The 72,089-nt window shown below is 35.9% G+C and overlaps 6 protein-coding genes and 1 non-coding gene across 7 annotated transcripts; all 7 read left to right on the top strand.

Annotated features, from left to right (window-relative positions):
- The first annotated feature begins 18,176 nt into the window (after positions 1 to 18,176).
- LOC121471624 (olfactory receptor 5D13-like) lies at positions 18,177 to 20,307 on the top strand. Its single transcript, XM_041722413.1, has 2 exons — positions 18,177 to 18,182; positions 19,318 to 20,307. Exons 1-2 carry the CDS (start codon positions 18,177 to 18,179, stop codon positions 20,305 to 20,307), a joined length of 996 nt encoding a protein of 331 aa, XP_041578347.1.
- Positions 20,308 to 29,161: 8,854 nt separating this feature from the next.
- On the top strand, positions 29,162 to 30,112 carry LOC121472096 (olfactory receptor 5D18-like). The gene has a single exon (XM_041723103.1). The coding sequence runs from the start codon at positions 29,162 to 29,164 to the stop codon at positions 30,110 to 30,112; it is 951 nt and encodes a 316-aa protein (XP_041579037.1).
- Positions 30,113 to 38,530: 8,418 nt separating this feature from the next.
- On the top strand, positions 38,531 to 39,482 carry LOC121471623 (olfactory receptor 5D13-like). The gene is given in 2 exon segments (XM_041722412.1): positions 38,531 to 39,256; positions 39,258 to 39,482. Coding segments are annotated over 2 exon segments (951 nt in total).
- A 2,755-nt stretch (positions 39,483 to 42,237) lies between these two features.
- LOC121472458 lies at positions 42,238 to 42,339 on the top strand. The gene has a single exon (XR_005982924.1). It is a non-coding gene; the product is annotated as a U6 spliceosomal RNA (small nuclear RNA).
- Positions 42,340 to 47,071: 4,732 nt separating this feature from the next.
- On the top strand, positions 47,072 to 50,770 carry LOC121471622 (olfactory receptor 5D13-like; the record flags this gene model as incomplete). The annotated part of the gene is made up of 2 exons (XM_041722411.1): positions 47,072 to 47,990; positions 50,721 to 50,770. Coding segments are annotated over exons 1-2 (969 nt in total), but the record flags the coding sequence as incomplete, so codon positions are not given.
- A 2,285-nt stretch (positions 50,771 to 53,055) lies between these two features.
- LOC121471621 (olfactory receptor 5D14-like) lies at positions 53,056 to 58,544 on the top strand. The gene is given in 3 exon segments (XM_041722410.1): positions 53,056 to 53,228; positions 55,729 to 55,948; positions 57,738 to 58,544. Coding segments are annotated over 3 exon segments (1,200 nt in total).
- Positions 58,545 to 67,101: 8,557 nt separating this feature from the next.
- LOC121471917 (olfactory receptor 5D18) lies at positions 67,102 to 68,031 on the top strand. The gene has a single exon (XM_041722810.1). It carries the CDS (start codon positions 67,102 to 67,104, stop codon positions 68,029 to 68,031), a length of 930 nt encoding a protein of 309 aa, XP_041578744.1.
- The last annotated feature ends 4,058 nt before the right edge of the window (positions 68,032 to 72,089 follow it).

Here is a 72,089-nt window from a genome sequence, read left to right as displayed (position 1 = left end):
TGACATTCTCTAGGGGAAATGAAAACAAAGACAATCCATGGTTCTTTTCCGATTCCCAAACAACTTTACCTGGGAGATATTTAACTTGCAGAAATTTATTGCAGAATATCTGTGAGTTTAGAAATTCCCATTAGGATAATTTGACCTATGTTATGCTGAAATATTTTTTAATTTCAAAAAAAATTTTTAACTTTTTCCCAAGTCCTAAAAGTAATTCTATCAAGTCAGATTTTTCCTATACATATATGGAAACTAAGATCGGATCAGATTCCATTTAATATGGGAATAGTTATAGGGGAACTGTGATGATCTCAAAGAAAGGTCATATAACGGGCACTTCAGAAAAAAATTAGAAAGAGGAGAAAACTTAGTTATAGATAAAAATAAAGCATTAATGTTGCCTCAATTTGCAGTTTGTGGTGATGCTGAATATTCCAACAGACATCCCCTATTGTCTAGTAAAAACTTTTTACTAGTTATTTACCAAAGATACAATTGTAGTGATCCAAAGGGGCACTTGTACCCCAATGTTTATAGCAGCAATGTCCACAATAGCCAAACTGTGGAAAAAGCCCAGATGCCCATCAACAGATGAATGGATAAAGAAGATATGTTATATATACACAATGGAATATTACTCAGCCATGAGAAAGGATGAACACTTACCATTTAACATCAACATGGTTGGAGGAACCATGGTTGGAGAGTAGTAAGCTGAGTGAAATAAGTCAATCAGAGAAAGACAATTCAGTGCAATGGATTATAGGGAAGGAAGGGAAAACTGAATGAGAAGTAATCAGACAGAGAGAGACAAATCATGAGACTCAACTCTAGGGAACAAACTGAGTGTTGCTGGAGGGGAGGTGGGCAGGGAATGGGGTAATGGTGATGGGCATTCAGGAGGTCATGCGATGTGATGAGCACTGGATGTTGTATGCAATTGATGAATTACTGAACTCTATATCTCACACTAATGATGTACTATATCTTGGCTAATTGAAAATTAATTTAAGACTTCCATTTATTTTTATTATTTTTTAAAGATTTTATTTATTCACTTGAGAGAGAGAGAGCAAGCAAGGACAAGTGGTGTGATAGGCAAATGGAGAGGGAGAAGCAGAGACCCTGCTGAGTAGGAAGCCTAATTCAGGACTTGATCCTAGGACCTCAAGATTGTAGCCTGAGCTGAAGTCAGACACAGCCCACTGAGCCACCCAGGCACTTCTAATAAAAAGTTTTTAATAAACTACCACAATCTGTTGTCCTTTCTTTCTCAAGGTCCTTGGCTGTTGATTTTTCTGTCAAAAATTCATCCAAGCAATTCCTTTATACACCTCATCCCCAGAATGGAAGGTATTTCAAGTCTTTTTTGTGGTTTATTTTTTTAAGATTGTATGTTTTTATTTATTTATGTATGTATGTATTTATTTATTTATTTGAGAGAGAGAGAGAGAACACAAGCAGGGGGATCAGCAGGCAGAGGGAGAAGCAAACTCCTCCCTGAGCAGGGAGCCTCACTCAGGGCTCAACCCCAGGACCCTGAGATCATTACCTGAGCTGAAGGCAGGCACTTAACATACTGAGCGACCTGGTGCCCCTTTGTGATTTATTTTGTCTTATAACTGATTTCTCAGTAACTGTATCTTCTCTGATGTAATTTTCCTCAGGAGCCATGGGCCATATTCCTCAAATTTATTTGCATATGAAATTTGGCAGCTCAACACATTTCAGTGCGTAATTCAATGGCATTAATTTCATTTACAGTGTTGTGCAATGATCCCTGCAGGTTATTTGCAAAACTTTTTCATCATCTCAAACAGAAACTATGTGCTCATCACCCTTCCTTCTGCCCCTAGTATCCTCTGATCTATTTGTCTCAATGAAGTTGCCTCATCTAGGTATTTCATGTAACTATTTATCTTCTTGCAAATGGCTTATTTCACTTAGCATAGTTTCAACGTTTATCCATGTTGCAGCATGTGCCAGAACTTCATGCCTTTTAATGGAAGAATAGTAGTCCATTGTATGATCGTATGCATATAGCACATTTCATTATCCATTGTCCGTGGATGGACACTTGGATTGTCGTCACCTTTTGGCTATTGTGAATAATGCTACCATGAACATTGATATACAAATATCTCTCTGAGCCCCTAATTTTAATCATTTTAGGTATGTAACTATTAGTGCTATATGGTAATTTCACTTACAGCATTTTGAGAAACCACCAACCCTAGTATGGTGGCTGCACCAGTTACATTCCCACCAGCACTGTACAAGGGTTCCAGCCAAATTCTAGACATCTTGGACCACACCTGTTCTTTTTCTTGCTCCTCCTCTTTCTGCTTTTTCTTGCCTTTTTAGTGAGTATGAAATGGTTTATTATTGTGGTTTTAATCTGTACCCCTCTAGTGAATAATGATGGTGAACACCATTTCATGTACTTATTTTCCATTTACAGATCTTCTCTGGAGAAATGTCTATTCAAGACCTTTACCTATTTTTTTAATTGGATTGTTTGTCTTTTGTTGTTGAGTTATAGGAGTTCTTTATATCTTCCGAATATTGATCATCTATCATAAATAATTCATAAATGTTTTCACCAATTTTTTAGACTGTCTTTTTATTTTCTTGACACTATCTTTTAACACACAACAGTTTTTAATTTTTATGGAGCCCAATTTATCTATTTTTTTCTTTTCTGCTGCTGTGCCTTTTTTTTTCTAAAATCCATTGTCAAATCCAAGATTATGAAAATTTACCCTCCTCATGTTTTCCTCTAAGATTTTCAGTTTTAGAATTTATATCTGGGTCATTAATTCATTTTGTGTTCATTACTGTATATGGTGTGATGTAAGGATCCAAAGTCATTCTTTTACCTAATGGAAATGCAATTTTCCCAACATCGTCTATTGTTGAAGGGATAAGTCTTTTCTCATTGAATAGAAATGCTATCCTTGTTAAAAATTAATAGGTCATAGATTTATGGCATTATTTCTGGTCTCAAATTTCTACTCCGTTGGTCCATATGTCTAACATGATGCCATATCATATAGTTTTGATTACTATAGCTTTGTAGTGTGTTTTGAATTTGAGGAGTGTGAGTCATCAACTTTGTTTCTCTTTCAAGATCACTTTAGTTACTTGAGGCTCCTTGCAATTTTACATGTAATTAAGAATCAGGTTGTCAATTTCTGTTTAAAAAAGAAACTGTTGGATTTTTGATAGCGATTGCACTATGTCTGTAGATCATCTTGGATAGTTTTGCCATCTTAGCAGTATCAAATCTTCCAGTTCTTCAAAAGTGGCTATATTTTTCATTTATTTAAATATTCCTGGGATCCCTGGGTGGCGCAGCGGTTTGGCGCCTGCCTTTGGCCCAGGGCGCGATCCTGGAGACCCGGGATCGAATCCCACGTCGGGCTCCCGCTGCATGGAGCCTGCCTCCCTCTGCCTGTGTCTCTGCCTCTCTCTCGTTCTCTCTCTCTGTGTGACTATCATAAATAAATAAATTAATTAATTAAAAAAAATATTCCTTAATTTCTTCTAGCAATGTTTTATAGTTTCAACATATAAGTCACTTTTTTTTAAGATTTTATTTATTTATTAGAGACAGAGAGAGAGAGAGAGAGAGAGAGAGAGAGAGAGAGGAAGAGACACGGGCAGAGGGACAAGCAAGCTCCATGCAGGGACCCCGATGTCGGAATCCATCCAGGGTCTCCAGGATCAGTGCCTGGGCCGAAGGTGGTGCTAAACCGCTGAGCCACCGGGGCTGCCCTCAACTTGCTGTTTAAATTTATCCCTATACTTTTTTTTTTGATGCTATTGTAAATGTAAATACTCTCTTATCTTTTTTTTTTTTTTTTTTTCAATTATTCTCTGCTGGTGTAGGGAAACACAACTGATTTTTGTGTTTTGGTCCAACCTCCCTACTTTCTCTCTTTTCTTTCTTTCTTTCTTTCTTTCTTTCTTTCTTTCTTTCTTTCTTTCTTTTCCTTTAATGAGAGATAAAATGTGTAAGTGAGAGAGGAGGATGGGCAGAGGGAGAAGGAGAGAGAGAATCTTAAGCAGGCTCCATGCTCAGTGCAGAGCCAAACATGGGGCTTGATATTACCACCCTGATGTCATGACCAGAGCTGAAATCAGGAGGCTGAACCACTCAACAACCCACTGAGCCAACCAGGCACTCGGTTCCTTCTTTCATCTCTGATTTTAGTTCTTTTGTGTATACTTTTCTTTGTCAGTTTACCTAATGTTTTATTGATTTGTGTGTGTGTGTGTGTGTGTGTGTGTGTGTATATATACATTTCTTCTATCTTGTTTTTAGGGGATTCTTAGTTTAATTTACTTATCATTCCCCCTCTTTCTCTTAACCATCACAACTATAAGGATACTGTCCTCTTAAAAAAAAAAAGGAAAAAAAAAAGGATACTGTCCTCTTTTTCCTTCCCTCTTTTCCCTTATGAAGGCTTCCCCCCATATTGTTCACCTCAACTCCCATGTAATTGTTAGTCTTTCTCCTATAGCCAGTGCTATTTCTTATCAGGCTTTGGAATTGTTTGCAAATTTTGGTTATGTGAGCAGGAGTTTATTATTGATTTTATTTGGATTATCCTACTAGTAGAACCTCCACTTCCTTTTCTTGTTTCTAATCAGATGTTTCAGACTCTCCACTGTACACACGTGGAATTATGGTAATGTGAGGTCCAAAGATAGTTCTTAACTTTTGACATTGTTCTACTTCCGGACAACTTCCATTTCATAAGATTTTCTTCCTCAAAGTGAGGGTTATTTTCCTGGACTGAATGGTTTTTGGGACAATGAGTGGAAAGATTAAATTTGTCATTATCTTAAATGCCTTTTAAGGCCTGTTGAGTGGAATATTTTACTTGTTTTCATTTTATTGATATGACATGCAATGCCATGTAATTTTTTCTTATAACTAACTGCTTTGCATATATCCCCTATGGTAGTTTTGCAGTTATGGCCTAGATTTTTCCCTTGTTAATTTTTAATGACATGCTTTTACATTTTTTAATGGAATGCCTTATTTTTTGATAAGCATTTTTATTAATTTATACTTTGCTAGTGTTCAAGGAATGCTATTTAGATTTTTATTATTTTGTTGAATTTATTGTGTTCTACTCATAGGTTAAAATATAATCAATTTTTTTAACTGCTCATGGGCAATTGAAAAGAATTATATTCTCTCCTGCTGGAATTCCGAAAGATATATGAGATTGTATTTTTGGGGACTGTAGGATTGGTTAGTCATTGTTGTTTTTCTTTTATCTTGAATTGAGAGCCTTTGTTTATTTCTCCTCTCAACTCTTTTAGTTTCTGCTTTATTGAAATTATTGCTTTGGTCATTACATGTAAACATATTAATAAGTACTATAACTACATTGTGAATTCTAGCTTTTGTAACATAGTGTTTCTTTCAATACAGTTAAAACTTTATGGTCTGCATTCTCCTTTTTTAGAGATCATCACTTTGGCACCTTTTTTTCTTTTTCCTTTTCTTTGTCCAATACCTATTATTCAGTTTTTAATATTTTCTTATTTTAGCAAATACATTGAAAAGGCCACAAATAGCACCAAGAATTTTAACAAACTGAGCACACATCTGTAACCAACAGAGATAAAAAAGTAGGATGTTAACAAAACTCAGAAAAAAAAATTATCTTTTTTCACTCATTAGCCTTCCTTTCATAAAAATAAAATTCAAATTTGTAATACCAATATTTTACCTGTTTTTAACTGTATATAAATCAAACTATATAGAACATGTCTTTCTAATTTAGTTTAATTCAATTTTCATTTTTTATACCTGGCTTCTTTTGATCAGCATTGTTTATAACATTTATTCATCTTGTTTGCAAATTCCTGTATTCTCTTTGCTTTATCACTGAATAAATATTCCCCAAATTTTATACATAAAAATGTTGGCGTCTTTCTAAGTTTTGTTTTGTTCTATTTTTTTACTTTTAAGATATTATAAACAATGATATTATGAAGAATCTTGCCATATTGTTTGGTGAAAATAAATAAATATTTCTGTGAGTTATATACCTGGGTAAATTTTCGGGTAAATTTTGCATGTGTTCATCTTAGATATTATAAAAATACATACCAAGCAAACTGTCTAAAGAAAGGTCATGAAGTTATAATAATGTAAGATATTATAGGTTTTCAGTAAAATAAAACTACTAAAGATAGAGGATTATTTCACAGTGATACAGGGATTGACCTAATAGGAAGAGGTAACAATTGAGTGTCCATGCAGTCAGCAATAGGTCTTCAAAATAAGTAAAGAAAAAAAAATCCAGGGCTATAAGAAGAAGTAGACAAGTCCTTCATCATTGTGTGGAATTTTAACATATTTTTTCAATTGATGAATAAATAAGCAATATGATGTCTAAAAATATATACATCTATTAATGGCATGATTTGCATATTTGTCCTAGTTAACTTTTATAGACTGTGACTCCCAACAAAGAGAACACACATGTTTCTCAGTGCACATGGAAAATTTATCACAATTGAGCATTTGTTGATTTCTATAATAAACCACAACAAATTTCAAAGGGCTCAAATAAGTCAGAAGATTTTCTGTGAGAACAATGAAACTAATTTAGAAATCACTAATTTAATCCTTAATTTTAACTTTACTGAATCTCTTTGCTTATGAGTATCTCATGTATGTAGCCCAGTGTCGGATTTAACTTTGTCATGAAATCTATTAATATAAGCAATATGTTCTATTTCCATTCTGTAATATTTTATGTCAGACATGATATTTTACATGCATATATATGTATGTAGATATAACACACATGTATATATAGAAATAGATAAATGTTTTTTCACCCTTAATTTGTTTTGTTAGCTTTCTCCCTTTAGGAAGTTGATTTTTTTATAAGGATTTTTATCTTTACACTAAAATTCTTATATATTACTAACCCCCTTATGCCTTTTGTATTTACTCAGTACAATTAAATTGTATTAAACTGTTAATGTTCTTTATTCCCCAAACTCTGTGATTGTGTAAGTGACCAAAAGTCAACACACACTTCTAGCTCAAAATTAATGACTGTTTTGAAAACAAAGATGAATGAATTAATGCTTGAATGGGGTCAAGCGATTTACCATCTTTGATCATTTGTTCCCTTATTTCTGAAAGTAAGGTATGTGGATTGAACAATCTTTAATATTCAAGCTATGAACATACTTTCTATTTGTTTCTCTTAGTCTCTTTAAAGCAATAAATACACAAAGATGCTAGTGTCTCGATTTAAATTATGGCATCACCCTGCCATCTAGTGGATATTTCATTTGTTTCACTTGTAAGGAAAAGAAACTCCGTTATTTTGACCACATATATATATATATATATATATATATATATATATATATACACCAATTTATTTACATATATATATAACATATATTTATTTATAAATATATGTATATATATAAATATATTTATATATATATAAATACCAATTACAATGCAATTTGACTGTAAATTAGAACACAAATCCAATCTGAGATGTTGGAGGAAATTGAAATCTTTCTTTTTCTTCCTTCTCATTATGTCAAACTAGGATAAACTTTAAAAAAAAAATGCCTCCCTTGTAGTAAGAAATAATACTGGATTGGAATTTAAAGGATTCATTTTCAAGGTTGCCTTAACTCTTTAATCTTTTCTGAAATATATGCCATGCTGGAGATCCAGCTTAGATCATGGAAAGATGAAGAAATTGTCTATAATTAAATTAATTAAGAGTTATCTATTTATGTCTGCATCTATATATCTATATCATCTATATATCTATATATCATAGATGAATTCAGGAGGATATTTTGAATTGAATTTCTTACTTCTTATAATATGCTATATTTATATACTTATTTGCATTTGTATGAATGGTCTTCTCGTTTACAGACAACAATTAACAAAGCTTGAATTGAACCACATCCTTATGTTAGCAAGATCAGAGGATGCCTATGTAGTTACTGTAATAGTTACTTTTATTGGATGGGCAGTTAAACCAACCTGTTAAATTTATATAAGTTCTGGGTTTTGAGAAGCATAATGGTAATTTAAAAACAATAGAATATTTTCTATTCTATTGAACAGCAAAAATGAAGTGGCCTTAGTGAGAGAGATCTCTACACCAATATGAGGATAAGTCACAGATAAGGAAAATACAGAAAGACATTGTGGAGTTTTATCAGCATTCTTTCTCAAGAAACACTCCTTTCCTTCTCTTTACATCAAAATTTTTATCTTTATAGCCCCTACCAATACCCTATTAGTGAATTTAGCAACCTAGGGACTCTAAGAGTCATTTGTACTATTCTGCTTTTGGACAGTATGGAGATAAAGTTCTTTTTTTGGTTCCAAAATTGTTTTTTCTGTGTTCTTCAAATTAATGGAATTAGTTTTCTCTCTTGAAGACACAGAAAACAAAGCCAACTTTTAAAAATTACATTTTTGCCTTGATATACTTAAAGATCATTGGTCAGAGTCCCATTTTGTTTTCTTCTGTATTCTAGACATCTTTAGGCCCTTGACTGGTTTATGAGATGCTAAAGTTCCTATTATACATTATATATATATAATATATATGCATATTTGTTATATATATAATATATATGTATATTTATTATATATAATATATATGTATATTTATTATATATATTGTAAATTACTTGACATTGTAAGGGACCTACACCAAAAATTATTGGAAATGTTGGCTTTTCCTCAATGAGATGTTGCCAAGAACATAAGTTTTCCTTTCAAACTAAGATGAAAACAGGAGTTACCTCTATCTGTCTACATAATCTATCAATGCAGCCAAATTGCTGTGATTATAATGTTAGAATGGAATCAGTTTCATTCACAATGTCTCTACTTTCAATGCCAAGCTCTTCATTATTCCATTCTTGTCCTATTGGCATGGAACCCTATTGCAAGGTTCAACAACTCACACTAATCCCAATTGCATTCTTAACACAATCTGGCTCCTCTGATGTTCCAATCTTATCTTGTACTGCTACTTGAATAAATTCTATTTCTAAATGATGGAAACACGAACATCCAAATTCCTACCTTGGTTTAGACTACCTCTTCTGCTTAAAAAGTTTTTTGTTTTTCTCTTGTCTCTGTAATCTCATCCTAACATTATAGTTTAGACTGAAGTTCAAAGTCCTATTATGATTTTGCCAATCAGAAAAATCTTGGAATTATTCAATTATCTCAGCTTCTGAAGAATACCTCTAATGTGCTCAACAAAAGCTTAAAATAAAAACCAAAGCAAACCAAAACAAAACATAAAAACCTTATGCATAGTAACAATGTAGAAAAGTGCAGTATCTTTTCAAGTAAATTACTGTTTCTTTCATTATATTATAATTACAATATTATAAGCCACAATCTAGAAGCAGCCTAGTGTTGGACCCTGGCTCATGGGTGCCAACATGTCCCGGTGGATGCCCCAGAGACTCAGACCCCAGAAAGGCAGATGCAACAAGCAAGAGGGTTTATTGGACGTTTGCGCAAACGGGCTCTCCGCCTCAGAGGTGGCAGAGCCCCCCATTAGTAATTACAGGCATTTTTTAAAGGCAAAAAACTGCGGGAGTAGCATAGCATTCGGGTTATGACATGATTGATTTCTTTGAAGGTCAACACGACCATGTTCAGGGACTTTTCCAGTCAGGGCGAGGGGCGGGGATAGTTTTCTTATCTCGGAAAAACAGAATGTTTTTGTTGCTTGAATTCATGGGAGGTGCCTGGATGGGCTGCCTCAGGGTTAGGCCTGGTCCCACTCAGGGGGGCGGGGGTGTGGGGTTTCTTCACCTAGGTCTATCACTATGGAGAGGAAATTTGCTTACTGATCTGTAAATAATTTTGGAACTTACATAAGCTAGAAATAAATTTCTGTTGCATGGTTTTGTAAACTATGTCCCACAAATCAAATCTGATTTACTGGTTTTATTTATAAATAAAATTTTCGGGGTGCCAGACTGGCTCAGTCAGTGGAGTGTATGACTCTTGGTCTTGGGTTGTGTGTTGGAGCCCCACACTGGGTATAGAGATTACCTAAAAATAAAATCTAAAATAAATAAATGTATAAAATTTTATTGAAACAGAGTCAGACCTATTTAATTTATGTATTTTTATGGCTGCATCCATGCTACAACACTGATTAGTGGGGCTTGAGACTATATGGCCCATGAAGCCTAAATTATTAACTGTTTAGTTCTTTACAGAAAAAATTTGCTGACACTTGTTCTGTTATATCAAGTCACTGAGATTAAGAGGTTTATATGCTAAGATATGTCAGCTTCTTAAATAATAGATATATTACTCTTTCCATAAACCCAAGATTACAAAATGAAAAATAGAGTAATAGCCTTTTCTTTTCAATTTTAATAATAAATGTAAACATTGAAAAGTACTGTGCTCAGATTTGGAAGAGTGATGCAAACTGTATTAGCCTAAGAAAATCAATGGTTTTCATAGAAAATGAGATCACGATATATTGTTACATTTTTAAAAGGATAATGAATAACGATATAATATGATACTGATTGCATAAATTTTATATCCAGACACACACTGATAAATAGATAACATTATAGAGAGGGAAATCCACAAATACAACAAAGATTAAGAGTAGTTATCTCTGGATTGTTGCACAGCAGCTGATTTTACTTTTGTACATTTCTGTATTTTATAAATATTTAAGGACAAAATATATTGTCTGGCTCAACATTTTAAAAAGATCAATGGAGGGGCACTGGGGTGGCTTAGCCTGTTAAGTGTTTTGATCTCAGTCATGAGTTCAAGTCCCACACTGGGCTCCATGCTGGGCATGGAAACTATTTTAAAAACAAACAAACAATGGATTAAGGTTCATGGTGAAATAGCTCCCCAGTCTTCAGAAGAAATCATATACAACCAAAATAGCACATGGGACATTACTTCATCTAATTGCTATGTTTATGTCCTTGAAGGCAATAAATACTTCAATGATATTCTCAAGGTTTGACATCCCTAAGGTCTTGGTGGCATATATGTAGGGTAAGTTTGGTGTTAGGATTCAGCTTTTTGCTCTCCCTGTCTTTCTGTCATCTCTGAGTTTATTTTTAATAGATTAGATGAAAAAATCATTTCCCTGAAATATTCATTGCAATATACTGTAGACTTCTCTAACTATTTTTCTCAAGTTTGTTACTATTTTTTTTTAAGTTGAATTCTCAGCAGAAAGTTTCCTAGAGTCCCTTAATTAGAACAGAGAAGCTTCAGTAAATGAATAGGCCAAGTTATTCTATGCTCAGGTGAATTGATTCCATCCTTATTTTATATTAGCAAGAAAATAATGTGTCCCAATATTCTTTACAGGAGACAAACATATGTGTAAATCGAACAGTCCTGAGACTCAGTTCAGCTAACTAGAAATACTCAGTTCTTTATTTTTAACCACATTTATTATTATTCACTAAACTTTATCACTAGGAAGTATTTTCAGTTTTGTGGACCACAGTATTTTCTATCTTGATAAACACAAATTAAATTTTAATACCAATAAGAATTATATGTTGTAATATATCATTTGTAATATGTATCATTCCTCAGAATGATTCTCAGAATGAAAACAATTATGAGGATGAGGCCCATATTTTATATTTTAATAGTTTCTAAATTGTCCCTTACAGTGCTAAGTATGTAGTGGTGATGCAATGAGAAAGCATGACATGTCATTGGAAAGGAGGGAGAGATTGCACACAGCATGTTGTACTGTCAGCTAGCTGAATAGGGGGCTGTGAACTTTGACTCCAAGTCTGTTGGTATAAATACAGAGTGTGGGAGGTGGAGTGGAAAGCTACCTGTGTGGAAAAGATAGGTGGGTAAGAATGAGCTAAATATACATCAGACATTATATTTGTCTATTTAATATTTTTATTTGAGTCTAATTGACACACAGTGTTCCATTGGCATAGCTTCACTTGTACAACAGAGTCTACATCTCTATATGTTATGCTGCACTCACCACAGTGTAGCTACTATCTGTCACCATACAATGCTATCACAGTATTATACATGGATGCACCTAGAAGGTATTATTCTAAGTAAAATAAGTCAAACTGAGAAAGACAAATAACAAATAACATATGATGTCATTGATATGTGGAATCCAAAAACCAAAAATGAGTAAACAAACAAAAAGCAGAATCAGACCCATAAATGAAGAGAACAAAGTGATGGTTGCCAGAAGGAAAGGTATGGACAAAATGGATGATGGGAATGGGAGATACAGACGTCCAGTTATAGTTCTCTTCATGATGATGGTTTCTCCCTCAATTCTGAGTTGCTCAGATTTTCTTACCATAGCCATATAGAACTAATACAGATTTTGGAAAAAGCTTGTTCAGTTATGGAATTTGCACTTTCTATTAAATTGAAAACTATTTTCAGGAAATTTTGATAAATGTGGTGGGAGATTAAGTCACATGTATCAAAGGACTCTTTTTTTTTAAATAATAAATTTATTTTTATTGGTGTTCAATTTACCAACATAGAGAATAACACCCAGTGCTCATCCCATCAAGTGCCCCCCTCAGTGCCCGTCACCCATTCACCCCCACCCCCCGCCCTCCTCCCCTTCCATCACCCCTAAGGACTCTTAAGAGCAATTGGAGACACTCAACTACTGAGCTACCCAGGTCCCCCTCCGTGTACTACATTAGATTTCAATAAGAGATCAGGAAGTGGCTTTTAGAATAACGAATTATATTGGTAGAAGAACGTAGTTCAGGCATTTTGAAGGCATATGGGACAATTTAAGAAAAGAATTCAATGCTTCCTTTATTCCTTCAAATGTCTTCATTTCATGCAAATTCAGGAAGTTTAAGTGCCTTGGCTTTTCATTATTTCTACTTGTTTTGTAGGACTCAAGCTGTGTCTCAGTGCATTATGTGTGGGGCTGATTTAATAGGCAAGCCTAACTTTAGCATTATTATAAGCTTTTGCCCCAATATGTGTATATTATATGCCTAAAGTTTACTCATTCACATGCTCATATTTTATTCATTCAGTAAATATTATTGAGTACTCACTCTTGTTTTAATATCCCAAATTTACTTTCACGAATTTTATTTTGCTGTGGAACAGGCAATGATAAAATGGCAATTGATTTAAAAATAAGTAAAATATGAGTATGTTACAGATGTGGGTGAAATCTGTATTTTTGAGGGCTTACACTTTGATAATAGCAGGAAGAGTATGACTGTGGCCATGAGTAAAGGATCAAGTGGAGGCAAAGTTATTGTAAGACATCAAGAAGTTGAGAAATAAAGTATTGGAAGGATTAACTTTATGTTAATGAAACCAGCTCAATGCCAAAAAAATAAAATAAAATTCCCTAGTCAAATAACAAATACACTGTATACTTTAGGAAGCAGTGGCCCTCATTCAGAGATTTTGATGATAATGTAACAGAAGGATCTCCAACACAATAAAAATACTCTGTACATATCATAATTAAGTATGTTTCTACCGCACATCTTGCTATATACTTAATACTGCAATATACCAAGAAAGGACAGTAGAGTTTTACAATATTTCATAATTAGGTAAGTATGGCTAATAAGTGCATTATTCATCTGCAGGACATAGCTAAAATATGGGGAGAGAAATATGTGACTGAGTATAAGTCCACTGGAAAAATATTCAAAAATAATTAAGCAATAATAGTAAAAAAAAAAAAGAAGAAGAAGAAGAAGAAGTAACTTGGTCATTTCTCTGGGTCGTTAATTTTTTTTTTTCAAGTTCTAAGTTCTCATGCTTAACCAGGTTAGGCAGGGAAGAGATTATGGAAATTTATGATATGTGTTTTCTCCAAGACAAGCATTTTAACTACACTTTGCTTCATGAGAAAAGCTACACTTATCTTTCTCATGAAGTGGAAGCAGAAGAGGGGTAGGTTCTTGTCTCACAAAGTCAAAGGATGAATCTTGTGGACAAAGGAGAGTGAGTAAAGTGATAGAAGTTTTTTAAATGAAGATACAGAGGAAGCTCTCAGAAGTGAGAGGGGTCCTGACAGGGTTGCCACTGAGGGTTGGTCTTTTATTGAAAGCTAACCTGGTTAGGTTTATTCCTAGGTATCTTATGCTTTTGGGTGCAATTGTAAATGGGATTGACTCCTTAATTTCTCTTTCTTCAGGCTCATTGTTAGTGGATAGAAATGCCATTGATTTCTGGGCATTGATTTTGTATCCTGCCATGCTACCAAATTTCTGTATGAGTTCTAGCAATCTTGGGGTGGAGGCTTTTGGGTTTTCTATGTAGAGTATCATGTCATCAGCGAAGAGGGAGAGTTTGACTTCTTCTTTGCCAATTTGAATGCCTTTAAGATACCTAGGAATAAACCTAACCAAAGAGGTAAAGGATCTATACCCTAAAAACTATAGATCACTTCTGAAAGAAATTCAGGAAGACACAAAGAGATGGAAAAATATTCCATGCTCATGGATTGACAGAATTAATATTGTGAAAATGTCAATGTTACCCAGGGCAATTTACACGTTTAATGCAATCCCTATCAAAATACCATGGACTTTCTTCAGAGAGTTAGAACAAATTATTTTAAGATTTGTGTGGAATCAGAAAAGACCCCGAATAGCCAAGGGAATTTTAAAACAGAAAACCAAAAAAAAATAAAAATAAAAAAAAAATAAAAAAAAAATAAAACAGAAAACCATAGCTGGGGGCATCACAATGCCAGATTTCAGGTTGTACTACAAAGCTGTGGTCATCAAGACAGTGTGGTACTGGCACAAAAACAGACACATAGATCAATGGAACAGAATAGAGAACCCATAAGTGGACCCTGAACTTTATGGTCAACTAATATTCGATAATGGAGGAAAGACTATCCATTGGAAGAAAGACAGTCTCTTCAATAAATGGTGCTGGGAAAATTGGACATCCACATGCAGAAGAATGAAACTAGACCACTCTCTTTCACCATACACAAAGATAAACTCAAAATGGATGAGACATCTAAATGTGAGACAAGATTCCATCAAAATCCTAGAGGAGAACACAGGCAGCACCCTTTTTGAACTTGGCCACACTAACTTCTTGCAAGATACATCCACGAAGGCAAAAGAAACAAAAGAAAAAATGAACTATTGGGACTTCATCAAGATGAGAAGCTTTTGTACAGCAAAGGATACAGTCAACAAAACTAAAAGACAACCTACAGAATGGGAGAAGATATTTGCAAATGACCTATCAGATAAAGGGCTAGTTTCCAAAATCTATAAAGAACTTATTAAACTCAACACCAAAGAAAGAAATAGAAAACCTGAACAGGCCAATAACCAGGAGGAAATTGAAGCAGTCATCAAAAACCTCCCGAGACACAAGAGTCCAGGGCCAGATGGCTTCCCAGGGGAATACTATCAAACGTTTAAAGAAGAAATCATACCTATTCTACTAAAGCTGTTTGGAAAGATAGAAAGAGATGGAGTACTTCCAAATTCATTCTATGAGGCCAGCATCACCTTAATTCCGAAACCAGACAAAGACCCCACCAAAAAGGAGAATTACAGACCAATATCCCTGATGAACATGGATGCAAAAATTCTCAACAAGATACTAGCCAATAGGATCCAACAACACATTAAGAAAATTATTCACCATGACCAAGTAGGATTTATCCCCGGGACACAAGGCTGGTTCAACACTCGTAAAACAATCAATGTGATTCATCATATCAGCAAGAGAAAAACCAAGAACCATATGATCCTCTCATTGGATGCAGAGAAAGCATTTGACAAAATACAGCATCCATTCCTGATCAAAACACTTCAGAGTGTTGGGATAGAGGGAACTTTCCTTCGACATCTTAAAAGCCATCTACGAAAAGCCCACAGCAAATATCATTCTCAATGGGGAAGCACTGGGAGCCTTTCCCCTAAGATCAGGAACAAGACAGGGATGTCCACTCTCTCCACTGCTGTTCAACATAGTTCTGGAAGTCCTCGCCTCAGCAATCAGACAACAAAAAGACATTAAAGGCATTCAAATTGGTAAAGAAGAAGTCAAACTCTCCCTCTTCGCCGATGACATGATACTCTACATAGAAAACCCAAAAGCCTCCACCCCAAGATTGCTAGAACTCATACAGCAATTTGGTAGCGTGGCAGGATACAAAATCAATGCCCAGAAATCAATGGCATTTCTATACACTAACAATGAGACTGAAGAAAGAAACAAACAATCCAATCATGAAATGGGCAAAAGACATGAAGAGAAATCTCACAGAGGAAGACATAGACATGGCCAACATGCACATGAGAAAATGCTCTGCATCACTTGCCCTCAGGGAAATACAAATCAAAACCACAATGAGATACCACCTCACACCAGTGAGAATGGGGAAAATTAACAAGGCAGGAAACAACAAATGTTGGAGAGGATGTTGAGAAAAGGGAACCCTCTTACTCTGTTGGTGGGAATGTGAACTGGTGCAGCCACTCTGGAAAACTGTGTGGAGGTTCCTCAAATAGTTAAAAATAGACCTGCCCTACGACCCAGCAATTGTACTGTTAGGGATTTACCCCAAAGATTCAGATGCAATGAAACGCTGGGACATCTGCACTCCAATGTTTCTAGCAGCAATGTCCACAATAGCCAAACTGTGGAAGGAGCCTCGGTGTCCATCGAAAGATGAATGGATAAAGAAGATGTGGTTTATGTATACAATGGAATATTACTCAGCCATTAGAAACGACAAATACCCACCATTTGCTTCAACGTGGATGGAACTGGAGGGTATTATGCTGAGTGAAATAAGTCAATCGGAGAAGGACAAACAGTGTATGTTCTCATTCATTTGGGGAATATAAATAATAGTGAAAGGGAATATAAGGGAAGAGAGAAGAAATGTGTGGGAAATATCAGAAAGGGAGACAGAACATAAAGGCTCCTAACTCTGGGAAACGAACTAGGGGTGGTGGAAGGGGAGGAGGGCGAGGGGTGGGGGTGAATGGGTGACGGGCACTGAGGGGGACACTTGACGGGATGAGCACTGGGTGTTATTCTGTATGTTGGTAAATTGAACACCAATAAAAAATTAATTTATTTTTTTAAAAAAAGCTAGCCTGGGAACGTAAATCCTTTTAACATCTCTATTGATATTATCATTGAGTAACGACTTGTGAGGACATCTTTAATGGCTTACTTCTTTTGTTAGGGTCAAATAATTCTTCATTGGTCACAAGTAGCTATTATAATAAGACCCCACTTCTGGCACCTGGGACAGGATAGTCTGGTTTATCTCTGGTTTTCCTTCATCTTCACATTTTTTTTGTCAGCCTGATTCCATGGCCCCCTATCTATCTCTCCCTACCTAGGCCTGCCTGTCCCTTATTCAAATTCAGCTGACTGTGAGGATATGGAGTGTGATCATTTTAGATATGTCAACAACAATTCTATTTTTGTTCTTCCTCTCTTGACTGCCTTCTTTTATTATTTTATTTGCACAAATTTCATATTCTCCTTGTAATGGCAATGTTAGATATTAGTAAATTCTAGCTTTTTTAGTTTTTATTTAAATTCCAGTTAGTTAACAAACAGTGTAATGTTAGTTTGAGGTTTATTATTTAGTGATTCAACACTTACATACCACACTCTGTGCTCATCACAACAAATGCCCTCCTTAATCCCCATCACCTATTGAACCCATCCTCCCACCTACCTCCCCTCTGGTAATCACCAGTTTGCAGTCTGTCATTAAGAGTCTGTTTTCTTTAACTCATCCTCCAACCCACCTCCCCTCTTGTAATCACGTTTGTTGTCTGTCGTTAAGAGTCTGTTTTCTTGGTTTGTTTCTCTGTTTTTTAATCCCTGTGAGCATATGTTCTGTTTCCTAAATCCCACATATAAGTGAAATCATTTGTCTTTCTCTGACTTATTTGATGTAGCATAATACCCTCCTGCCTTCATCCATGATGTTGTAATGGGCAAAATTTCATTCTTTTTTATGGCTGAGTAATATTTCATTGTATATAGATCACTTTTTTTTTATTCATTCATCACTCAATGGATATTTGAGTTCTTTCCATAATTTGGCTATTGTTATAATGCTGCTATAAACATGAGGGTACGTGCATCCCTTTGAATTAGTATTTTTATCCTTTGGGTAAATATCTAATAGTGATGTTGATGAAGTTTTGGAATATAGGTGAAGTTTGGTGGGGTGAGGTCTGGAGCTGACAACCCAGAAAGAATTCAGTGCAAAATCATGGTTTTATTAAAGCATGGGGACAGAACCCATGGGCAAGAAGAGTTACTGCCTAGGCTTTGAGGAGTGGATGATTATACACTTAGGAGTTGGAAAGGTTTTAAGAATAGCATACTTTCTAAGGAATTTTGGAAGCAATGTTTCCATGACGTTGAAGAGCTAGCTATTGTTTGGAAAAGTTCACTTATTATAGTCTAATAAAATCTTAATCATAAGATCTTCAGATATATATCAGTGGGCCATGTGCTTGGGGGATGATTGCCAACACGTATCTTGAAGGGGTTTAGAGATAAAGGAAATTTCTAAAGGAATTTTTGTATGTTAAAGTAGACTGACAGGATCCTGGGGGTCAAGCTAAGATTGCCTTTTGCCCTTAGCAGAGTATTAACATCAAGCCAGCTGAGTTCATAGAGGAATGTCCCTCTGCCTGTTTCAAGGACTTGTCGATGTGTTTTGTCCTCAGCTAGCCCTTTGTTCCCAATCACAATTGCTGAATTGGAGGGTGGTCCTATTTTTAATTTTTTTGGAACTTCCATATTGTTTTCGATAGTGGTTGCACCAGGTTGTATTTCCACCAATAGTGGAAGGTGTAAAAGGGTTCCCCTTTATTTCTGCATCCTTGCCAATACCTATTGTTTCCTGTGTTGCTAATTTTAGCCATTCTGACTGATGTGAGGTGATATATCATTGTAGTTTTGATTTATATTTCTCTGATGATCAATGATGTTGAGGATCTTTTCATGTGTCTATTGGCCATCTTTATTTCTTCTTTGGAGAAATGTCCATGTCTTCTGCCCATTTTCTTTAAATGGATTGTTTGTTTTTTGGGTAGTGAGTTTTGTAAGTTCTTTATATATTTTGGATACTAACCTTTAGCAGATATGTCATTTCCACCTTTAAAAATAGAGGTCAAAATCAAATATTTTCTATGATAGTATTTCTGGATAATCACTAAGTTTCTTATCATTTCCTCATTTTAACTTGTTTTATCCAGATTTTGCGTCTCACTTCTTTAAATCAGGTTTCTTGTATTGTCCACAGGAATCAAGAAAACCAGAGTGCTGAAGCCACTTTCATTCTATTGGGCTTTTCAGAATATCCAGAACTCCAGATGCCCCTGTTCCTTTTATTCTTTACCATCTACACAGTTACTGTTTTGGGAAATCTGGGCATGGTCATGATTATCCAGATCAATCCCAAACTCCATACCCCCATGTACTTCTTCCTCAGCCATCTTTCTTTTGTTGATTTTTGTTACTCTACAGTAGTTACACCCAAACTATTAGAAAACTTGGTTGTGGAAGACAGAACCATCTCCTTTATAGGATGCATTATGCAATTCTTCTTTGCATGCATATTTGTGGTGATGGAAACATTCATGTTGGCAGTGATGGCCTATGATCGATTTGTGGCAGTTTGTAACCCACTTCTCTACACAGTTGTCATGTCTCAGAAGCTTTGCTCCTTATTGGTGAGTGCATCATACTCCTGGGGTATAGCCTGCTCCTTAACATACACATACTTTTTGTTGACCTTATCCTTTTGTGGGATTAACTTCATAAATAACTTTGTCTGTGAGCATGCTGCCATTGTCTCTGCATCCTGCTCTGACCCCTACATTAGCCAGAAGATCATTTTAGTCTCTGCCACGTTCAATGAAATAAGCAGCTCGATGATCATTCTTACCTCCTATGTTTTCATCTTTATCACTGTCATGAAGATGCCTTCAACTGGGGGTCGCCACAAAGTCTTCTCAACATGTGCCTCTCATCTGACTGCTATTACAATCTTCCATGGGACCATCCTATTCCTCTACTGTGTACCTGACTCCAGAAGTTCATGGCTCATGGTCAAGGTGGCTTCTGTGTTTTACACTGTGGTCATCCCCATGCTGAACCCACTGATCTACAGCCTCAGGAACAAAGATGTGAAGGAGACAGTCAAGAAGTTAATTAATGTTAAATTGTTCTGTGATAAAATATAAAGCCAGAAATATTAAATAGTTCTTTTGGAGAGTATTGGTAAGAGTTGTTCAAGGCTCTATCAGTACATAAGTGTATGATAATCTTGCCATTGAGAGTCCATTATCTGTTCACTCTAATATTTACTAAAGTAACTTTAATACTACATATGATATTAGGGATAAAAGACTAAGCTACTTAAACTCAAAGTTTTTGATTCATAAATTGGAATACAAAAGTTTCTATGACAGTGTACATGACTTTTTAATTGCCTAGGCCAAATTTCAGTTTAGTTCATGTTATGTGAAGTGTGATATTTTTGAGATGATCTGAAGAGTTATGGCTTATAAGGGAGTTAGCGTTTATAAAAGTAGAACATAAAAAGCTGTTTAACACAAAAACACAAAATTCTAAATTTCTAATATACATATATATAATTCCTAAATTTCTAATATATATATGTTATATATATTACATAATTAAATATATATATTTAATTCCACAAGAACCATTTTGGTATTAGAAGACTCCCAGGAAAACAAAAATAAATAAGGAATATGTCTCCCTTAAAAAGTCCATAATACAATTTAAATTATAATTGGTAATATAACCAAATACAAAATATTTTCTATGTACTAGCACAAGAAAATAATAAACATTTTGAAAATATATATCCATTATTCTAGTTTTTCTATTTATGTCAATGTGGTTGTCCTTTACTCATTTATTCCAAATTTTATTGGAATAATTTTAGATTTAAAAATATAAGAAGTGATATAAAGAGATTCCAATTATTTTTTACCCAGTCTCCCCTCTGATCATATAATACAACAACCAGGATATTAATAATGATACAATGTACAGATCTTACTTGTGCATCAATATTTTATTAACAAAAAAATCTCAAATTCCAGAGGGTCATAACAAAAGCAATCCTCTAGAACTAGTGACTTGACCAAAGTAGCTCTGCTGATACCACCTGGGTCACTTGGGGGTCAATACTGAGCTGACCATATCAGCTAACCTTCAGCCTTTGGCCTGTTTCTAGGTCATATTTATTGGACTATTCAGCTAATAATCTCTGTTGTAAGTAGAGTCACAATAAAGTAGGCAAAAAGATAAGCATATTTTAAGCACCTGTTTGTGTCTTACCTGTTAACATTTTGTGAGTTAAAGTAAATCATATGGCTAAGCCCAAAGTCAAGGTGTGAGAAATGTATCTGCCTCTTGTGAAACTGTTAAGTTAGAAGTCAACAGTCAGGGTATAGGGAGATGTGAAGAATCTGGTTCAAAATCTACCAAAGATGGATGAAAGCATTTACCTCATTGAACACATTCCTCCTTGATAATGACAGGTAATTTTATGGCCAATAACAGATAACCCATGACTAGGGTAAGTTTCACCCAGGTTTTCTAACAGTTGACAGGTCACTGGATTGCTTTAAGGAAATGACTGGTTGAGATTAAATATAAGAACTCACCTTTTCTTTTGTGTCTAACTAATCATGATTAAGGTTTACAAGCAAAGAGTAGGGAGATGTTCTTGTGTGGTTGGTCTAATTCAACCATTTAAACATTACTTATTTCCTTCCATAATTTGGAGTTTTATTTTCATTTGAAAATTATATGCTCTTTCCCATAATGCTTTATGCGGAATCAAATATCTTATGTAATTAAAAATATATAAAAATGGGGATCCCTGGGTGGCGCAGCGGTTTGGCGCCTGCCTTTGACCCAGGGCGCTATCCTGGAGACCCAGGATCGAATCCCACATCAGGCTCCCGGTGCATGGAGCCTGCTTCTCCCTCTGCCTGTGTCTCTGCCTCTCTCTCTCTCTCTCTCTGTGACTATCATAAATAAATAAATAAAGCAGTGCTCTTAAAAAAAAAAAGAATATATAAAAATTATCAATACTCATGGTATATTGCAACAGTAACAAAGGATTTAGTTTAGTTTAATTTTTAATTGTCAACCAGTGATCATAAGTAAATGATCCTTTCAGATACCTTTAAAGTGTGTATGCCTGTGTGTGTGTGTGTGTGTGTGTATGTGTGTATGTGTGTATATAGCTTAAGAAGGATCTTTCTGAAACACAAAAATAAGTTAGGAAGCTTGAGCATATATTATTGAATATTTGGTATATTCAGTATGTTTTCTAAGATTAAGAATTAGAATATATAGGGACTCCTGGGTGGCTTAGTGGTTGAGTGCCTGCCTTGGCCTTAGGGTGTGATCCTAGGGTCTGGAATTGAGTCCCACATCAGGCTCCCTGCATAGAGCCTGCTTCTCCCTCTGCCTATGTCTCTGCATCTCTCTTTCTGTGTCTCTCATGAGTAAATAAATAAAATCTATAAAAAATTAGAATATATTATTTTTAAAGATTTTTTTTAAAAGATTTTATTTATTTATTCACGAGAGACACAGAGAGAGAGCAAGAGAGGCAGAGACACAGGCAGAGGGAGAAGCAGGCTCCATGCAGGGAGCCTGACGTGGGACTCGATCCCAGGACTCCAGGATCATGCCCTGGGCCAAAGGCAGATGCTAAACCCACTGAGCCACTCAAGGATCCTCTGAATATATTATTTTTAAATACTGATTTTGAAGTTATGTAACTTGGAGTTTGATACTTTAGTTTTCTGTCTTTCAGTGGAAAATAAAAAAAGAAAAAGTAAGGGGTTTGCAGAATCCTTTAAAACATGATGTTCTTTTAATTTGGTAAGTGCTTTTGCATATGCAGCTTTATTGACACAAATATAATGCAAAATTCTTTTCAAAAAGCCTCAGGTTGTACTTTCAACCTGAAAGTTGACATTCTAATCATGAAGCTAAATGGATGTTAGGTAATATGCTAGTTCACTAATGATGGTGTTCAGTGATAGTTATGGGCTATTTTTTTTCTACCAATGGATTTATATATTACTCTTCCTTTAAAATTTTGGATGTAGTAGGCATAAGTGTGACTTTTTCTTCTCCAAGACCTGTCACAAAACAGGTACAAATGGACTTAAAATATCAACACTATGACCTCTGTGACTGAACTGAAGACTGCAGCTGGATCTATAGCCAAGATCAGGATAACTAACGTGTCTCCACTCTCCCAACCCCCCGAGGGCAAACATATCAGCAAAATAAGCCTTAATGGTTGAACATAAAAATATCTATAGTATAATGTTAAGTGTGCTTCTATATAAATCCAAATGGGATCACATAAGCAAAATTAAGAGACTTAGCAAGTGTTAACACATGTAGTGTTATCCTAACAACCATAATTATGCTGGGGTCATTGGGATAGATATGACTCTAATTTTTTTCATAATTTTAACAAGTATAACATTGATATGGAGAAAATTATTATTTTATTTTATTTTATTTTATTTTATTTTATTTTATTTTATTTTAATCTTTTTTATTTTATTTTTGAGAGTGCAAGCAGGAGGGGCAGAGGGAGAGGGAGAGAGAGAGAATCTTAAGAAGGCTCCACGCCCAGAACAGAGCCCCATGTGGGGTTCATCTCCAAACCCTGAGATCATGACCTGAGCTAAAATCAAGAGTTGGATGCTTAACTGACTAAACCACCCAGGAGGTCCAGGGGCAAATTATTTTTTAAGATGTAAAGATCAACCTGTCAATTATTTGGAAGAAATTATAGTCCAAGTTGAAGAAGAGCAATTCTCTCTAATTATTTTGTTTGTAGCTAATGGCAGCACATGCTGTCAGGATTCTCTGGAGTCTGTGTCCCCAAGGTTATATACTTAGAATAAAACGAACACCATCATGGAATATAGTTTTCAGGTCTGTCTACTCCTGAAGTATATCTCTGTACTCCCTCCAAAATTTCTTGACCTTCACAAAAATGACATTTCTTGATATCTTTGTTCAATGATATTTTGCCAAAATTATCAACTTTCTGACCAAAGAACTGAAACTATTGAACAAAAATTTCAATTTTGAGACAGAAAGCATATGCAGTTTATTCATACTGGCAAGGAAGCCTTCAATTAAAATGCATCAGGAAAATCTGGCTTTTGGTGAGTTGATTCAACAACCTAGGATTGATTATATTTTCTTTTTTAAAGATTTTACTTATTTATTCATGAGAGACATAGAGAGTGAGGCAGAGACATAGGCAGAGGGAGACATAGGCTCCCTGTAGGGAGCCTGATTCAGAGCTCAATCCCAGGACCCTGGATAATGACCTGAGCCAGAGGTAGACGCTCAACCACTGAGCCACCCAGGCACTCCTGATTACCTTTTCATTCTCCTGTGAAAGACACTGGAATCCAGCACATTGCCGGAGGAACAACCTACCTGAACTGAGTAGTAACTGCCATCTCTACTTGGTTTATGTTTATACGCAACCGGCTGCATTCTGCTTGCATTATCCCCAGGACCATTATCCTGAACTTGAAAATATGTCTCCACTGGTTAAGCTAATCACAGTAGGGGTTCATAGAGAAAATGTTAAATGTGAGTCTTATTCTTAAGAAGTGATATTCTTCAGGGAAAAAGCTGATGCACACATACATGCACTCATGCACACATATGTAGCAAATGTGCCAGGCATTGCACAAGCTTTGTGGTAATGTGAGTGGAAAGAACATAGAATAAGAGAAAAGACATTTAGATTAACCAGCAGTTTTCTTGGAAGCTCTGTGGTACCTATGAAATGGTGACAGGATATAAAACAAGGGTACAGATGGTGTTTCAGAGGGATGAATAGTGGATCAGAAACTACAAATGCTTGTTTTTGTATAATAAACAAACTGGCTCAGCAGTTGAGTGTCTGCCTTTGGCTCAGGGTGTGATTGTGGAGTCCTGGGATCAAGTCCCATATCAGGCTCCCTGCAAGGAGCCTGCTTCTCCCTCTGCCTATGTCTCTGCCTCTCTCTCTCTCTCTGTGTCTCATGAATAAATGAATAAAATCTTTAAAAAAAAAACCTACTATGAATGTAAAAGTATTGTAGTGGCTGCAGGATGCCAGGAGATATTAAAGACATCTAAGCAGAAGAGTTTCAATGTGATTCATTTAGTATAAAATGCCCTCAAAAATATTTATACTGGTGCGTTCCAGGCTAAGTGAGAGTCAACAAAAGTTAATCTTACAGATTGGACTATAGTTTGACAGTTGGAAATATTATATCTAGATGAGTGGATAGTAGATATAGTAAAAATGAAGAAGGTGACTTTGACTGTTCTCTCTTTCCTTCTTTCCTGATTGCCTTTCCCACAGTCACAGATACAAGATAGCAGAAGAGTCAGAAAGAACAGAAAGGGTTAGGAAAGCAAAAGAAAATTGAGATTATATGTTGCTGGATTAGAAACACACATCATTGGGAATCCCACACTCAGTGAAAAATCTAAAATTAAAATGAGTCCAGGACATGAAATTTAAAAAAAAAAATTAATGTTTTATTTATTTATTTGAGAGAGAGTGAGTGAGTGAGAGAAAGAGCACGAGCAGAGGGATAGACAGAGGGAGAGGAATAAGCAGACTCCCCGCTGAGCAGGGAGCCTCACATGGGGCTTACTCCCAGGACCCTGGGATCATGACCTGAGCCCAAGACAGATGCTTAATGGACTGCATCACCCAGGTTCCCCCATATAATCCTTTTAAAAATAACTTTCCAAATATGCAGTGCAAAGACATTTCAAAACTCAGAATTCATACTAATTTCATGGAGATTAATTCTAACATTAGGCAATTCAGATGGAAGGAAACTGGTTTTGTGGAGGCCTTAACCAAGTGCAGGATTTGTTCCCAGATATTCTAAAGTTAGTTCTCAGTTAAGATGTTCACGCTAAACAGTAAGTGAGCTAGCATAGTGTTATTACCCACGTTTTATAGATGACAGAATTGAGGCTCATAAAATTAAACAATTTGCTAAAGAAGCTTATGTGAAATGTGACATAGGCTGAATATGAACTAATGGAATCTGTTTCCTAACCCCAAGTGCTCTATAAAATAGCAGGATGTGAGACTGCCTTTTCTCCACTCATTCAAATTAGCCTTTCCTGAATGTAGAGAACAGAAAAGGTTGATAGTACAGTTTCATAAGAAAAGTTTCTGATAAGAAAAGGTAAGTGGGGGCTGCCTGGGTGGCTCAGTAGGTTGGGTGACTGCCTTCTGCTCTGGTCATTATCCAGAGTTCTGTGATGGAGTCCCATGTTGACGTCCTTGCTCAACAGGGTAGTATGCTTCTCTCCATTTGTACTCTCTCTCGCAAATAAATAAATAAAGCCTTTTAAAAAATAGGTAAGTAGGATAATTTATTTTCCTTTTTCTGTGGTGTAATGGATATAATTTCTTTATTCAACCCCAATCATATTTCCAGATACCAGGCTAAGTTAGTTAAAAATACTCAAATTGCTTTGATAAAATCATCACCATAACATTATTGTTTAGATAATATTAACAATTATTATCTTCTTTGTGCATTTTTGTACCTGCATACTTTGTAAACTAGCAAATATATAATGTAACCCTGGTCCTCAAAAGGATTTTGGAATGGGTGAAGAAGTCTCACATTCATTGTAAGAGCTCTTCTAGTCCTGAAGACATCCTGTGATTCTTTTATTTAAAGTTTACGTGGGGCACATGTTGAATACAGCATGTTCACTGGTCTTCAGCAATTCAGTTAGGCTGAAAGGCCATGCAAGCAGCAGAGAGAAAAAGGAGTCGACAGTGCATGAAATTGAATAACAAATGCACAATCCTCAGCTTTGAACATTCCAAGCACACAAATGTGAGATTTGTTGCTTTCTGGTAAATCCTGGACACAGTTTGACATGGCAGTAAATTGACTAACACAGTTCAAATATTTGACTACAAGTACTCAGGCATTATTATTAGATATATAACATATGGAAGCAGATTGCAGAGTTCATTGCCTTTGGCTTGGCAAGGTAACCTTGAAAAGATTAGTCTTAGTTTCAATATCAGCTCAGAGAGTCTATGCTATCGATACCCAGAATATTGAGTAGGTCCTCAGGAGTATTTAGAAATCAGTATGAGGAAGAAAATGGAAAAACAAAGCACAACAAAACAAAAACTTTAAAAATGCTTATCCAGAGGGTAAGACAACAAGAGATCTCTTTCAATGTCCTCAAATATTTGAAAAGTCTCTTGATAGAGAGGGTTAGCTTTAATTTCTGAGAATTCCAGAGAAAAAGAGAGAAAGAGATCCATTTGGATCTGGAAAGCACCAGAAAAATACACTAGGATTTATACTGCTCAGGATAAATTTTCAAAGAGAGGATTGACTATGGTGGTTACTGCTTTGGTAATTTCCATTGACTGATGCTGAAAAGATCATTAGATGTGAGGACAGAAGCTTTAATATAAGGAGGGGGCAGTGGAAGTATTACTAAAGAAGACTAAACTAAAGACATGTGAAAATATTCAGGAATTCTCCACTTTTCAACTGTATCAGGTCTTGTCTTAATTTAATTTGGAGTCTTTGCCAAAGATGATGGTAATGGTTCCCTCTAGCGTTTGGCAGTTATAGCAGATTCTATCTCAGAATTTTAACCTGCATGAACGTGACCTGATAAAGCCATCAAAGTTCCTGAATTTAGAGAGCCATTTTTTTTTTAAGTAGATACCTATAACTAAATGCATGAAGTTCACTACAGGTCAACCCAATCTTCTATGTAACGGAAAATGTGATCACATACCTGATGCTTTGCTCCTGATTAGTGGTAGAGTTAACGATAAGCTGTTGCTTGTTACAGACAAAGCTAAACTGTGAAAGTTCACAGATGTGTTCAAGATGACAGCAATATATGCACTGTGTCTCCACGTCCACTTCTAGATTTAATCATGTGAAGTTTAAAAAAATTTAATCATGTGAAATGTGTAATGTTTAAACTTCTGTTGGTTTATGGAAACAAAATACTTATATTTTTTAATCTAACACATTTTTTCCCACTCTTCACCATTTAGGCTTGTCACATCAGAAAAAGGCTTTTCGTTGTTGTTGTAAGAGATATTTCTTTTTCAGTACTATATATATGTACATATATATTGTGTGTGTGTGTGTGTGTGTGTGTGCATGTTATCCGTTATAATCACTGGTAAATAAGCAGACTTTTTTCCACTTTGATACAGTTTGTACTACTGACAGCATAACCAACAGAAGATAGTTATGTAAAGCTTTCAAGACTTATTTCCAAGACACAGCTTCTAAAAACACTTTTAATGATTAAGCATGTTGAGCCTTAAAAATGACCATCTAATGGGGATGTAATTGACAGAACATAGTTATTAGTGAAATTTTTTTACCAGAGCCACGTATAGAGCTTCTTAAGTAGATGTTTTGTGAGTCCCTGATAATAGGATATACCAAGAATAGATAAACATTCAATATATCAATAAATATTTGTGAATATCTGATGATGTATTCCCCCCAAAAAATTTACTATTCTATTTTTCTTTATGTATTAGAAATGTTTAATCTTCACAAAGCCACTTCTGCTGCAGTCACATGACTACTATGATATGCTCAATTGTTTCCTGATTTTGCTCTGTTTCCTTTGTACTCATATACTTCTATTTTATCATGGGGCCATTCAAGGGGCTCAGGATCATATATATTTACAGATCATTTATGTCACATACTACTGATAAGTCCTATTCTTATTCCTTATTTTCTAGATGAAGAAACTAAAGTCCTGAATGATACAGCTAATTCTGCAAAAAGTCAGTAAGTTGTTAAGTAAGATTCTAAAGTGAAGCAGAGCACCCATGAGAACCTGCTGGCCATATTGCCTTCCCTGCCTTACACAGACCTGCCCCAATTTATTTCTACTCTTCCTTCTCAAGTTCTGCTGCTCAGTTCTCTTTTCTTCTCCTTTATTCATCTTTTAAAATCAAGAGCCATGGAACTAGATGAAGGAAATCAGAGCTCTGTGACCACATTCATTCTCCTGGGTTTCTCAGAATACCCACACGTCCAGATGCCCCTCTTCCTGGTGTTCTTGACCGTCTACACGGTCACTCTGGTGGGGAACCTGGGCATAATCGTGGTCGTAAGGATCAATCCCAAACTCCACACCCCCATGTACTTTTTCCTCAGCCACTTATCCTTTTTGGATATTTGTTATTCCAGTGTCTTTACACCGAAACTATTAGAAATCTTGGTCACAGAAGACAGACGTATCTCCTTCAAAGGATGCATGGTGCAATTTTTCTTCATTTGTGCATTTGTAATTACGGAAATGTTCATGTTGGCAGTAATGGCTTATGACCGATTTGTGGCTGTCTGTAACCCTCTGCTCTACACAGTTGCTATGTCTCAGAAACTCTGTGCCCTCTTGGTAGCTGGAACCTACACTTGGGGTGGCATATGTTCCTTGACACTCACATACTCTCTTTTGGAACTATCCTACTGTGGTTCCAACATCATAAATCACTTTGGCTGTGAGTATTCTGCCATCCTCTCTTTATCCTGTTCTGACCCCTACTTCAGTCAGATGACATGTTTGGTCATTTCTACATTCAACGAGGCTTGCAGCCTCCTGATTATCCTGGCCTCCTATATATTCATAGTTGCCACCATCATCAAGATGCCTTCTGCTGGTGGACTCCAGAAGGCCTTCTCCACCTGTGCCTCCCACTTGACCGCCATCACCATCTTCCATGGGATAATCCTTCTTCTCTACTGTGTGCCCAACTCCAAAAGCTCATGGCTCCTGGTCAAAGTGGCCACGGTGTTTTTTACTGTCATGATCCCCATGTTGAACCCCCTTATATACAGTCTGAGGAACAAAGACGTGAAAGACACAGCCAGGAAGTTAATCCATACCAAACTGCTTTCTCACTCAATGTGATTTTGATTTTTATGCACACACACACACTTTAAATATTTTTATACATTGCATTGATGGTTATTAATTTTTTCTTCAAATAATTGGAGAAAATTTATTCAGGAAATTAGTTTATATACATCTGTGATTATTAAGTCTCACTGCACTTTAAAAAAAAAAATCACTCGCAGGTGAAAAGAAAAGAAAGAAAGAAAATTCTGCTAAAGTTCCACTCCCAAAGCATAGTATACAAAATCAGGGGCCTCTAAAGAAGTCCTTGCCCTACCTCCCAGAACCAGTGAATATGTTACCTTCCATGTTCCCTTTCTCCCCTCACTCCTTATTCTTCCCTTCTCTTCCTCTCTCAAATCATGAACTATGACAAACAACACATAGAGAAGCAATTTTGAATAAATTTTCTGTGCATTACCTTCTCCAAGAAAGTAAAGACAAAACATTATCTGCAACTTTCAAAATACTCATAAGCATTTTCTAATCATTGCTTCTTAGCATCCCTAGGGGCAAACTCCACTGTGGAGTTTGTGACAGAACTCTTTCTGTTCAGCTACAAGACCTATGAATTGGTTATCAGAGTATAAATGTTAACCTTGCCTCCTTTTGAAATTCATATAAGTGAAATCTTAGAGTATATATTCCATTATGTCTGGCTTCTTTGGCTCAACATTTGTTTTAAATGGATGTTGAAGTTATTAGCTGTAATAGTAGTTCATTTCTATTGGTGAAGAATGTTCCATAAAATAAATATGCCATGACTGGTTTATTTATACTGTTAATAGAGTTTTAGTTATTTCCTCTTCTTGGGTTTTATGAAAATGCTATGAACATCCTTGCACAGACATCTGCTGCCCTCACATGAGCAAGCATTCATTCTGTGGGATGTGTCCTATGACTGAAACTTCTGGATGCAGGGAGCTGGATTATTCTCTTTTACTAGATGCTTTTTTTTAATTTTTAATTTTTTATTGGTGTTCAATTTGCCAACATATAGCATAACATCCAGTGCTCATCCCATCAAGTGCCCCTCAGTGCCCGTCACCCAGTCACCCCTACCCCCCGCCCACCACCTTTTCTACCACCCCTTGTTCATTTCCCAGAGTTAGGAGTCTCTCAATTTCTGTCTCCATTTCTGATATATCCCACCCCTTTTTTCTCCTTTCCCCTTTATTCTCTTTCACTACTTTTTATATTCCCCAAATGAATGAGACCATATAATGTTTGTTCTCCGATTGACTTATTTCACTTGGCATAATACCCTCCAGTTCCATCCATGTCGAAGCAAATGGTGGGTATTTGTCATTTCTAATGGCTGAGTAATATTGCATCAAATGATTTCCCAAAGTTGTATTAATATAAATCCCCCCTATATAGTGTGTGATTTCTAATTATTGCCCATTCTTGCCAACATTTTTTTAATTGAAGTTCGATTTGCCAACATATAATATATTTATTTCCTCTAAATGAATGAAGGTATTCCCATATTTTATGTGCTAAGTTGTCCCAAAAATTTCATACCTTATTATGTCTTTTCTATTATATTCTAACTCCTCTTGGATCCTAGATTTTATTTTTTCCCTTTTTACACTGATTTTTAAAATTTATTTCCAAGATCAAATTGGAATTAAATTTTGGTGTCATATGAAAATCAGCTGATTTTATTTTTTAACCTATGGATGTATATTTTCCCAGCAATCTTTATTGCAAAGTCACTCCATTAGCACTAGCCCATAGTGCCAGGATTTCATAAAGTAAATGTCCCTATATGTTTAGCATACAAGCTTTCTATATGCTTCTCTCTGTTTTATAGCCATACCTATCCATAACTAACAATGTATGGTATCCAGTAAAGCCACTCCTGAAAAGTTACTTTTTTTCTTTCAGGTTAATTGAGATATCTTTTGAACCTCACGTTTCCAAACACATTTTAGTCATTCCTATTTGGATTTTAGATAGAATTACAGTAGAAGTATAGATCCATTTGGAAAGAAATAGCACATTTGCATCTGTAAGTTTTCCAAATCATGAGCATGCTATATCTTTCTGTTTGTTTAGATTTACTTCAATTTTTGCAATAAACATTTTACCACATTGTTTTTCTGTAAAGTTCTTGCATATATTTTGTGAAAGTAATCCCTGAGTATGTGATCTTTATCATACTATTTTAAGTTTCATTTGTAAGACATGTTATTTTTAGATCAGAATCTAATTTACTGTTATATGATTTTACTTTGGGCCACTCTACCAAAATCTCATAATAATTTTATAATTTTTTGTAGATTAGTTTGGATTTTCAATATGCATATCATATAATCTCCAATTAAACATATTCTGATGTTGTTGTTTCCAATATTATTCCTTTTAATTGCTTTTTTGTTTTATTTTGTTTTGGCTAATTGTCTAAGAATATGAGCATAATTTTGAATAAATATAGTAAAAGTGGGCATCCTTAATTTCCTCACCTCACAAAGAAAGCATTGAATATTTCATATTTAAAATGATGTTTTCTAGGTGTGCTCGAGTGGCTCAGTCAGTTAAGTGTCTACCTTTGGCTCAGGTCATGTCTCAGATCATGATCTCAGGGTCCTAGGATGGAACCCTGCTCTGGCTTCCTGCTCAGTGGGGAGTCTGCTTCTCCCTTTCTTTCTGCCCCACCTCTCCACTCATGCTCTCTCTTTCTCTCTCTGTACTAAATAAACGAATAAAATCTTTAAAAAAAATAAATAAAATGGTGTTTTCTATAGATTTTTGTACATTCCTCCTTCCAGATTAACAAAGTTATCTGCTTTCGCTGTGTTTTTGCAATATTTTGGTTTTTGATGAATAGATGTGGAATTTCATTAATTTGCTTTTTCTTCATCTGAGTTCCTTTAATATTTTCATGTGGAAACTTATATTTTTTTGAATTTTCTACTATTAAATCAAGTGGTTTTTGTACTAAGAGCATGAATTTAAATGTTATATAATAGAATATTCTGTTAGTTGATTAGTTTGTGTCCATATTTTATTTATAATTAAAAATTCTATGTCCATGAGTATAATAGTTTTGTAATTTTCTTTTATTGTACCATCCTTGTTAGTTTTCGGCATCAAAATCATATTAGCCTCTTCAGATGAACTGATAAGAATGTCTTCTTATTCAACTCAATGAAAAATATTGCATAATAGAATTCACTGAAACATAAGAGGATTTTTGATCACATAGGAAAGTTTTCAATTATGAATGCCCTTCTAAAAATAGTGGTAAGAAAATCTAATCCCAATTTCTTCTTGAGTCAGTTTCATTGTTTTGTTTTCACTTTTTGGAGTTCATTCATTCATTTTTGCTGTTTTCAAAGTCAGCAGCACAACTTTTTTCATAATAGTTTCTAAAGTTGGAAGGAGCTATAGTTGTGATCAGTTATTGCTGATACTAGTTAAAGCTATCTATGCCTTCTCTCTCTCTCACTTGTTTAGATATATGAGACTTTAATTTTATTGGTTTTCTTAAACAACCAGTTTTAGATTTGTTTATCCCTTATATTTTATATATGCTATTTATTAAGTTCTTCTGTTTTTGCTTTTTAATTTTTTTTTCTTTCTTCAGATGCTTTCTTACTGAAAATACTTGTGACTCTATCTGAAGGCTCTTTTTTTTTTTTTTTTTTACTATTTGTGGGAGTATCTTCAGTCCTCCACACATAGGCCAGGTTGAAAGTGCCAAGCAGTTAACATCTCCAAGAATAGTTCTCAACTAATGGTAGTAAATGGCAGTAGGTCCATAAATACCACAATTTCTTCATTCTTTTGCAGGGTGGCAAATATAAATTAGGTTCTACATGTTCTTCCAGGAGTCCTCATTGGGACTGACCCAGTTGTTCACGCAAATAACCTGTTCATGTAATGTTGTCTCTCTTTTCCCTACTTAGTTTCAGGTGCTGCCTAAGATCATTTTCCAAATAAACTACTAGCATCCAAATCCTTGTTTTAAGGTCTGCTACCGTGGAAAATCAACCTCATATAGAATGGAAAACATTGTTGGAACATCTACGAGAGATACATGTAATAACTATTATGAAAGAGCTCCTACTTACAGTGAAGTACAAAAACTACAATAAATATTAGCAAATATATCACTTACCAGAGTTTATCCCTTGGGCCAGATCCTATACCCATGCCTTAACTAACATGTGGGCACGTTGGCTCTGTATAGCTGAGGTCAGTCCTGATGGAGTTCACTGCTGGGAGAATAAGTCCCTCCTTGAAGAGGGATTTGTATGGTGCATTTCTGTGCCCACCACAACAAGAGGGGAGGGGTGGTGGATCAAGCATTTTCACATTGCTGGTGAGAGTAGAAATTAGCAGAATTACTTTAAAGAGTAGTTTGGTAATAGTTATTCTAAGAAAATATACATAGCAATACTACTTCTGAGAATTTATCCTAGAGATACTTTGAAAAAGAAAGTAGAGAGATATACATGTAGATACTTTTGAAGCATTATTTATAATAGCAAAAGACTAAAGAATCTGAAATACTCATTGATATGTGTTTGGCTTATAAATTATAGTATTTTTTTAAAAAAGAACATACTGTGTAACCATTAAAAATCCTGTCCTTTTTTAAAAGATTTTATGTATTTATTCACGACACACACACCCAGAGGCAGAGACACAGGCAGAGGGAGAAGCAGGCTCCCCACAGGGGGACTCAGTCCCAGGACTCTAGGATTTTCACTTGAGCCAAAGGCAGATGCTCAACGACTGAGCTACCCAGGTGCACCAAAAGTGTTGTCATTTTTATATATACTCATATTGACAAAATAAACTGTTCCAGAAAAATTGAGCAAGAACCACACAGTAGTCCTAATTTAACTTCATTTATGTAAGGAGTTCATCTGCATATCTCTGTATATATGAATATATAAATGCACTGTTTCTTGATGATTCAAAACAAATAAACAAAAATAGGTAGCATGTGGAAAACCTGCTGGGTTGACAGGCAGAAGCATGAGGGAGATTTCTTTTATCCTATCTTTGAAATCACCTTAGGTAAATATTATCTAATGAAAGACCATTACATTTAATTTATCACAAATGGTTTTAATATAGAAATTGTTGAGTGAAGTAATTCAATCGGAGAAGGACAAACATTATATGTTCTCATTCATTTGGGGAATATAAATAATAGTGAAAGGGAATATAAGGGCAGGGAGAAGAAGTGTGTGGGAAATATCAGAAAGGGAGACAGAACATAAAGACTCCTAACTCTGGGAAACGAACTAGAGGTGGTGGAAGGGGAGGAGGGCGGGAGGTGGGGGTGAATGGGTGACGGGCACTGAGGGGGGCACTTGACGGGATGAGCACTAGGTGTTATTCTGTATGTTGGTAAATTGAACACCAATAAAAATAAATTTATTATTAAAAAAATAAAATAAAATCTTAAAAAAAAAGAAATTGATGTTTAAAAATGTTGTCATGGTCTCTCAATTTTGCAATCACCAAGGTATCTGCTTCTAGTTTTTTCTTTATGTAGATTGATGGTAAATGCCTATATTCACAGATAAAAACACACATTAAACAAGTAATAGATATAAATATACGTTAATATATTTGTATTTTGTGTATTTCAATATTTACATAATTGATCTATGCATTTCAGATTGTAAATATATTATGTTACAAATATCCATATATTACTTTGAGAGCCAGATTATATTGAACCTGTAAAAATTGAACTAAAATTTCATTAAGATTTATCATCACTCTTTTATTCCATAAGTTTAGAAGAATTGCTATTGTCTTCCTTGAACTGTAATATGATGCATCACTTTTGAGTCAAGACTTATTTTAACAATTTCTGGCAATATTGATATTTTATATCAATCTTAGCTTATTTCATGAAATTATGAACTTTCAATCTGTTTTCAGATTTTGGTTATTTTACTACTTATAATTAGCTTATATTTCCAGAAATTTTCCATTGTGCTCTATTGTGTGAAGAGTTATAGGGGGTTTCAAATACTATAGAGAGTTAATGGTCTGGGGAACAGTCCAATTCCTACTTCTAATTAGCAACACAGGCTTGGAGTACTTACAATAATTACCAGATTGATAATATCCAGAATCCAATTATCTATATGAAAATCACATTTTATGACCAGGTAGACATTAGAATCTCATGATAATTCCATTTTTTTTAATTTCAAGAAACAACTGAGATGATATGTATAGAATTGCTTTATAAGTTGTAAATTTAGTTTGCAAGTTTATGGCTAAAACAACACTATGAGATATTAATTTTCTTTTCATTTCACAAATATTGAATATATAACTGAGCTATACACGAAATAAAATGCACTGGGAGTTGAAAGTGTCAATAAGGAGATATACAAGAAAAGCAATCAAAACACAACCTTAAGATAATTGCTATAATGAAATGTGTCCTTAGTTAGCTGTAATTTTGTGGGATCTCTTTACATGAAGGACTGGGATTTGAATCCTGACTCTTCCACATACCAATTTTGTGACTTGGAAAATTATACGTTTTTATGTTTAGTTTACCTTTTTGTGATACATGTGTATTTTAGAAAATTGCATGTAAATTTGAATTCACTATATTTTGTTAGTAATTAAGAATTTGAAAATGTTATTTACTACCCCTTACATCTCTGACCCCCAACCCCCATTTCCATGGCCATAGACACTAAAAACGAAGTGGGAAATGGTATAACAAAATAATTCAAAGTGGAGGCAAATGTGGATATTGAGAGGCTACTTGTTACATTTATACTATTTCAGGTCTAAGGTGATAGTGTCTTGGCATAAAGCAGAAATGGCTGTGATGATGGAGAGTCAATGAAATGGGCCTATTTAATATGAATGTTGACATTTTAAAAATAAGTTTTAAAATTTTTAATAATTTCCAATTTATAAAATAAATTGCAAAGATACTTCAGAGTTTCCATACACATCTTATTCATTATCCACATTGCTAACATCTTATGCAATTACCATAATGCATTTTCAAATGCTTCTGCACAACAAAGGGAACAATAAATCATAAAAAGAGAACCTAAAGAATGGGAGAAAATATTTAGAAGCCATATATTTTATAAAAGATTAATCTATATTTCTTATGAATAAGGAATTCACAAATTCAATAGCAAAAACAAAACAAAACAAAAACAAAACAAAAAGCTAAGAACCAAACCTGAAAGTTGACTAAGAACTTGATACATGTCTTCTAAGATATACAAATAGCCAATAGATATGTTAAAAAAATGTTCCATGTCACTTAATCATCAGGGAAATGCAAATAGAAATAATCAAAACAATAAGATTCTCAAGATGTGGGACCTTTCACTTTGTGTGCCTACTTCTCTTACTTCCTAATTTTTCCCAAGTTTGCCTCATTATAAGAGAGGGCTTACTTCTATTGGTCAAAAACATGTGTAATTTTCATTGTGTCATAGAACATATTTTTTTTTTAATTTTTTTTTTCATAGAACATATTTTATATGGAGCTATTGTTACTGAATATAAGATACTTCTGTTTCTCAAAAAAGTATGTATATATAATTTAATTATGTATTTATGATTTTAAAATATATAACAGAATGGATGACCTAAGGCACATTAATAGTTAATGAAATATGAATTAAATTTAATTAATAAATGAATATATGCTGACCAAAATGTTAATAGGAGACCTACAAAACTGCTTCTGGAGGCAGGACACCCATAGTGGAAGTTTTGATGGAAACCAGATGCTCATTCATGAATAGGTCTGTAATGGATTGTCAAGCATTAGGTGGATGGTACAGACTAGATACATTTTAAGGTTTATTCCAACTCCTAAATTCCAGGAGTATTTAATCCTGTATAATGCCTAGAAAACATTGAATAGATAAAAAACCATTAATACTGAGGTTTATGTGGCACCATTTGCAATGCCAAGTGATCTTGACCCTTGGTATAGTTCTTAGAACCATAACAAAGTATTCTGTGCTACTTTTCTGCCTCTCTCCCTCCCATTTTGTACAATTCCTTTCATGATCTAAATTTATATTTCAGTTCAGCAGTAATGATACTAACAAGGGCTGAATTTTAAATAATAGAATGATATATATATATATATATCATATACCAGTGATCCCCATAATTTAGCAGGCATCAAAATCACCTGGAGAACTGGTTAAATCAAGAATAGCGAGCCCCATCCTAGAGTGTCTGATTCAGAGTGCTGGTGATAGGGTTAGAGAATTTGCAGCCCTAACAACTTGTCAGGTGCTCATGCTTCTGTTGATTTGGGGGACTGACCATACTTTGAAAGTCACCATCCTATATCAACTTCACAGAGGCATATGAAACCTCTTAGTTCTCTGGTTCACCTTCCCATTCAGTTCTACTTTTCAGAAATAACTTTTGGTTCTTTATTCAACAGGAATCATGATGTTACCTGAAGGAAATCAAAGTATCATACCCACATTTATTCTCTTGGGTTTTTCAGAATACCCAACACGCCGGGTTCCTCTCTTCCTAGTTTTCTTGTCTATCCATATGGTCACTACTGTGGGAAATTTGGGCATGATAATAATTATCAAGATCAATCCTAAATTCCACACGGTGATGTACTTTTTCCTCAGCCACTTGTCCTTTGTAGATTTCTGTTATTCCACTGTAGTTACACCTAAATTGTTGGAGAACTTGATTGTGGAAGATAGAACCATCTCCTTTTCTGGTTGTATTATGCAATTTTGCTTTGCTTGCCTATTTGGAGTCACAGAAACTTTTATGTTGGCAGAGATGGCCTATGACCGTTTTGTAGCAGTTTGTAACCCCTTGCTGTATACCACTACTATGTCTCAGAAGCTTTGCACTCTGCTGGTAGCTGGGTCTTACTCATGGGGTATAGTCTGTTCCATGACACTCACATATTTTCTTCTTGCACTATCCTATTGTGAGTCTAGCATCATAAATAATTTCATCTGTGACCATTCTGTAATTGTTTCTGTCTCCTGTTCAGACCCTTATATTAGCCAGATGCTGTGTTTTATTATTGCCATGTTCAATGAGGTGAGCAGCCTGATGATTATTCTGATGTCTTATATACTCATTTTTATCACTGTTATGAGGATGCCTTCTGCAAGTGGGCACCGGGAAACCTTTTCCACCCCATGCCTCTCACCTGACAGCCATCACCATATTCCATGGGACCATCCTTTTCCTTTACTGTATCCCTAATCCTAAAACTTCTTGGCTCACAGTTAAAGTGGCATCTGTGTTTTACACAGTGGTGATTCCCATGCTGAATGCCTTGATCTAAAGCCTTAGGAACAAAGCTGTGAAAGACACATTCAGAAGACTAGTGGTCGCAAAATTGCTTTGTCACTCAATATAATATTGTTAGATTCGTTACTTTATTTCTGAAAAAAACCTGATTTACGATGCTAGAGATTGTCTAGCTCTTATAGTGTAGTTGATGATTAAAATAACTTTTTAAGGCTATGAGTTAATATGTCTATGGTTGTACATTTTACAAATATTGATTTTTGTGTATATTAATTTTAGTGAAATATCTCCAGACATGTAAACCAACATTAAAAAATAAAATTATTTGATCGTATTATGTAATATTTGTAATTTTTAAAAACATTTTAACAGATTGTATAATTTTATATGTATGTTTCCAAAATAAAACTAATTGCCAGTTCATCAAATATATACAGATCTAGAATGGTTCCCCTAGAATTGCAATCAGGCTGCTCCTATTCTAGAGATGGCCTTAGCAGTGTTTCAGCTCACTGCACCTCATATGTCAGCCAAACTTTTGCTATTTGTGGTATTGAATTGTAGAAGCTGACTTTTATTTGAGAAAATTTAAATGGATCCAAGCATATCTGGTGCTTCAAATTTCTTTGGATAGGTCATTATAATTCAATGGGAAAAATGATGATTTTCAACATGCAGTGTGGAGAGACTAGATATCCATAAGGATAAAGGAGGCTTAACTCTTTTTTTTTTAATTTGTGAGGGACACAGAGAGCCAGAGACATAGGCAGAGGGAGAGGCAGGTTCCCCACAGGGAGCCTGATGCGGGACTACATCCCAGGACCTCGGGATCACACCCTGAGCGTAAGACAGACGCTCAACCACTGAGCCACCCAGACATCTCAAGGAGACTTAACTGTTACCTCATACCACACACAGAGATTAACTTGAATTCAGTGAAATGGATCAAAGTTCTGAACATAAAATTAAAACTAGAAAATTTTAGAGTAAAACAAAGAAAATATTGTTTGAAATTAGGGGTGCTAATTTTTTTAGATAAAATACAAAACTGATGGATCTTCAAAAAACTGATAAAAAAACTTCATCAACCTAAAAATCTGTTGTAAAGGGGCACCTGGGTCTGTGCAGTGTCTGCTTTTTTTTTTTCAGAATTAATAACAATTTGAAAATCACTCTTTTATAAACAAACCGCATCCTTACTTTGAATCTCAAAAGGACAATTACATGGATACTTTTATGCCTCATCAGTACAGTTATCAAAATCTTGGTATAAGAAGGTCATCAAAGGTAAAATGCAGGAGATTTACATACTTCAGCACTTGTATCTATATAGTACCATATTTTCTTTACATAAATCAATATAAATTTCTCCCTGTTAATGTGACAAAAATATTCCATATCTTTCTTGCCATCTCCTGTCTACCTCTGAGAGGTCTATAGAGACAGCTCTTCATGAAAGAAAAGCTAGAACTTCTATAAAAATCACTTTTGAAAGGAACAAAGTCAAAAAAATTAATGAAAGCGTGGGGACACTTGGGTGGCTCAGCGGTTGAGCATCTGCCTTTGGCTCAGGTCATGACCCCGGGGTCTTGGGATTGAGTCCCTCATCAGGTTCCCCACAGGGAGACTTCTCCCTCTGCCTATATGTGTCTCTCATGAATAAATAAATAAAATCTTTAATAAAAAGTTTATAAAAGGGCAAAAGTATCTGTTATACGTTGCTTTACTTACTCTTCTATTCCATATATTAATGCATACACCAGACAGAACAATTTTCTCTTCAGTTAAATACAGTGGATTTAATTTCTCATGGAAGAATGGATAGAAAGTGAATTGTTAAAGTGTGTGGGAAGTGTTCATATAAATTCAGAAGAGACCGCTACACTGTTTTTTTTAATTAATTAATTTATTTATTTATGATAGTCACACACTGAGAGAGAGAGAGAGAGAAGCAGAGACATAGGCAGAGGCAGAAGAGACCGCTACACTGTTTTTTTTAATTAATTAATTTATTTATTTATGATAGTCACACACTGAGAGAGAGAGAGAAGCAGAGACATAGGCAGAGAGACATAGGCATAAGCAGGCTCCATGCACCAGGAGCCCGATGTGGGATTCGATCCCGGGTCTCCAGGATCGCGCCCTGGGCCAAAAGCAGGCACCAAACCGCTGCGCCACCCAGGGATCCCAGCTACACTGTTTTAAAGTCATTCTATCTTTTACCCCCATCTGAAATGGGTGAGCACACTACTTGCTCCACATTTTCACCAATATATAACATTTCAGGCTTCTTTATATTGGGCATTCATACTGATGAGCAGTGGTACCTCACTGTGTTTTTAATAAGAATTTCACTGATGATTAATGATGTTTATTATCTTTTCATGCATCTATAGATGATTAGTATGTCTGGTTTTGTCACATGTCAGCTTAAATATTTCATTTTTAACTAGATTGTCCATTATTTTGAGTATAAAGAGTTTTTTATATGTTCTACAAACAAATCCTTTGCAAACATGTATATATACACACATACATATATGTACATGTGGCACACACATATATATGGCAAATATTTAATCCCAGCCTGTGGCTTACATTTTTATTTTCTTAGCAGTATCTTTTACCACTAAGAAACTTTATAACAGATTTTTTTTTTTTAAAAAAGACAGTATTTATTCATGAAAGACAGAGAGAGAGAGGCAGAGTAAAGTGGTCATTGAGAGAAAACAGGTATGTTTGGCTTTAAACAGAGGAAAATTAGAAGAATGATTTGTCATAAAAGTCCTAGAAGGTCTGCTGATATAAAAGGGAAAAGAAGCCTTCTGGTGATTAGCAAAGAAACCATCAAAATCAGCCATCCTGTGCTCGCTTCGGCAGCACATATACTAAAATTGGAATGATACAGAGAGGATTAGCATGGCCCCTGTGCAAGGATGACATGCAAAACCAGCCATCCTGTGACTCACCCCTGTTCCTCAAGTGTAGTTGGCTTTTGATTGAGAACTAAGAAGTATGTAGTTCTCTCACATCTGAAAGTGGGCAATAGTTGTGCTCCATCTTTCTGGTATTGGAGTGTAGTTCTTCCTTCTGCTGCCCCATGCAGCTTAATAGCCCGACAAACATTATGAAGGGAGAGATGTGAGATGGTCAAGCCCTTGTGGAAGGTCTCAATTCTCTAGTGAGATTTTATTTATTTATTTTTTTCCTTAAGCACCATGAAATTTCTGTAGGGTGTTTCAGTGTACCTTTCTGGTTCAGATACCCAGCCTTCCACAGAATCCTAGAACACAATAAATGCCCTGTAGGGAAAATTGGTCATGAGTTTAGGGTTTCTTTAGTTTTTAATGTATCATAAATTCTTAGATAAATTTATTAGATAAATTTCTCTTGTGTCTACACAGCACAGCTAGATTATTTTCTCAGTATTGTCCCTCTGCAAGGGCCAAACCGGCTCAGCCTATTCCCAGAACCAGCAGAAATCTGAATGTGAAGGAAAAAGCTGGTGACTGTCAGGAAAAAAAGTCATAAGAAGACTTCTTCAAGTAGAGCAAAACCAGATGCATCTTGGAAAATAACCACAGACCATGGAAAACAATCAAATAGTAGCCTCTGTGCAGACAAATATGGCTTAAGACACTTTGTGTGTAATCATTGATTTGCCAAATGTATTATTTTCCTTTCTAATTTTATTTATTTTTTATTCTTTACGATTTATTTATTTATTCATTAGAAAGAGAGAGAACGAGATGTGTGTGAGCAGAGGAGGGGCAGAGGAACTCCCAAGCAGACTCCCCATTGATTGAGGATGTGAGGTTCTATTTCATGTCCTGAGCCGAAATCAAGAATCAGATGCTTAACTGACTAAGCCACTCAGGTGCCTCCCCCTTTCTAATTTTAAAGGGAAATCAGAAAAAATTCACATTCCCAGGGCAGAGAGGTGTCAGTGGTGGGAAGCAGAGGCAGTGTAGGAGTGATGCCAATCTCAGTGGGAGAATAACAATGAAGACCCCAGGGATTCTGGAGCAAGGCCATGTCATCTACAGTAAATAATTCTACTCCTTGTGATTAATAGCCTCTGTTATGTTGGGGTTCCGGTAGAGTCGGCCCAAGAGTTGGTCAGGTTGTCAGGGGCCCAGGGAAAGTGTTAAATGGATCTAATAGGGTAACATCTGGGTAAAGTAGAACTAATGGATTGGTTGACACCCACTGGTTTTAGAAAGAAACAAACTTTCAAAATACATTTGTGACTTTTAAGAGTATATAGACACAAAAAATTGTATTAATATAACCTTGGAAGAATAGATTTTCCATATTTTAAAATTTAGTTTCAATGGAGTAAATAAGAATTTCCATGGACAAAAATGATTATTTTATGTCAAATGAAAATGCTATAATCCAAATTATGTTGTTTATACATCTCAAGACAAACACATTATGCAGAGAAAAAGAGAAAAATCACATAGCAAATGTTAACAGTAGTTATCGCTGAATGGTTGCATATTGGATGGTTTATCCTTCTTGTGTTTACTGTAGTCACCATATTTTCTAAGTCAATTTGTATATTTTCTATAATTATGCTTATAGAGGAAATTCATGAGGTAGGCTTGATGAAACATTGTCTCCTGTGATTTAGAAGAAATTGCATTCTTGTAAAATGTCACACAATCTAGCATTCAATCCAATTTCTGAGTTTCTTGATGTGAAAAAGAAATAGTTCAGTAGAAATTCTCTAGGGTCTGAATCCCTGAGGTCATGTAGGCATACATAAACCCTACATTTTGTTCCTATGAGTCAGATTCTCTCTCTCTCTCTCTCTCTCTCTCTCTCTCTCCTTTCCTCCATCCCTCTTACCTGTCTCTGAGTTTTTCTGGATACTAAAAAAAAAAAATTCCTGTCACATTAATTAAACATTATTGTCTACTCCTGCAATACTTACCAACTTCTCAATATTTTTAATAATGTTTGAATTCTGAGTGGAAACTTTCTTGGATACTCTTAATAACAGGGACAGGATCTTCAGGTGAGTTGATCTCAGGTAGGCTGATCTATTTTGTGTAGTCTTTTATTTATATGGAGGACATTGAAGTCCTACAACCTTTGAGACAGGGAACACTCCTCGTTAGTCTAAATGTTATGATATCTCTAGAGTTCATCTTTCTGAAAGCTCATATTGTTGAGCTTTGATTTCTTCCCTCTTCTCTAGAGTATCACCCACATTTTCACCTTGAGGATATCCACCATATGCCTAGCATAGCATAGTCACACCGAGAACTTAAAAAAAAATATTATAAATCTGAGATTGTCCTCAACATCTCAAGATTTCATAGAAAGAGATAAGAATCATATGTATAACATAAGAGTAACACAATAGGTCATGAAATTTTGATTTCTGTAATGTCTGTAGGTATGCCAAGAAGGTGGAAACTATTGCTGGTGTGAAAAGGAAAGGTTTCTTTGTGATAGTAGTTTTCACTTAACGCTGCATTTGTTGCAAGCGGGGCATCAGTACACCAGAGAAAAGAGGTTATGTAAGGTCAAAGAAAAAATCAAGTAAGCCAGATAAATGGCCATGTGTTATCAGCTGAGGATATTGGCATGAAACAAGGTTGGGTGCTAGGGAATGGTTAGGGTCAGGTTTTAGGCAAAACTGAACAGAGACATTTAGATTTGATGAATTAGCTAATGGAAAGAAATCCAAGTTTTCAGAGCTAAAGAGGGTCCTAACAGCTACAGTAATCAAGGGAAGAGGAATTTGATGTTCTCGCCACACAAGCTAGCAGCACTACGGGAAGGCTGGCTGTGCCTCGGCGGCTATAATCCACCTGAGCAATGATGACAGTTTGCTAAATTCCCATAGGTGCCAACCTGAGAATAGGAAGGGAGGATAAGAAAGTGTCAGACAATAATGAGAAAGCAAAGGGGGAAATAGAACTTACTGAATGACGGTAATTGGCAAAAATAAGAGAAACAGGGTGAAGAGGAGACTCAGGAAGGAAACCTGGGCTTCCCCGTGGAGTCTCAAATTATACCCACGTGTCTATTGCTGCTGCCCACTTTGGCCCTTGATCTGTTTCTTAGATTATTTTTAATAGCGTAACAGCTTAAAAATAATATTAATTAGTCATAGCACTAAGATTTTTTTTAAAAGAGGGAGAGTGCATAAACCCACATCGCCCGGATTCCATAATTTTCAGACTCTGTGGAAAGTACATGAACATCATTTCCTAATTTAATACTTAGACACTAGTACAATATGTATCATCACTTCATTATTACTGACAAAATTGAGGCTCAGAGAATTTGAGTAATTCACCAAAGATTACATAGTAAATGATAAACCCTGAAATTGAATTTAGATCTAGGTTCCAAGCACATGCTTCTTTCATTAGCTCTTTGTCACTCTCCAACCCATTCCTTTTCTGCACACAGAAAATACATTTTCTTAAGTATCAACAAATAGCATTTAGTGATGAAGGAGGTAATAGTTTTTAAAAACTAAAATAGTGTCTTTATTTATGAAAATCATGCTAATACAGACTTTTTTAATCTAAACATTTCAAACATGTGCCTGTTACTGGTTAATTTATTTTTTTAATTACTGTTAAATGATTAAAGATACTTATGTGGTTATAAACTGCTTGTGAACACAAGGTGCTTTGCTTTCTCAAAATAACAGGTACAAATAAACAAAGACTGTATGACTCACAACAAGGTAATCATATATGTGGCTTTAATCAAAACCAATGTCCCCACTAGAAATTTTCCGGGTGATTATGTAACCATAGGTGTTTACTACCTTATTCTCTAGCTGGAGAGGCTTGAGCAAAACACATTTTAAGTTGTTCTCCAATTCAGATATTATTATTTAATATTATTATGAATAATAACATTTTCAGATTAAATACTAGTAGTTACAAGGTAGAATTATGGAATCTAGATGAGTGTGTTGAAAGCATCGGTGACGTGAGAATACAGTTAAGTAGGAAAGAAAACGCAGGAGTGAGGGGACTTCATGACACAAATGCAACTTTATTTTACCAGTTTACTACATTGTTTTTGGAACACTAAGGAGATTATTGTAACATTTGGATAGAATCAGTGGAAAGCTTGAGCATAAGGAGGCAGGACTATGTTCTGTCTATATCCCAGTATTTTTTGAAAACTTGAAAATTCTTGTGGTGGCTTCTAAGGGCTGCCTTCCCTATGAGCTTCCATTTGAACGTCCTGACTGTAGAGGTATTATTGCCTCTAACGTTTTACTTCTGATCCTTCTTTTAAAATTTTGAGTGCTAAGCTTATTTGCATTGTTATGTTAGTGAACTGAAAAAGCACACATCCTCAGAATGACGGAACTGTGAAAGATTTCTACAACAATGTATTTTCTACAACAATGTACAGTAGTTTTCTCTCTGTCCCTAAATTAATTCGTGTTCTGTTACTCAGGATCAGTTTCATAACCCCTGCTCATAAACCGTGTAACCTCAAATAAGTTCCTTAACTTTAGTAAGTCCCTGTCCTTAAGTAAAATATGAGACTACTTGTTTTACAATTCACCGTGTTATTGGAAGATCTGAATCAATATATTTTAATATTTTAGCACAATACCTGCCACATGGCAAATGTCATAGAAATGTGTGATTGTTGTTATCATTGCTACTATTTTATTTTATTTCAGGTCTTTCTCCGACACCCATCATGTTGTTAGCAGAAGGCAATCAGAGTGTTGGAGCCACATTCACCCTCTTGGGCTTCTCGGAATATCCAGACTTCCAGGTTCCCTTGCTATTGGTGTTCTTGACCATCTACACAGTCACTGTGGTAGGGAACCTGGGCATGATCATGATCATCAGGGTCAGTCCCCGACTCCACACCCCCATGTACTTTTTCCTCAGCCACTTGTCCTTTGTCGATTTCTGTTATTCCACCACAGTTACACCCAAACTGTTGGAGAATTTGGTTGTGGAAGACAGAACCATCTCCTTCGTAGGCTGCATCATGCAGTTCTTCTTGGCTTGTGTATGTGCAGTGGCAGAAACATTCATGTTGGCAGTGATGGCCTATGACCGATTTGTGGCTGTTTGTAACCCGCTACTCTACACGGTTGTCATGTCCCAGAAGCTGTGTGCGTTGTTAGTGGTGGGGCCCTATATATGGGGTATAGCCTCTTCCCTGACACTCACCTGTTTTCTCCTGACATTATCCTTTTGTGGGTCTAATGTCATAAATAATTTTGTCTGTGAGCACTCTGTCATTGTCTCTGTCTCCTGCTCTGACCCCTACATCAGCCAAATGCTTTGTTTTGTCATTGCCATATTCAACGAAGTCAGCAGCCTGGTCATCATTTTCACTACTTATATTTTCATTTTTGTCACGGTCATAAAAATGTCTTCTGCTGGTGGGCGCCAAAAAGCCTTCTCCACTTGTGCCTCCCACCTGACTGCCATCACCATCTTCCATGGGACTATCTTGTTCCTTTATTGTGTGCCCAACTCCCAAAACTCATGGCTCATAGTCAAAATAGGTTCTTTATTTTATACAGTGGTGATTCCTATGCTGAACCCTCTGATCTATAGCCTCCGAAATAAAGACGTGAAGGAGAGCGTCAGAAAGTTAATAAATCACTCAATACAATTTTGTTGAAGATTTGTATTTCCATCAGAGGTTTGATTTATTGTATTGAGAATTGTTTGATGCTTCTTGTAGAGATGATTATTTAAATTGTTTAGTCAATTCACTGGATTTTAAAATCTATTGTTGTAATAAGCCACTTATTTGGTCATTTTATTTCTGTTCACTTAAATGTTTAGTAAAAGAGCCATGAATCATATGTGAAGTAACATAGTGTTCTGAGTTGAAAAGCATCCCTTAAAATATCCATGAACATCCAGAAGCTCAGAATGTAACCTCATTTGAGGGCAGCGCAGGTGGCTCAGTGCTATAGCACCGCCTTCAGCCCAGGGCGTGTTCCTGGAGACCCGGAATCGAGTCCCATGTCAGGCTTCCTGCATGGAGCCTGCTTCTTCCTCTGCTTATGTCTCTGCCTCTCTCTTTGTTTCTCTCCTGAATAAATAAATAAAATCTTTAAAAAAAAAAAAAAAGAATGTAACCTCATTTGAAAAATAGGATCTTTGTAGATGTAATTAAGATAATGATTGAGGTGAGATCACACTGGATTAGGGCAGGCCCTAAATCCAGTGAGGATGTCCTTATAAGAAACGGAAAAAACGAGACATAGAGAAGGCTTTGTGAAGATTGGGATTTTGTTGCTACCAATCAGGGCGCCCTAGGAGGATGCAAGGAAGGACTCTCCCCTAGCATCTTCAGGGGGAGCATGACCCTACTTGCACCTTGATTTCAGGCTTCTAGTTTCAAGAACTATGAGGCAATGCATTTCCCCTGGTTTAAGCCACCACATTTATGGTAATTTAGTGCAGCAATTCTAAGAAACTTATTCATAGGTAAATATCAGACCATAAAATCCAAATCTCTTGAATTGCCTATTGGCATGGTAAATCACTTTTGAACTCTTCTTCAGTACTATATAAGCAATTGAGAATATTAAGGTTATGGAGGATTTCTGAAAATTGGTAGCCAAGTAGGAATGTAAATATGGAAGAATTAGTTAATGAGCCTGGAGGTGCTCTTTCTAAGACCTGGCCGACTTCTTTGCTCCTTCTTCCAAGGGCCTCTTGTACTTTTATTATAGTATAGGAAGTGATGTGAAACATGATAACTTTAAATATCAAGTAAAAGTTATTTTACATGAATTTATAAAAGGACTACCAAAGGGACTAAAAACAAAAACAAAAAAAATCAGATCAGTTATATCACAGGTCTCACAATCTGATGTGTCAAACCTGATTTCGTAGATGCTGTTTACTAACATAGTGAATGTTGTACTACATTTCAAGCATAGTTTGTATGATTCCTGTTTTGCTTTTAAAGGTTAATCTTTAGTTAATTGCACATTTTGCTTGCTGGCATCGCATCATCTGCCAGAAAAAATGGCATGGTTGCAAGTGTTTTGATTGAAATGGACTCTAAAATTGATTATTCAGGGGCACCTGGGTGGCTCAGTTGGTCAAGCAAGTGTCTGTCTTCAGCTCAGTGTTCTGGGATTCCTGGGACTGAGTTCCCCGTTGGGGCTCCCTGCTTAGTAATGAGTCCGGTTCTCCCTCTCCCTCTCCTCCTTCCTGCCTCATGCTCTCTCTTGCCTCCTCACTTTCTCAAATAAATAAATAAATAAATAAATAAATAAAATCTTAAAATAATCAATTATTCCTTTGTTGGTTTTAACCCAGTGACTGACTTAGGAAAAAAAAATGAAATAAAAATGCTATGTTTGTTTCTTTCTTGCTAATCATGGTTTGTACCACACAAGGTTCCCAGGGTATACACTGCAGATATGCAATATTGTTGCTCTATATCACCTTAGAGATAATAATAATTGCATCTCCAAAAGCAAGTGTACTTATCTTAAATATGACTTTTTAATTTCATTTTATACTGCAAACATAACAATAACCTTGGTTTTACATATGAAAACAAATAATTATGAAACATAAAATAAGTAGGTACCCTACTTTTAATTTTCCTCACTTACAAATTAGAGATTCCACATAACTTTACCATATTATTCTAATTGCTAATATACTGTACGGCACAAATTCCAGATTATGCAACTCAAGGTTTGTTTTTCTCTGGGAAATGAAACAACTTTCTGTTTTAATGCACCAGGGAGGACTGTATGATTCTCTTTCTCCATGTGTGTGCAGTGTTGTGTTTTTAAAGGATACAAAATAAATACACTCCTCTTCCAACCTTTATGACAAAGTAAGCATTATCAGTCATTACCCTACAGAATTAATTGATTTATTATATACTTTGTGGTACATTGGCTAACCAATGAAGAAAGGATGAATTCTCTTTGTACTTAGGTTGTTTGTGAATAAAAGAGGAAAGGAGGAGATCAGCAACCATGAAGAGAAAGGCAGAAAAAAATACATATGTTCATTTATTTATTTTTAGTTTAGTCATATATCTTGCCAAATCACCAGAACTTCTATTAAGCCAAAGGTATCAAAACTAGTGATTTTTGCACTTTATTCATACAAATCATCTGGGGGGGGGCTATAAAATGCAGATTTTGGTGCAGTGGGCATGTTAGGGGCCCAATTCTGCATTTCTAATAGATGTCCAAGCGATGCTGGTGATAACAGCCATTAGACCACAGTCTGTGTAGCAAGACTTTAGCCCAACAGATTTTATTTTAAACAAGTTCTGCTGGTGTAGACTCATATCTAACCGTGTATGGAGCCCATATAGAGCCTATAAAATGAACTCCTGGTTCTCCTTTCTTGCATTGGCAACGATTTGAATAATCATAAAAATGATTTTAATTATGTTTAAAATAAAAGTGATTTTAATTATGAAACCTTAATAATTGCACAAACTTTGTAACGAGCACAGTTTTGTAAATATATGAAACATTTAAATAGAGAAATAAAAGTTTTGTCATCTTGTGGTGCTAATATACTAGCCTTTTAAAATACCTTTGAATCACTTAAGTCTTTGCAGACAAAGTTTCTGCAAGAGTGAGCCAGGTGAGGAAGAGTAGGACAGGGAGTCAGAAAGGCAGGAAACATGATCAAGCAGGGCGTTTTAGTACATTTTAAGAAATTTGGCTTTTACTTCGAATGAAATATGGAATCACTGCAGGGGTTTATAAGACTGATTTGGTCTAATTAAAATTTTAAAAGAAAAACCCTGGCTGATGTTCAGAACAAGCTGTGAGATGAGAGAAAGGGTAGAAAGGGTAGAAAGTATTTAGAAGTGCATATAGTGCACAAAAGATAATGGATTTTGGTGTTCTCTCTTGCCTTCTAAACTGCATGCAATTCTTTCTCTCTGCATATATATATTCTTTCTATATATTATATTTAAATTTTAATTTTTTTAAATATTAAAGATGTATTTATTTATTTTAGAGAGAAAGAGAGAGAGAGTGCAAGAGGAGGGAGTGTGGGAGGAGCAGAGGGAGAGAAAGAATCTTAAGCAGGCTCCATGCCCCAGTATGCAGCCCCACATAGGGCTCGATCTCACAACCCTGAGATCATGACCTGAGTTGAAATCAAGAGTTGGGAGTTTAACTGATTGAGCTACCCAGGTGCCCCTATATTTTATTTTTTGATTGATATTGTTAACATATAATGTTATATTAGTTTCAGGTGTACAGCATAGTGATGCAACAATTATATACATTGTGAAATGCTCACAATGATAACTGTGCTTATCAAGGTGAGCATTTTCCAATTTTGCAGATGTATTTTGTTCTGGAGAAACTCAGGCACATATGCACAAAAGGAGATGTACAGAAGTGTTCAGTTGCATGTGGCATATAATGACAAAATTGAAAATAACCTAATTAGAAATAAAAGGAATGGTTATAGGGGCACCTGGGTGGCTCAGTCAGTTAAGCGTCTGCCTTTGGCTCAGGTCATGATCCTGTACTAAACTGTACAAAACTGATCCCAGGGTCCTAGGATCCATCCCCACAACCGGTTCCCTGCTCAATGAAGAGCCTAATTCTCACTTCTCCCCCCATCCCTGCTTTTTCTCTCTGTCTCTCTCTTGCTAGCTCTCTTTCTCTTAAATAAATAAATAAAATCTTTTTTAAAAAGAATGGTTATAATCATATGATTGAACTCTTTACAAGTTAAAGTGATTGTAGTAGAAAAAATGTACCAGTTTGTTTTCAACCTCAGAAATATTGCTCCATATCATTTATATACTTTGAAAGTACAACGAATACTATGTATTCATCATGAGTATTCACATAGGTACAAAATGAATTATGTGGGAATGAAAATCACCCAGTTAAAGATGAAGTTTTTCAACCAAGGGAGAGAAGGGGCTGAGATAGCAGAAAGTTATGAAAGGGTCTTTAATCCAAGCTGTAATGTAATGTTCCAAAAAAAAAATGAAAGAAAAGCAAATATATACTTTTTTCATCAGCCACTTAGGGCTTTAAAGTTGAAAGTATAACATGGAGCATATATCATTTGCTGAGGGAAAAACACAGAATTTAGTGGCTACAAGCATGAACACATGCTTCTTTCTCACCATTTTGTGGGCATACAAGAATTTCTTTTTTCTTTTCTTTTCTTTTTCTTTTTCTTTCTTTTTTTTTTTTTTTTTTTTGAGAGATAGAGTATGAGTGGAGGGAGATGGAGAGAGAGAATCTCAAGCAGGCTCCATCCCCAGTGTGGAGCCCAATGCAGTCTTGATCACATGACCCTGAGATCATGACCTGAGCAGAAATCAAGGAGCTCCTGACTGCAGGATTCTTCTGTCAGTCTCACTTGGGCTCATCATGTGGCTGCAATCATTCGGGAGCTCCCTAGGGCTTAAAACTTTAAATGACGTCACTCCTCCATTAGGTGACTTAGTGCAGACTGGCTGCAGCACCCCAGTTTCTCCCACAGAGGCTCTTATCTACTTGTAGGTTATACTAGCTTCCTTATGTGGTGATCTCAGTACAGTGTGTAGCGCCTGGAGGTGGAAGTTGTAAGGCATCTTTGTGCCTCTACTTCAGAATCTATGTAGCATCACTCCTGGTGCTTTTTTTTTTTTTTTTTTTTTTTTTGTGAAATGAGTCACAATTCCAGCTTTGTGGATCCATGACTGTGTTTCCTAGTGGAAACATTCTTCTTCTTCTGCAGTTCATGGGTACTTACCTGGAGCATATATTTAGCAGGTGGATCATTAAGGATAGTAGGTATAAAAGCCGCTTCCATTTCTACACTGAGACCCATAAATTCTGGTTCCCACAAATTATTGGAGAAATAGCCATGTATCCTGGTTTCAGACTTAGAGTACATAACACATTCTGGAGGTGGTTATTACATCCTTCTAAAGTATTGATAACACAGCTTGTCCATTTATAACCAAGTGTAAAAACAGCAACAACAGCAACAACAACAAACTACTCCAATGTCACAAGCATCCTTCTTGAATTTCTGAATATTAGATGAATTTTCCTTCTTTACTGTTTTTCTGGAACACTACAGGGCAGGATTGGAGCCCTACAATGGTTTGTTTTCCCATGTGGTGCCAGAGTATCATATTATGCAGAAACATCGGAAAATAAAGGCCAGGTATTTTCTTCCATATTTGGGTTGTCATCATAGGGAATGACTCATGAGACTACAAGTTCAGGCTTTGAAGGAGAAAGCAATACAACAAGAGTATGGACTGGGGGTATCTGGATCACTTGCTCATGCAATCTACTTCTGTCTTCAGGAACAGGAGTGTTGCTAACTGCTGCGCATGCCTAATGTTACGGATTAGTGAGATAGACAACATCCAGTTCATGATGGGGAGTGTACATTGCAGAGTAACTTGGTAGCCTCCTGTCACGTCCTTCAGTCTCTATTAGGCTCCATGAAAAAATCAGAAGCTGTTTCTCAAAAGGTGAATAGCTATCTGCAAAGGAGGTTAATGCTTTTCTTTAAAATTCTAAAGGTGTGATTTCTTTTTTTTATAAGTATTTATTTATTTATTCATGAGAAACATGGAGAGAGAGAGGCAGAGACACAGGCAGAGGGAGAAGCAGCCTCCCTGCGAGGAGCCCAATGAGGACTCGATCCCAAGACCCCGGGATCACACCCTGAGCCAAAGACAGATGCTCAACCACTGAGCCACAAGGCATCCCTTAAAGACATGATTTCTAATTCACTATCGAGGCTTATCCAAAATTCTGAGTAACTCATTGTTTGCAAATACAGCTCAATGGTAATTACGTAGGTTGGGTCATGTGGTGAAAATAGCACAGCAGCTGGCATCACAGACTAGACTTGTTAGAGTTTTCTCTTGTTTCAGGACCTACTCAAAAAGACAGGTTTTGGGGTAACTTTGTAAATGGGTAGGAGTAACGCCTAAAATTGGTATAATGGCCTTTGCAAAATCAAGGAGCCCACTGAAATTTGGGGTAGATGAAGCAGGGTTAGGGAAATACTATCTCACCTTAGTTTTTTATTCATCCAGACGGCATTTTAATTATGTGCCAACAAAGCCTGGTAATCAATTTCAAGCTGCAATTTTTCCATGTAATTTCAAGGAAATTTTAGTCATTAAAAATTCTACACATCACCTGGCTTTTGGCTTAATTACCTGTTTTGATGCTTGTGAGGAATAAGTTGCTAGTGATTCTCTAGAGTTTGAGTCCCCAGGGCTACAGGGTTAGATACAACAGCCTTGGTGCCCCAGTCATACTCAGCTTACAGAGAACCAGGGGGTAGTGGTCTGTTTCTCTGTAGCAGGTAGGTTTTTTTAGGTTTTCTACAAAACGGTGGGGATATTATTTTCCTGATATGGTAACTAGGACCTTCTTTTATTTTATTTTTCATATTAAGTCACTATAAATGCTATCGGATTGTGAAGCCAACAATATTAATGTTTATTAATGAAATTAACATTCATGGAAAGTTAACACTCATGGAAACATTTGGCTTTAAGTCAATTTCCAATCATTTTACAAAAAAAAATAGAATAAACTTACCAGCTGGAAATAGGTATTTATTCATATCTTCTTTAAATACACCTGAGGTTGGCATATAAAAGTTCTTGCAAAAATGAGAATGTGTTAATTCTGAGAGGACTCCTATCTAGTGAATCTTGGGTCCCATAAGACTTATCTATACAATGCCTGACCTATAAGAGAAGCTAACATTTTGGGTCTAAATCTTAATAAAGTGTACGTTCCCCTCACAAGTCAAAAGGATGCATTGTCCTTCTGAATCCTCAGGAACTCACCTACTTGATGAGAGAAACAGCCTTTACTAAACAAAAGATATTAAGATGGGATTGCTATGCTATTTCCTAGATTTCTCTAACATTTTGCTTTGACCTTCGATTTTGTTTTGTTTTGTTTTGCTGTGACCTTAGAAAAGAAACATACCCTCTTAAAGATTTTAACTGATTTGTGTGTATAGGCACAGTATAATAGCAATATATGTTCAAGGGCAAAGAGTTCACATTTTTTTCAGACTTCTTCACTAGTTTATGCATTTACGCACAAACTTTTACTATCAATTATGTACATTATGCTACTAGAAAATGTGTGAATGTACACACTGCAATATGGTATTTCTTTCTTACGGAAACACAAAGTGCAATGGAAATGCAGAGACATTTCAGAGTCTCAGCTCAGAAACTGCTTATACCCCTAGCAGTGATCTGCATGAGGCATGTTCTATATGGAAAGGATAACTCTTCTCTTTGCTTCTCTTTTTATGTCTACAAAAAATGTCATGCATTTTTGTCACTAACTCCACAAAACTTCTCTTTGACAGAAACAACCTCTTCCCCAACACCCCCCTCCCCGACCCCCAACCTCCTTTCAAGGGCACTGTGGTGATGGCTGTAAGAAATCTGAGTGTGGAGATGACCTTTGCCCTTTTGGGTTTCATGGATTACCCAGAGCTTCAGATTCCTCTCTTCCTCTTGCTTCTGATCATGTACATTATCACCATGGTAGGAAATCTTGGGATGATAGTAATCATCAAGATTAACCCCAAATTGCTTTTTCGCAACGGGTTTGCCGCCAGAACACAGGTGTCGTGAAAACCACCGCTAAACCTAAACCAAAATGGGAAAGGAGAAGACTCACATCAACATCGTCGTCATTGGACACGTAGATTCAGGCAAGTCTACCACTACTGGCCATCTGATCTACAAATGTGGTGGAATCGACAAAAGAACTATCGAGAAATTTGAGAAGGAGGCTGCTGAGATGGGAAAAGACTCCTTCAAGTATGCCTGGGTCTTGGATAAACTGAAAGCTGAACGTGAACGTGGTATCACCATTGATAACTCCCTGTGGAAATTCGAGACCAGCAAGTATTATGTGACCATCATTGATGCCCCAGGACACAGAGACTTTATCAAAAACATGATTACAGGCACATCTCAGGCTGACTGTGCTGTCCTGATTGTTGCTGCTGGTGTTGGTGAATTTGAAGCAGGTATCTCCAAGAATGGGCAGACCCGTGAGCATGCCCTTCTGGCTCACACACTGGGTGTAAAACAACTAATTGTTGGTGTTAACAAAATGGATTCCACTGAACCACCTTACAGCCAGAAGAGATACGAGGAAATCGTTAAGGAAGTCAGCACCTACATTAAGAAAATTGGCTACAACCCCGACACAGTAGCATTTGTGCCAATTTCTGGTTGGAATGGTGACAACATGCTGGAGACAAGTGCTAACATGCCTTGGTTCAAGGGATGGAAAGTCACCCGTAAAGATGGGAATGCCAGTGGAACCACACTGCTTGAAGCCCTGGATTGCATTCTGCCACCAATTCGTCCAACTGATAAGCCCCTGCGTCTGCCTCTCCAAGACGTCTACAAAATTGGTGGTATTGGAACTGTCCCAGTGGGTCGAGTGGAGACTGGTGTTCTTAAACCTGGTATGGTGGTCACCTTTGCTCCAGTCAATGTTACAACTGAAGTAAAGTCTGTTGAAATGCACCATGAAGCTTTGAGTGAGGCTCTTCCTGGGGACAATGTGGGCTTCAATGTCAAGAACGTATCTGTCAAAGATGTTCGTCGTGGCAACGTGGCTGGTGACAGCAAAAATGACCCACCAATGGAAGCAGCTGGCTTCACAGCTCAGGTGATTATCCTGAACCATCCAGGCCAAATCAGTGCTGGATATGCACCTGTGCTGGATTGTCACACAGCTCACATTGCTTGCAAGTTTGCTGAGCTGAAGGAAAAGATAGATAGTCGTTCTGGAAAGAAGCTGGAAGATGGTCCCAAGTTCCTGAAATCTGGGGATGCTGCCATTGTTGATATGGTTCCTGGCAAACCTATGTGTGTTGAGAGCTTCTCTGACTATCCTCCTCTGGGTCGTTTTGCTGTTCGTGACATGAGACAGACGGTTGCTGTGGGTGTCATCAAAGCAGTGGACAAGAAGGCAGCTGGAGCTGGCAAAGTCACCAAGTCTGCCCAGAAAGCTCAGAAGGCTAAATGAACATTATCCCCAATACCTGCCACCCCAGTCTTAATCAGTGGTGGAAGAACCGTCTGAGAACTGTTTGTGTCAATTGGCCATTTAAGTTTAATAGTAAAAGACTGGTTAATGATAACAATGCATCGTAAAACCTTCAGAAGGAAAGGAGAATGTTTTGTGGACCATTTGTTTTTTTTTGTGTGTGTGTGTGCGTGTGTGGCAGTTTTAAGTTATTAGTTTTTAAAATCAGTACTTTTTAATGGAAACAACTTGACCAAAAATCTGTCACAGAATTTTGAGACCCATTAAAACAAAAGTTTAATGAGAAAAAAAAAAAAAGATTAACCCCAAATTCACACTCCTATGTACTTTTTCCTTAGCCACCTTTCGTTTGTTGATTTTTGTTACTCTTCCATCATTACTCCCAAGCTGCTTGAGAACCTGGTCATGGAGGATAAAAACATCTTCTACTTTAGCTGCATGTTGCAGTACTTCTTGTCCTGCACTGCTGTGGTGACGGAATCCTTCCTGCTGGCAGTGATGGCCTATGACTGATTTGTGGCCATTTGCAACCCTCTGCTTTATTCAGTGGTCATGTCGCAGAGGCTCTGTGCCCTGCTGGTGTCTGGGTCATATGGGGTATGTTTGGTCCCTTGGTACTCCTGGGGTATGTTTGGTCCCTTGGTACTCCTCTGCTATGCTCTCCAGCTAAACTTTTCTGGACATAACACAATCAACCATTTTTTCTGTGAATACACAGCTCTCATTGCTCTCTCCAGCTCAGACATACTCATTCCCCAACTGCTGCTTTTTGGCTTTGCCACTTTCAATGAGGTGAGTACACTGCTGATCATCCTCACTTCATACAGTTTTATATTCGTGACTGTACTAAATATCCATTCTGCCAGTGGGCGTCGCAAAGCCTTCTCCACCTGTGCCTCCCACCTGACTGCCATCACCATCTTCCACGGGACCATCCTTTCCCTCTACTGTGTGCCCTACTCCAAAAACTCCAGGCAAAAGGTCAAAGTGGCCTCTGTATTTTACACAGTGGTCAACCCCATGCTGAACCCTCTGATCTACAGCCTGAGGAATAAAGATGTGAAAGATGCCCTCCAGAAATTAATAGACACAAAAGTCCCATTCCACTGAATGAATCTCAAAAGATGTTTTTAATCCCAATGAACAATGTGGACAGAGCTCTGTAAAACCCTTAGCATATATTTGCATAAGGTTTTTATATATGACTTTGAGGTTAATACATTGTGACTTGGTAAGCTTAAATCTCTTGAAAAAGGGGATTCTTCAAAAAGTTAATCCTTTTGATCCATAAAGCCTCTATTTCTTCAAATTGCCTAAAAAGCAACAGGTAAAATATTACAAAGCCCAATAGATGGCTCAATGTGGGAGAATAAAGTTATTGAAGGATCATATTAACTCATCATAGGAAGGTCTTGCTGATTTGTTACTGCATATGAATGAGTTCCTTGCCTTTAAAATCATGTGTTTTGTAGTCACTGAAGCATTGTCTTTGCTGGGAGATGCAGATGGACATGCTGATTCTTTTTTGAGACCTTCATTCCCTGGTCTCCATGTATTCTATGAATGGATGGTCTTATACTTCAAACAGCTTGTGTTGAGAAGCCTACAGAGCAAAGACAATTATATCTATTATGCAGATAATGACACAGTTTCAAGAAACTAGTCTAGAAATGACTGAATGATCGATCTATGATCAAAGCATCCCAACTCTGTTGACTGTAAATCTACAGCCATGATAGACTTTCATGTCCTTTCATGATAGTAAGCTTTCATGATAATAGACTAAGGTTATTAGTCTGAGAGGTCACAGAAGTCTGTGTTGTCCTAGATTATCTGGGATAATCTCTGGAGTCATTTCAATATTCCTACATTATGCTTGGATAGGATTACTCAGAAGGCTGGGTTCCCAGTATTATCAGGTCTGGAAATCTCTACAAGCATAATCTAGTCTAGTTCATATGTATTAGGCCTGGGATGAAGGCAATATATGTTCTACCTGGGAATATTGAGGAATCATTTCAAAGTTTCTGTTCTAGTATTTATATGAGTGGCTAAACAAGCACAAATACCTGGTAACAAACACTTTAAAAATTAAATTAAATTATAATAGGGGGCAGCCGGAGTGGCTCAGCGGTTTAGCGCCACCTTCAGCCCAAGGCCTGATCCTGAAGTCCCGGGATCGAGTCCCACATCAGGCTCCCTGCATAGAACCTGCTTCTCCCTCTGCCTGTGTCTCTGCCTCTCTCTCTCTCTCTCTCTCTCTCTCTCTCTCTTTCTCTCTCTGCATCTCTCAGGAATAAATAAATAAAATCTCTTAAAAATTATAATAAGAAGGATAACCTTATTTTAAATTTAAATTTATTGTTATTAAAAACAGTGTCGTATTAGGATAGAGAGCCATATGAAGAAAAAAGATAAAACTAGATCTTTTTCCTTATTTCACACACCAAAAGGAGAGTTTTAAAAGCAAGTTTAAAACTCGGATTACTTGAATATACACAACTTCTTGACAAAACAACAAAAAAGAGATTAAAATGACAAATGAAAAGCTAAGAAAAATCACTACTTACGTCACATATAGTAGAGAAAAAAATGACAATCTTACAGGAAAATAAACATAAAATATAATTAAGTAGTCTATATAAAAGGAATAAAAATAGCCTTTAAACATTTGAAGAGTTTTTCAAGCTGACTCAAAATAATAGAAATACAGATGAAATCTGCCCTGAGCTATCACTTCTCACCTATCAGAATGAAAGAAATACAAAAATTTAATGACCTTTCCTATAAGTGAATGCACAAGAAAATAGACATTTAATGCATTGGGGTCAGGAAGATCACATGTTCTATATGATAGATGCTCCAACTTCTATACGCATTCATCCTCTTTCAAACATTCATGGTCCTAGGAATCATCCCACAAAATAGAGTAGCAGAAAAGCTAAAAGTAACATACTCACTAGCATTATTCATAATAACAATAGACTGGATGCAATCCAACATAATGGTGATTAAATATCCTATGGATCACGGTAAAAAAGTATCTGGTTGTGAAAATGGGAAGAGGAAGGTTTTTATTTATTGCCATAGAGGACTTTTTCCATATTCTCAGTATATTTTCTTAAGTGAATAAAGACAAGATGTAGAAAAGTTTTTTTCTGATATGATAACTTGTGTGAAAGAGAGGGAAGGATAAAACAAAAGTTGATAAAGATAGGAAGAGATGAAAGAAAACTCTTCGGAATGTACCTTATAATAGAGCTTTGATTTAGGGGAAATATGACACTGGACATATTTTAAAAGACATACATTTAGGTCAAAAAGTAAAATTAGTTTTTAAATTTATTTAAAACTTGAAAATAGATAATAATGAATCTGTTTATAATGTTGGAAACATGATCACACGGTGTAAAACATTCTTTTCTAAAGGGCACCACTTAGAGTATACCTTCTCATTATGCAATGTTTATTTTAGTATAAGTAAATATTAAAATGCCATTGAAACTAAAGTTGTCAGCATAAAAGTTATAGCTCTAAAGAAAAGGTAAATAAAAAACTTTTTCATCTTAATTTGAATTAGAAATCTAGTTTGAAACTATTTTTTTCGCTCTTGTAAATCATATCACTAATAATGACAACCCAGTAGCAATGAATACCCAAATTTTCTCTGAAAGGAAATATTTGCTTTCTAAATAGAACTGGAGTTTTTTGACAAAAGCTGATCTGAAGTCTGAGGTAGAGAGTTAATGAACCTTGAGCAACTTGATTTTCCAGAAAGCAAGAACACTATTAACAGCTAGTTGCGTCATTTCAAAAAGACATAAGGAGGCAATTTGAAATGGATCCAACTAGTTTATAGTTAACATAGAAATAAACATTGAGTACGATTATTTTAAAAGCATCAAATATTTTTAAGTCTAAAAATTTAAATCTAGATGATTTAAAAAAAAAGTTATTGGTTACTGTTAAAGGTTGCTGGGCATACCAAGGCACTACTCTGAAAATTGGTAAATAAAAGAGATAAATATTTATTCAGCTTTTCATTTATGAATTGCATTTCAGGGTTACCTAACAGCTTATGAAGGAAAATTCAGAAAGAATAAAAGCAGAAAATAGGATGGAATTAGAAAATCACTATTTCTGATATTCTAATTTAAAAAAAAAGATCAAGGCAATGACTTCAATAAGTATTAAAATCATTAAGCAAAATGTTGGTGGGAAATGCTAAAATGAAATAATCTAGCTGATGCTACCTGAATTCACAGATCAGCTTGAGGATCACGAGAAGTCAGACAATCAGTTAACATGTGCTTTGCAATTTTTTGCAACATGAGTCACCAGAACCATGTGTGAAGAATTCTTGCCTAAAAGAAGCTAAAAGAGTGACCCAGAACTAATAAGATTTCTTGATGTAACAATAAAGAAGTTGTGGCATATGTGTGTGTGTGTGCGTGTGTGTGTGAGTGTGTGTATAGTGGCAACTACTAAGCCATCAAAAAAAAAAAAAAAGAAAGAAACCTTGTCATTTGCATTGACATGATGGAGTTGGAATATATCATGCTAAGTAAAATAAGTCATTCAGAGAAAGACACATATCAAATGATTTCACTAATATGTGGAATTTAAAAAATAAAACAGAAGAACATATGGGAAGGAGGAAAAAAGAGGGAAGCAAACCATGAGATACTTTTAATGATAGAGAACAAAGTAAGGATTAATGGAGGGAGGAGGTGAGGGATGAGCTAGATGGCAATGGGGATTAAGAAGGGCACTTGTTATGATGAGCACTGGGTGTTATATGGAAGTGATGAATCACTAAATTCTACTTCTGAAATGAATATTACACTATATATTAATTAACTAGAAATTAAATGAAAATTTGGGGATAAAAGAAAGAAAATGTGATGTATATATGAAAAATATATAATATATATTCATATATATGATACTTATGATATTCATATATGTGAATATATATGATACATATATATATATGAATCTTACTTGGCAATTAAAGAAGAATGAAATCTTGCCATTTGCTGAGTGTGTATTTGAAAATAAGGTGTACTTGCTGTTTCCTTTGCTCCAAACCTCATACTTTTCGCCAATCTTTGTATGACTTACTCTCTTACTTCATAAGGGTTCATGTTTAAATAGCACCTCACCACATTGTCTGAGCTCCCTATTTAAGATGGTACTTAAAATTATATACTTTTAAACATTTATAATTACTGAAAAAATGATCACATATTTATTTATTTGTATGCCCCATTAATAGAAATTTGTTGACAAAGGAATATCCTTTCTCTTTTTCCCCAATATCTAGCTCATCATAAGCTTGTAATAAATGAGTAATTACCTCTCCTCATCAGGTACCCAACCACTTTTCCCTGGTTCATGTAGCAAAAAGCTAAATTCATGAAACAGTCACTGCTTTAATTCTGAGCCGCGAATATACACTCTTCAGTTTTTGTTCAGTGGTATTACTTATTAATTATAGAGAGATTATATATCTTTTGAAAGAAATGCTTTAATGTGACCAATTTCTGTATTATTCTTATATCAATAGTGCAAACTTGCATCTCATGTATATGCAAAAAATGCCGAATGGATGGATGTGATAAAACTTTGGCAAAACTATCTGAAAATTTTCTAAAGGAGAATGCTTGAGATATTTTCCATTAGTCAGTAACTTTACCGTGCTGTACATAATCTTGAAATTTTCAAGATTTCTGATATAATAAATTTGACTAGAGATAGGTAGTTCAGTGGAGTGGGCATTTGTTTTGGTTTGTTTATGTTTGGTTTTATTTTGATTGCACAGCTTCAATATTATTTCTAACGCATGCTTAGTGAAATATCTCCTCTCTGCACTGAAATTCCTCATTGTTCTGATAGTTTCGCTCTATTCCCAGTTCCTCTGGAAAGTCATATTTATTACTCAATAAAGACTCATGGTACACTGACCGTGCTCATCTTTCACCTAGGAGCTTGGAATTTATTAGCAAACAAAACAGTGAATGGTCTCCCTTTTCCTGGAAATTTTATCTAGCTGGAGAAAAGCAATATACAACAAAAGAAATAGATAAGGATTAAAAATATATCTGAACCATGTGAAGTACTTTAAACACTAAATTGGGTAGTAGAGTAGCTCTTGCAGCAAAATAGAATGTTCGTGGAAGGTTTCCCTGAAAAGGTGCCTTTGAACAAAAACTTAAGGAAAAGCATTTTCAGCATGCAGGAAATATGAGTAGGAAAGACCCTAAAGAAAGAGTGGGGAATATTTTTGAAAAACAAAAAGCAAGGGACAAAAGCAAAGAGGTCAGACCAGCTGGAAGAGGTAGAGGCAGAAAGAGTAATAGAATAAGACAAGATTTCAAAGGGACTAGATCATTTTCCCAACTTGCTATTTAACCTTATAAATATTTCTACTTTAACTCTCAATGAGTCATAATGATCTAAAAGATGAGTTCCTACACTTCTGCAATGGTCAAAGTGGAGGTAGGAAGGAAGGGGATTATGCCTGACATTTGGTAGTCACTCAATATTTGATAAGGATGATTTTTTACTAATTCCATAATATTGATAATTGTAAGAAGGTATGGGAGTAATCACGGATTGGAAAAGTGATTTTAAAATATACATTTTAAATGTACATTTAAAATGCTCCTAACACTGCTCCAGGTTTTCAAGAATTACATCAGAAAAAGATGATTAATTTTAATTATTTATTTCATGACCTCAAGAGAATGGGGCAAGACATAATCCCTAGAGTTCATGTCCCAAAGGTTGTACTATACATATAAGAACATACCCACCAGTCCCAACCAGGAGCCGCCCTACCTTTGCCATCAGCAGGTTTGTTTTAAGATTCTAGAGACAGACTGACATTAACTTCAATGTTAATATGGGAGGGGGAACTTACCATTTAGATCTAGATGGTTCTTGAGAAAGATTTAGTCACTGCAAAGTAACATATCTGAACATGCAAGGAAGAGAAACTGCATTTATTCACACATTTCTGTATGAGAGGACTTGGCTCAGATGAACAAGAGGTACTTAGGGTATGAAAATAGAAGAGGTCTGAGAACTTTGGGGATGTGCCTTGTCTTGTTTCCATAAATTAGTGAAGAAATAGGCAAGGTAGGAAAGATATTCAAATAAAATGAAACTAGCTGAGATTAAACAGACTCTCTTGTGAAAAAATTTAAAAGGGACCAGCTTTAATTAAGATTCTAACATTTTTTAAAATTTTTATTTATTTATGATAGTCACACAGAGAGAGAGAGAGAGAGGGAGGGAGGGAGGCAGAGGGAGAAACAGGCTCCATACACCGGGAGCCTGACGTGGGAGTCGATCTCGGGTCTCCAAGATCGCGCCCTGGGCCAAAGGCAGGCGCCAAACCGCTGGGCCACCCAGGGATCCTAATTAAGATTCTAAAGCAGGAAAACATAGGTATGAAGATTCTAGCTGTTATATTTCTTGGATTCAATGATATAGAAGATTTTTATTAATAATTTGACGACAATATTTGGGATGCAAGAACCTCACGTTAAATGTAACATTAGTTTAAAGTAAATTCTTAAATGCTTTAGATAAGTTAAATATTGTATTAAGCCAAAAACATAATAATCAGAATGTCTGGCTTCCTAATGGATTATTTTTTGAGGTTGTCTTTAATACTCAGATGTAGGAGTATAGGGACAGAGAGGGCCACTGAGGTCTCAGTATCATATATGATCTGACATCTTTATTGATGGGCCATCTAAAACTATTTCTTGGGTTGTGAGATCAGAGATAATCTTACAGGTTTGAGAGATGATTACAAGTTTCCTGGTATGGAAGCACCTGGGTGGTTCAGTCAGTTGAGCATCTGACTCTTGATTTCGGATCAGGTTATGATCTTAGGGTCGTGGGATCAAGCTCATGCTCAGTGCAGAGTCTGTTTGTTCCTCTCCCTCTGCTCCTCCCCTCTCTTTCTCTCTCAAATAAATAAATAAAATCTTAGAAAAAAAAGAAGAGTTTCTTTGTATGGTAGGATCTCAGAGGTGTTGGGTACCAACTGAAGAGATATAACGATTCTTTTGTATTACTATTTTCTCCTAAAATGTCTTCGTTGTGCATTACTACCTCAAGTTTTGAATATTTTCTCCTTCAAGATAATATTGGGACAGGATGAATATTCTCCATATCTTGAAGAGAGAGGAGAGATGAGGGGAGAGAGAGGGAAAGAGAGGAAGACAGAGAGAGACAGAGTCCTAGGCAGGGAAAGTTCCTTCTTTTTTTTTTTAAATCTTATTTATTTATTCATGAGACACAGAGAGGCAGAAGCATAGACAGAGGATGAAGCAGGAAGCCCTCCCTCCTCCTGCAGGGAGCCCGATGCAGGACTCAATCCCAGGACCTTGGGATCACCACCTGAGACAAAGGCAGACACTCAGCCACTGAGCCACCCAGGCGTCCCAGACTGACTTTGAAAGTTTCAGAATCAGTCTTACTACACTTAGTTATTTCTGGGAGAGCACACATCCCTAAATTTTATTTTTATTTCATCCTGGTGCTGCTTTCTAAGGTGGCTCTGTGGTCTGTACACTGTCAAACAAGCCTTTCCCATAAGTCCAGAGACCCTGGCTTGTCATAAATTGCAAGTATGATCATTAATAAAGGAAGTATATCAGTATCTATTCCTAGAACATGGATCAGAGTCTGATGTGGAGGAATGGGCACGTGGCCGGGATTCCAATCAGGGCTCCAGTCACATGTGTAGATTGGTCCTTATTTGCATGTCATTGGGAAAGTCAAGGTTTGTCCAGTTTCTGTCTTGTCACCTCCAGAATAAGGGAATAGACGTGCTTATCTCTATCATCTATTCTAATTTTGTTATTCATCAAGCAATGAGGTAGGATTGACAATTGACAATTGGAAACTTGAGAAGAAAGCTCTGAAAAAACTAATTAAGATTTATTATTTTTAAAAGATTTTTAATTTATTTATTCATGAGAAACAGAGAGAGAGAGAGAGAGAGGCAGAGACACAGGCAGAGGGAGAAGCAGGCTCCATGCAGGGCTTTTTATATCAGATTTGCTGAGTCAGAAAAAATGTTATATGAAATTAATAATGAAGGCACAACTATAAAGTGTTAGGGGTGTTTATTCTTATTCACAATGTGAACCTATCTATGGTATAAAAATTAATTTGTTTGGAAATTCTTCATGTCTGTACTGATTATAAGGCTGATATCATCAGTCATACTTTACTAGCCATTTCTTTTATCAACTTATAATGTTCAAGGAGAGCTGAGACTGTTATAGGAAGATTTCATTTAAAATAACCATAAAACCTTTTATCTCATATTCTAATTTGTAAATATTAAACATAACAGTTGAGAACTTTAAAAATTGACTTTAAAAATAAAATAAAATAAAAATTGACTCAAAAGTCAATAATTATATTGCTTTTTTACTTAACATTTTAAAATGATTTTCATCTTTTAGAATATTAGACGTTTAGCATTATCTTGCATAATAAACACATAGAGAAATTATGAAAAGATATTTTGCTTCCTCTTCCAGTCTTGGTAAAGGGTAAAGCAAGATTCTTACATCCTGACTCTCTTTAATATTTCTATTTTCAGGACAGACCCAGATTCTGACAAGCAGAAACCATCATGTTACTGTCAGAGAGAAATAAAAGTGGGGCTACATTCACTCTCTTGGGCTTCTCAGATTACCCAGAACTGCAAATCCCTCTCTTCTTGATTTTTCTGGCCATCTATAGTGTCACTCTTGTAGGTAATCTTGGGATGATAGTTATAATCAAGATTAACCCCAAGCTGCACACCCCCATGTACTTCTTCCTCAGCCACCTCTCAGTGGTGGATTTCTGCTACTCCTCCATCATTGCTCCCAAAGCCCTGGCAAACCTGGTTGTAGAAGACAGAACCATTTCATTTCCAGGATGTGTAGTACAGTTCTTTTTCTTTTGTACCTTTGTGGTAGCTGAATCCTTTTTATTAGCTGTGATGGCCTATGACCGCTTTGTAGCCATTTGCAATCCTCTGCTCTACACAGTGACAATGTCCCAGAAGCTCTGTGCCATGCTGGTGGTCGGATCATATGCATGGGGAGTAGCATGTTCCTTGATACTCACATGCTCTGTGATCAAATTATCTTTTCAGGGTTTCAACACCATCAATCATTTCTTCTGTGAGTTCTCTGCATTGATCTCCCTGTCTTGCTCTGATACTTACATCAGTCAGTTGCTGCTTTTCATTTTTGCCACCTTTAATGAGGTCAGCACACTGCTCATCATTCTCTTGTCTTATGTATTTATCATTGTCACAATCCTCAAGATGCATTCAGCCAGTGGTCGCCGCAAAGCCTTCTCCACCTGCGCCTCCCATCTGACTGCCATCACCATCTTCCATGGGACCATCCTTTTTCTCTACTGTGTGCCCAACTCCAAAAACTCAAGGCACACAGTCAAAGTGGCATCTGTGTTTTATACAGTGGTGATCGCCATGTTGAATCCCCTGATCTACAGTCTGAGAAATAAGGATGTCAAGGGTACAGTCAGTAAGTTAATAGGTACTAAATGATTTTCTTTTTGAGCATTTTATTCTAGGAGCATTTGTCCCTGGTATGTAAATAAAGTGCGCCCATAAAGGTTAGTTGATTGTAAAGATATTTAAAATTAGTGAAGAGTTAATGTACAATGGGGAGGATGTAGATTTTGATTCAGAGACTACTTTTGATTCTATCTCTTGCTTATTGGGAAAAAAATCAATAATATCTCCCATCTTTGGTTTTTAATCTAGAATAATCATGGTAACATGAGCTAGCTCCTAATCTGATTGTGAAGATCTAAAGGTAATATAGATATCATTTGGAAAACCTTGTATAAATCTTAATAAACATTAATTTCATCCCCTTTCTTATGGAGCACCTGGAATAGACTAGGCTCTCAATAATCACATGAATTTATCTCATAATATTACAAATATTTAAAATGAGACACAATCTTCATCTTTAAGGAAGGCAAAACCCAGTGTTGACAGTAAGGCAGTGAAGAAAGAGGCCCTTGTAGAAGGTAGAAAATGAAAGGTATCATACAGTGTATGAAAGAAAGAAAAGTTCAAGTCCATTTGGGGACTTTAGAGTAATGCCTTCAAAAAATAGGTACTGTTTGAACTTAGCTTTGGATAGCAGGATGAATAAAGCTTTGGGAGCAAACAAGGTACAAGTTTTATTCAGAAGACCAAACCATGACAAAATCAAGGAGGTTAAAATGTAATACTGAGTCAGTAATCCAACAAATATTTTATTGAGTGACTACTATGTAACGTGTGTGGTATGTGTGTTGTATGTATAGGTTACTTGGCATGAGTGAAAAGTTGATGAGAGAAACATGGTCTGTATCCTGAATATGTGTTCAAAGGAGCTCCAGGGTGGCAGTGTGATAAACTATAAGAGGTTCCACCAAAGGCTTAAAGATGTGAGACCAGATCTCAGAAATTGTATATGCAAAAAGTAAACATAATGAGTGTCTGCCTCGCCCATATTTCATACTATTGTTCTGCCTATGAAGATATCAAATATATTATCAATCCTTTATTTTTTTCCTGAAAGTGATCATAATCTCTGAATCCTTCTCAACTGAACTCCCACTTAAAAAAAAAAAAGTACTGTAAACCAATTGGTTACATAACTTTATTAAAAATACAATAAAAACCAAATAGTGATTAGCATAAAGGCCTATTTAATCTGGCAAATTAAAAATATCAGATCTCTGTAACATAACTCACTTTACTTGAATATCTTGTATGTTTATTTTTCTCTCTATTCAATATGGCTAGTTAAAATTCCAAACAAATCATTAATATAATAAAAATAATTTTCCAGGTGTTCTGGCAAGGGAGAAAAATAATCTGGGGAACAGTTTTATATGGGCTCAATTAAGTTACTTGAAATGTAGATATTGTTTTAAACTTATGATCATTATTAAAAATTCTGTTTATATGATTTTTAAAATGAGGAATCAAATAACCATTTTATATGGAAAGATAAAATACATAAGAGACCGTGTTTTAGATATTAGATGTCTGATGAAAGAATGCTTTTCTCTTTTATTGACTTCTGTTTCTCTGAGTATCCTCAAATTTATCTTCCACTACACATCTGCACTTATACAATTCTTCATGCTACTTTTTTAAAATTTTTTTATAAGATTTTATTTATTTATTCATTAGAGACAGAGACAGAGAGAGAGAGAGAGAGAGAGAGAGCAGAGGGATAAGCAGGCTCCATGCAGGGAGCCCGATGTGGGACTTGATCCCAGGTCTCCAGGATCAGGCCCTAGGCTGAAAGCGGCGCTAAACCACTGAGCCACCGGGGCTGCCCTTCATGTTACTTTAAATTCAGGAAATTATTTGTATGCATCTTAAATTGAATCAACAATGGGTAATCCCTCATTGGGGAGAATTTTATTTTACTTCTGTCCTGGTTGGACAAAGGATGATAATTTTGTGGTAAAAGTAACACCAACCATTTATATTTTACTCTGGAGAAACCAAAGCCCATAACACTAAAGTGACCTGGCCAAGGTTGTACAAGCAATTGGTGACAGAATTAAAGCAATCAGTCAGTTAAGACTCAAGACACATTAGCAAGCATTTTTTTCCCCACTAATCACTAGTATACAACCTTCTATTTTTTTTCATTTTCAAGCTGTCACATTTGCGACTGTTTATGGTAGATTCCGTTGCTTCTATATAGAACGTGACATATTAGTAGTCTTCAAATGTTTTGGTCATGTGCCTCTCAGTTTTGAAACCATTTAATTTGCATGTAAAATATTTCATCATAAATTTAAATAGCAGCTAAAAGTGTGATTTCCATTGCAAAGCATAATTCATTTAAAAAACATAAATAAGAACATCTGAGGCAGATTTGTGTCTTTCATCTTCCTGAACTCATGTTCAATTCTACTCCCCTCCAATGAATATTATAATTTTATTAATCATAATCATACATTTTATTTCCCGTAATCATAAAGCTCTTGGCAATATCAAAAGTTTCTTTTTCTGGATTAAGCTAACCTTGTAATGTTGCAATAATTATTGTGCCACTAATCAAAAAGATAATTGTATTGCAAATTTGGATAAAATAGAATTAATCAATTAAAGAAAATGCATTTGCAAATATTTATTTTTATGAGAAATATTATATGTTTGGATTTTATTTCAATTAATTAAATGTATCCTTGGAAAGACATCACTTAATTCTAGAGAGCAAGAGGGTTTAACATCACCTCTACTTCTACTTTTTAATAGATGAAAATACCAAGACTGGTTACGTTAAGGATCAGTGAGACTAGAATCTGTCAGGAATTCTTCCATCATTGTAACGTCACTCAAGTCTTTCAACTCCATTCAGGTTATGTTCCAATTTCTCACAATGATTTTTTTCATCAGAAATTTTTAAAAACAATGCATTAAGCAAACATAGACTGAGTTCCTCCAATTTTGTCAAAGGGAAAAAATTGGGAGGTGGGGGAATTATATCTTTCAAAAGGATTTGTTACTCAGTTTGGTAGATTGCAAACATGGTCCAAATCCTCTAGTCCCCTGGTGTCTATGCCTGTGTACAGCTCTACTGAACACCTGGTGGAATCAATTTCTCCACTCCTGGAAGGGAGTCTGCTTTTATGGCTAGCTTTGGTTAACAGAGGGTAGCTGATGTGACACTGTGCCTCTGAGAGGCATTGTGGCTGATTCACAATCTCTTGTGATAAAGTTGCCTGGTGAACAAGCACAGAATAGCATATTGGATAATGAGAAACATATCTCCATACCTCAGCATGGGAGCTGGCATCCAGCCAACAACCACACCAGGGCATGCAGCCCTCTTTGATCACCTAAACTGCCAGGCTGGTATCATACACATAAACCAACCAAGCCAAGATCAACCATGTCAGGATCAGATCAGCAGAGCTTACTTACTGACTCCGGTAGTACTGGCCCATGCAATTAGTAGTTGTTGTTTTTAACTAATATGTTTCAGGGTGATTTGTCATACATGCATGGAACCACTCACATTCTTAATTTCTGAGAAGGTTACCACAAAGACCTTCCCAAGACTTTTCATCTAACAGTTAAGTATGTCTGCTATTCTTCCATTTTCCACTTGGAAGCACCTTGAGTAAAATAATATAATTTAAAAGTTGGGAAATTTGATTTCATTAAAACTCACCAATACAGGGAGTCTGGGTGGCTCAGTGGTTGAGCATTTGCCTTTGGCTCAGGTCGTGATCCCAGGGTCCTGGGATTGAGTCCCACATAGGGCTCCCCAAAGGGAGCCTCCTTCTCTCTCAGCCTGTGTCTCTGCCTCTCTCTCTCTCTCTGTCTCTCATGAATAAATAAATAAAAATGTTTTTTTTTAAAAAGGAAAGAAAGAAAAGAGTGTTGGGGAAGTAAGAGAAAAAAAACAAATAAAAAATTCACCAATACAGTTTACTAAAATGGTATTATGTGTTTTAAACACACTTCATCAAAACTTAAAGCTTCATCTTTATTAAATTTTTGGATGTGACCAAGAAATCAATTTCAATAATTTTTTTAAAAGAGAGGGACAGAGAGAGCTCACCAGCAGCAGGGAA

This window comes from Vulpes lagopus, chromosome 11 (assembly GCF_018345385.1).
Source record: "Vulpes lagopus strain Blue_001 chromosome 11, ASM1834538v1, whole genome shotgun sequence".
NCBI classification, from domain to species: Eukaryota; Metazoa; Chordata; class Mammalia; order Carnivora; family Canidae; genus Vulpes; species Vulpes lagopus.
The sequence above is the reverse complement of the archived record's forward strand: the minus strand, read 5'-3'. Positions and strand labels throughout refer to the sequence as shown.

What these genes read in the sequence shown, in the direction of transcription:
- LOC121471917 (XM_041722810.1), top strand. Translation starts at nt 67,102, where the DNA reads ATGTTACTGTCAGAGAGAAATAAAAGTGGGGCTACATTCACTCTCTTG.
- LOC121472096 (XM_041723103.1), top strand. Translation starts at nt 29,162, where the DNA reads ATGGAACTAGATGAAGGAAATCAGAGCTCTGTGACCACATTCATTCTC.